A 72,089-nucleotide genomic window follows, 5' to 3' on the forward strand; every position below is an offset into this window, starting at 1 on the left:
GTCAAATCTAATTATATGAGTTTCTTCATATTTTAAAGAGCAGTGGTTAAAAACATGGCTCATATCATTTGAGGAACTTAATCCTGGGTTTAATAATGCTGATTGCTGAGCCTGCTCTAGAGATTCGGAGACAGCACAGCTGTGATTTGGTCCAGAACTCACTAGTTAGCAAAACTTCAAGGTGGTTCCATTGCCAGTGTAGAGAATTTTCTGTTCTTGGTTATTGGATTTTGGAGGGGGGAGGTTAGGAGGGGAGAGAATAGGTAACTGTGGTAAAGTAGTCACATGAGAAGAGTAAAAAGCAACATTGGAAAATCTGTCTTCATAGGCATACTGTAACTTGTTTTACTCAAAGGAGCATGAACCAGTAATAGCCTGAACAACTTTTAAACCGCATACCTTCGTAAACACCTGTTACTCAATTATAATTTTTACTGCTTATGCTTTCTTTTTGCCTAGCTTTCTTCATTTATTCAAAAGCTTTTTTAGTTGCATGAGTTTTAAAATATTTTATATCTGTGAAGTGGTAAAAAGTTGCCCATTAAAAAAAAAGTATTTGAAACTGGCTAATTTTTTTTGTCTTACACAGTTACTTGATTTTTCTTATTCTTTGCCAACCAGTGTTTCCTACTTCTGGACTTACTGAAGAAAGTCAGTAGTTTTCTGTGATTTATTGATAGATCTGTTGTAATTATTGGCTCATTCAATTGTCATCATCCCACATTTAGTCTATTCTACGTTATCTGTTTATTGTTTCCCCTGACCTCCTCCCCATATCATATAACATATCCTCAGTGGATCATAAGCCACATGAAGGCAGCAGTTTATATCCATGCAATGCTTTTCTCTTACATATTATAATATTCTGTCATTTTGGAAAAAAAGGAAAAATACATAACTGTAGCTGAATTTCATTTTTGCAGTATAGCTAAGTAATAATTTTTAAGTATTCTTCACAGTGGCCTTATAGGGTTTGCTGCTCTTTATTTAAGTTACTTATTTTTCCCCAACAGATAATATTTAAAAGGGAAGGGCAGATTCTTAAGTTAAAATTGTGTTTCCTGATCAAAAGCATAGGGCTTATGTGGTTGCTTTGCTAAAATAATTGTTGTGGCTTTTTATTTCATTCCCAGGTTATTGGATAAATAGAAACTAAACCTCCTTGTCAATTTATACTTGCCATAATTTCAGAAGTTTATGAGGTTGAAAGCATGAGCTATATTTCTCTGAGTCCAACAATATATATTTTTAGTAGAAATGGAATAAACAAATTCAAAGTACAAATAAACTGTTATTAAAGGTTCCTGTTACTATAGAATTAAAAGCTGTTGTAGATTAGCAATGTGGGTTATTTTTAAAAACAATTTTACTCTTAATTAATCAAGGAGATCCATAATTAAAAAGTTAATACATTTATGTTTATAAAATAAGTTGCCTCAGCTTATTGATCAGCACATAATCATTTTAGAAATATGTTCATAGGGAAATAATTAGCTTTCATTCCCCAGAATAGGTATTTCCCTTCTCTCAAAATGTCTTTAGAAGAACGTTACGAATTCTAAATTCTCCATACTTGCTCTTGTCTATATTTCTTAGTTTACTTTTTTATTTTTCTTCTTCTTCTTTTTTTTAAAGGTTTTATTTATTTATTTGACAGAGAGAGAGAGAGAGAGCACAAGCAAGGGGAGCGGCAGGCTGAGGGAGAGGGAGAAGCAGGCTCCCCACTGAGCAGGGAGCCCTATGCGGGGCTCCATCCCGGGACCCTGGGATCATAACCTGAGCGGCCGTTTAATGACTGAGCCACTCAGGCGCCCCCTAGTTTACTTTTTTCTAATGAGTATGTGATTTAGAGAAACTTCATTTCTACAACACTTAAAACTCAAAACATTTTCCTGAACTATTCAGATAAAGCAAAAAAATATATTTTGACTAATTCAAATAATTATTCTAATTTTCACTTCATTTTGTGTATACCTCCCCTTTTCATAGACCTTTTAGACTGAATTTGTTCGATTCTACTCCCTGCTATTTACAGTTGACCCCCCCCCCCTTGAACAACAGGAGTTTGAACTGCATGGGTCCACTTATATGCAGGTTTTTTACAGTACCCTACTGTAAATGTATTTTCTTTATGATTTTCTTAATAAGATTTTTTCCCTAGCTTCACTGTAAGAATTCAATATATAATTCATATAACATACAAAAAATACATGTTAATTTGGTGTTTATGTTATCTGTAAGGCTTCCAGTCAAGAGTAGGCTATTAGTAGTTACTGTACTGGGGGAGTCAGAAGTTATACATGAATTTTTGATGGCATAGGGGTCATTGCCCTGAATCCCATGTTGTTCTAGGGTCAACTGTGTTTTCAATTTTCACAACATTATCTAAGATTTAAGCAAGTATAGGAAGAAAGAATGTAGGTAATGAGTAAGCTGGGGAATATAGCTAATGAATATGATGACTACATAAATAACTTTTGAAACATGGATATTTCTAAAAATGAAAGGAGGTACTAACCAGGCCAGACACAAAGATAACTATGTAAAATAACTGGGCAAACAGAGACAAATATTCATGCTAGTGATAAATAATTCACCACAAACACAGATCCTGTAAATGTATTGCAAAATGCACTAAAAGGTATTGCTAAAAGGTCCTATATTCTGATGTATGTATTTTCACTTTTTGGGGGGGAACTTTTGTCATTATTTCATTCAGTTACACTTAACTGAGTTCTGGGATGGGAGCGAGGTTGCTGGGACTCAGCACTGAAGGAAACAGTCCCCACCCGGTCAGTTTTCTGAGCATTCCTCTCAAGCTTTCTTTTTAATAGATGTATTAACATTTCATGGCATTTCAAATGTTTTAGAATGTAACACACATAAACTGTAACTAAGCTGTTCTATTTAGGTAGAACTTTGTAGTAAAACTGATTTTAAAAATAACAGAATTTAAAGGAAAATCTGCGCTTTCAAATGCATGATTCTTTTCAACTAATTCCTTTTAGAGCTTATCTTCAGAGAAGAACTAGTAAAGTGTAGAAACATCTTTAAAGAGAAAACAAGTAATAGATTAATAAAATCATTAATCTGTGGGAATCTCTTTGAAAGACAAAATGTTTATCATAGCAAGTAAAGAAAAAATGTAACTGACAGTGATAGAAACATAAGAGACTCTTCCTCAGAATCACTTCATATAATTATTCTACGTGGTTCCTGATGTACTCTAAATTGGCAGGAATGATCATTTTCTTTTTTCTTTTTCTTTTATTTTAAAGATTTCGCTTATTTATTCGTGAAAAACACACAGAGAGAGAGAGAGAGAGAGGCAGAGGCAGCGGAACAGGGAGTCCAATGTGGGACTTGATCCCAGCATCCCAGGATCATGACCCGAGCCGAAGGCAGATGCTTAACCGATTGAGCCACCCAGGTGCCCAGGAATGATCATTTTCCAGATCCTTGTTTACCAATGGTAATGAACACATCTATTCAATTTCTTCTTCCATATTTGATCAGAAATACTGTGTTGCCTCAGTAATAGAAGTTTCTTATTAAAAAAAAAAAAAAAAACTTTACCAGCTGTTGAACTGAATAGAACACACAGCAATACCATATTTTGTTGTTGGAGATAGCAGTTTTGGTCCTGGATCAGTTAATGATTGGCAGTGGTTACTTATCTAAATAACTTGTCCTCTTTCGACTTAATTATATGTGTGAGCAGGTTGGAATGAGCCTCTAAAATGTCTTCTACTTAAAATGTTTGGTGAGTGTTTTATTTTCATATTGTAGTAGAATTTCTCAACTTCTTTCTCTCGTTGTTGTTGTTGTTTAAGTAGGCCAATGTGGGGCAATCAGGAATCTGGAGGCTAACCCACTGAGTCACCCACATGCCCCATTTTTCTTGTTATTATATGTTTTCCATCTCCAGTTTTCTAATTTTCTTTTCCTTTCCTTCAGAGAGAAGCTTCTGAAGGAATAGATTTCATGCAGTTTTTCACATCTAAAACTCTGATTCACTAATACTTCAACTCTCTGATATGGCTTTTCTCTTAGCATTTAACAGATTAATTATTTTTTAGGTCACCAGAGACCTTTGTGTTACTAACCCAAGATAAGCATATGAATTCTTATTTCACTTAACATCTCTGCAGGACATGACCTTTTGGGGTAATTACTCTGTTTTGAAGTTCTCTCCTAATGGTCTTTCATGATACCTTCTTTTTACCTTTTTTTTTTTTTAACTTCCCTAGCCACTTTTTTTTTTCTTTCTTTACCCTCTTCTTTAATATTGGTATTCCACAAACCCTTGTTCAACCTTTAACTCTACTTAAAGCTATAAAATTTCATCCGTATCCATAAGTTCAATTTCCACTTACTCTTATGTCCGTAAATCTCTATCATAAGACCAAATCTTTTTTAGATTCTGTTTTACCACATACACAACAGACACTCATCTGAATATCCAACAGACACCTCGGATTCAACCAACGTAAACCAAACCAAACCGCTTTAGCCTTCTAACACAAATATGTTCCTGCCAGAGTATCCGTTATCACTGCATGTGGTACTAGCTGCCTGTCTTTACCTTCTATCAATTTTGTCTACTTAAAAAAAATTCTCAAACTGTTCTTTTCCCTTCATATTCATTATGATGACTATGGGCTAGCCTTATTATTCTTTGTATTTATGTGTTAATAATATAATAGCTTACTGACTAGTCTCTTGTTCTTTACCCCCAGCCACCTTCTAAAATGCTGGCATAGCTATAGCTTTCTGAAACAGTAAAATTGTTCTAGCTCTTGTCTGCTTGGAATCCTTCAGTGTCTTTTCTTGGCCCTTAAGATAAAGCCAGAATTACATAACATGGAATAAGAAACTTTCCAGAGTTGGCTCCTGTCCATCTATTCTCATTACCCCACAACATAGTACTCCACAATTATTTACATATTTATTTCTTCTTTTGAATTATGAGTCCCTTGATGATGAGGTCTATGAAATACCTCCTGAGCTCTAACTCCTAGAAACGTGTCCCACATCTCAAATATGTTCAAGAGGTGTTAATGATTTAACTAAAGGATGGATTATCAAGGTTAATCAAAGTAAAAATAGGATTAATATCCTCTCAAAGTTATATAGAGGAATACATCTGTCAAAGAATTAGAAACCTAAGTTCTAATCTTCAGTCTTCTCTTAATTAGTTCACCAAATCACATAACTTTCCTGGGCCTTAGTTTCTTACCTAGAAATTGATTTTGTAGTGTTAGGCGATTTCTTCAGCCTCTTCTAGCTCTGACTTTCTATGTGATCTGGTACTGTTCATGGTCGTAATTTAATGAGACACATTAACTTTTCAGGCCTCTAAGGAACAATTTCCTTAACACTCAAACATAGTGTTTCACCCTACTTTCTGTCCTGTATCTAAGTATGTTTTGCCCCAGGGAAAACAGGCTCAGAGTGCTGTGATGGCAGAGAATAGTTTCTCATTTCCGTTGGTTTTATATAAAGGGGAAAAAATGGTGTCCTAACTCCAGTGGACTTATTTCCTGCTAACTTTAAAAGCTAAGAAATGCTTGAAAATATATCCTCAATGTCACTGATTAGAACATCCTGTGGAGACAAATTAATTTTCTCTAAATGACATTTGAAAACTTGCTAAGGGCAAAGAACAGGAGAATATGGCTATACAATGAGTCATTTTATAATTTCAGGATGAAGTTGACCACCTTGTATGATAAGTTTTTGTGGAGCAAACAGGACAAGGTGAGTTTTCACCAGCTCTGAGCAAAGTACCTATTACTAATTTAGAAAAGGGAGGGATAACAGTCTGGAAAATTATAGGCACATTTAAATAACTAAATGTGCCATAAAGATATATGCCAAGATTTTGGCGACAAGACTTGGAAGAGTTATGGGTAAATTAATACACAGGGACCACGTTGGATTTATGAGGCATGAAATAATTACAGACAGTGTGAGGAAGAGTTTTATGTTAATGCAAATTGATAGTGATACTCAGACTCTGGTGTTGGCAAATTCTGTTAATATCCAGGAAGTGTGTAATAGAATGGAATAGAAATAGCTAAGCAAATATTAAATCATGTAAGTTTGTAAGTCTTGTTTTTTGAAGAAGATATTATTATTGTAGCAAAATAGATTGTATATTTATGGTGCCAAGTGCCCAACATAGAAAATGCAGATAATCAGTGGAACACTACCTAATTGGAAAGGCATAGATGTATGATTGAGATAACTGCTCTCTCTGTTTTTTTCCTTATAGACTGGCTACATGTTGAAAGTCATTTGTAATAGCTTGTACTTACCTTACTCTTTTTCATATTTTAACTTTCATGATTAGAGAATGGCTTAAATCATCAGTATGATACATTTTATTTTTAATATTTATTTATTTATTTTTTTAAATAGATTTTATTTATTTGACAGAGAGAGACACAGCGAGAGAGAGCGCACAAGCAGGCGGAGTGGGAGGCAGAGGGAGAAGCAGGCTCCCCACTGAGCAGGGAGCCCAATGCAGGGCTCGATCCCAGGACCCTGGGATCATGACCTGAGCTGAAGGCAGACGCTTAATGACTGAGCCACCCAGGCGCCTCTGTATGACACATTTTAAAGAATACATTCTCAGTCACAGGGATTTGAACTAATTTAGGAGTTATGAATTTAAAATGCTGATGGTAGTATATTCCCACCAAGTCTAAAGAATATTTGAGGGAGATGCCTGTAATCCTTTTGACTGAAAAAATCAACACTTAAAATTTCATAGAACTAAAAAATGTTTCAAACATGTCCATTACCAGCAGAGTAGTGATTTAGGTACTCAGAAGAGCTCTCCTCTTTACACTGAAAATGCATCGTTGAGTTCCAAGAAATAAGTGAAATCTTCGAGGGCCCAAACAAGCAAATAGCAAAGCTGTAAGTTGAAATCTTAGCAAGAAGCAGTGAAGAGTAAGTTAACCTGGAAGCTGAGTTGGTCCAAGGTGTAAATACCCACGCTAACCCTGAGATTAGATGCTGTTATGAGAGTGTATCACAGTGTGCAGGAGCCTAACCAGGAGGGATCAAAGAGCCCCAGGTAGTTACCAGAACCTCTTGGATCATAGCAGAAGCAAACAGAAATCCTTTATAGTTTAAAGTATCTCACTTTTAGGCTCTTAGAATTCCCACAGAGTAAGATCAAGAAAAGAAATGCTTATAATCAGAGATCACAAAATGGAAGGAAAGAAGACACATGGGTAAGCATCAGCATAAAAAAGAAACATTTCAAATGCTTTTAAAAAGTTTTTAAAAAGTATAATTGATATTCTTAAAAATGGAGAGAAAATGGAATCACAAAAAATGCTCAGTTAAAACCACAAAGGCAGAAAAAGTGTGGAAGACAAAAGTAGGAAAAAGGGCAAGAAGAAAAATGTAACAAATATGGTAGATGTCAATCCAACTATATCGGTAATCACTTTAAATATTAATGGTCTATATGCGTCAATTAAAAGACAGGAGTAGTCAAAGCTGATCAAATAACAAGATCCCAATATATATTGTCTACAGGAAACTCAACTTGAATAAAAAGACATATTAGATTAATAGTAAAGGGATGTTGAAAGATATACCACGCTAACACTAATCAAAAGAGTGAGCATCTATATTAATTTCAGCCAGAGCAGACTTCAGAGCAAGGAATGTTATCAGGGATAAAGAAGGAATTGCATAATGATAAAGAGGTCAATACTCCAAGAAGGCAAAACAATCCTTAATAAATATGTATTTAACAATAGAGTATCAAAGTATGTGAAGCAAAAACTGATAGTACTACACAGAGAAGTAGATGAATCTACTATTATAGTTGAAGACTTCAGTACTCCTCCACCAGAAATGGACAGATCCAGCAGGCAGAAAATTAGTATGGACATAGTTGAACTCAGTAGTGCCATCAATTAACTGAATATAATTGACATCATCAATTTGAATGCATCAAACAACAGCAGAATACACATTCTGTTCAGACTCATATGGGACGTTGACCAAGAATGTACCAGAGTACATTCTGGGCCATATATCACACCATAAACATTTAAAAGATGGGGCTGAAATTTCCAAGCTTTCTAATCATAGCTTAGTCCTTCTGGTGACCAGCCCCCATTCAGGAGCCCACCAACATTGCCTCATAAGAACAAAAGATACTCCTATCACCCAGGAAATCAAAGGGAATTTGTTATACAATGCCACCTCTGCATATATCGTTTCCAAATGTGTGGATTTTTTTTTTTTTAAAGAAAAGGGTGGAATTTAATCTTTATTTACAGGACACTGCAAGAGAGGAGATTCCACCTAGAAATAAGAAACCCACTGAGAGGAGGAGCTTCACACAGGTTGTACAATTTGGAACTGGCCAAGTAGAGTTTCATTGTAAAAAGTGCTACAATAACAAAACACATTTAAAAAGAGTTCTTAGTAGAGAAACAGTAAGACAAACTTCTACCAGAGTACACAACAAACAACTTTCTGTCTCAGCTGTACAGTCTAAAAGTTAAAGGCCCCAGGAGAGCCATCCTGAACCTGGAACGTATAGCCCTCAGACGTAGTTTCTGGCACAACATTCTGATCTTCCTCTTCCTCTACAGAGAAATACTTCTCAATCAAGTTTTAATGAAGCTTCGTACAGAGGCTCATTTTCATGGTTTTGTAGAGCTTCAATTTTGTCCAAACCTCCACATTCTTCAATCATTATACTAAGTTTCTCAGTTTCACCTGGTTTCTCAGCAGCCTGAAAGATGTTTGAAATGGCATCCAGAATAACCAGAATAATTTTGGTTATCTTTTGCAGTTAAGAGGTTCATCAGTGGTTCTGTTATGCCACAATGAACGAGATATACAATCTGTTCAGCTGTCCCGCCACTTGTATAGTTGGTCACAGCCCAGACAGCTTCCTTTTGTGTCTTAAAGTCTGCCTTAGAGAGAACACCAATGAGGAATGGGACTGATCCATGATTCACAACTTGCTGTATCTGATCCTGGTGACCAGCTGTGATGTTTGACATTGTCCACGTAGCTTCTGTCTGAATATGAGTTTTGGGGTTTGTTAGGAGGCTGGGAAAGAGAGCAAGTGCTCCTGCATCTATTACAACCTGAGTCTGTTCACTATCCCAGTGACAATATTTCCTATGGGTCTTAAAGCAAGAATCACAGTGGACAATTCAGTAGCTCCTAGAAGCTTCACAAGCTGGGGCACAACTCCTGTTTTCACAACCCTTTCAATCCGTTCATTTGGACCATCAGTAAGGTAGGAAATGGCCCAGCAGGTATCTGCCTATACTTCTGGATCATCATGATGCAGGAGACAAGCTAAGGTAGGAAGAATCTGCTCAACAGCATCTAATGTGGGCGCAGGATTCTTGTTGCGACAAAGGTTTGAAAGTGTCCAAGTAAGGTTACGTAAGTAACTACGTGCTAAAGATGATGTATCAAGAACTGCAAGGAGAGCCAATAGCAGGTCAACTGCACCATACTTGATAACCAAGTCTCGAAAAACTGAACCATCACCTGCAATGTTTCCTAGAGCCCATACAGCTTGTTCACTGATGTGGGCCAACAGAGAAATGAGTGCTGGGATAGCACCTCCATCTACCACAGCCTTGGTCTGTTCTGACATCCCAGAAGCAATGTTAGTGAGAGCCCAAGTGGATTCAAATTGAATGGGACTACAATCAGTTCTGCCCAAGAAGGACAGAAATTTTGGAATCAAAGCAGCCCGGATTATGCTGTCTATGGGGAGCTGTTTTTCCCTAGAAAGCAGTTTCCTAGCAGCTTGAGTAGCCTGGAGCTGGCTTTCCAAATTGTTGCTATTTATGCATTTGACAATGTCATCAACGGACCAATTCACAGTGCCCTGGTTGTTGCGGTTTTCCTGCAGTGGGGCGGTAACGTCATCAGGAAACGAGCCTACGTTTCTCCTTTTCAGCCTCTGGTCATCCTTCTTAGCTTTCCTCAGCTCCACGTTAACTTCTCTTCAGCGCCGCCTCATTTCTGTACTGTCTTTCCCCTTGTTCTTGAATCTGTTAAGGCGGACAGCTGGTGAATTAGCATTCTTGTTGGGGGACATGGTTATGAGACAAAGGGAGAAAGATGGCCGGCTCAGGCTTCCACAGGAGGCGGTCTGGGGCGTGTAGGCTGCGGGTCAGCTGCCCTCAAAACGTCCACCACGGATCTCCCCAAAGACAAGTGTCCAAACGTATGGATTGTTGGTCAGATTTCTATTTAGTTCCATTGTTGAATTTGCCTGACCTTGTGCAAGTATCATACTGTCTAAATTATAATAACCATTTAATTGTTAATGAGGTAAGTTTTTGTCAACTCCTTACCAGTGCTTCTTCTCAGGGAGTATCCTGTGTATTCTGGAATCTTTTTTTAGGCCTAGTTATTCTAAGTCAATGATCTGCTTTCAGCCACATTGTCATCATCATTTAATACTACACCTGACAATTAACAAATACATATTTGGCATCTATCATATGCTTATACATGAGCTATGTTAGGGGCTGTAGTCCTGAAGTGTGCTATTATGGCTCCTAATGTAAGAAAGGTTATAGACTTACTCTGAATTTTGTTTACCATGTTCAAAGATAGCAAGCATATTCTCCTTTAAAGGAATGTGGAATTCACAGTTGAAGAAGAAAATATGACCATCTTCCCCTTGATTTTAAGAGGTGCAAAATAAGACTAAACCTTAGGAGCTTACATCTAAACATAGCTGACTCAGCCAATTCCCAATATGTATTTAGAGTCTGGCATGTCTGCACATCTGTATACTTTATTACATGTTGGTGAAAGTCTGGAAAGATGGTGAAAGTTTGTTAAAGCAAAATTAGAAAATCTAGCCTTCAGAGTAAGTAGAGAAGGTACTTCCCTGATGTGATGCCTGTGCTTGTAAGAAGGCGCTGGTCTTCTAAATAGTCACCATAACCATTAAAGAAATTAAATCTTTAGCTACCAGGATTATCAACTGCTATTTTGCAGCTAGTATGTGCATTGTTCATGATGGCAGGGAGCATTTTAATTAAGCAAAGTCAGACTTTTGAGGATTAAATCATTTGTCAGTTACCTTCCAAAATGACAACTAGCCAACTGAGAACAAACTTTCATAAATAAGAGGGATAAAGAAGATGTCTAAGAAGATCTTACTTCTGAAGCCAGGGGACAGATAAAAGACCATGGGGAGACAGAGGAACAATAGGAAGAAGTGACAAACCAGAAAGCTCACATTTTCACTTAACCCGTCCCATTCCTGCTGTTGAACTTAGGCTGTGATGTTATGGAGTGTTCTGTTCTCAAAGAATTTTGCCAATCAGGAAGAGTGATGAAACCAGAGAGCCCATAAAACTGGAAGAGTGCAGATGAGATAGCAAAAGCTTGTCAAGAGACAGAAGCTTGTGTAAAAAATGTTTTTAGAAGCATATAGCAACAAAAGATACTAAATTCCAATTGAGGAAAGTATTAGAGGCCATAAAGTGCTATATAATTCTGTCTGTATTCAAAGCCAATGAAAATGAAGAGTTAGGGAGGTTAGGAATTAATTTTGTGTTGATATGGGGTGAGGCAGCAATTTATTGGACAGTTACTGGTGCCTGTGCTAGAACAACTTTGTGGAATCTCAGGTTTCTTTCCCATTTGCATGTAGGGATAGGCCCATTAGAGGACCTGGGTCCAAAAGCCCATTGCCTAACTCTCCATATGTGGTGGAAGCATCATACTTTTCAAAAAAACCCTAAAGAGGAGTAAACAAAGCAGCAGAGAAAAGCCATTTTAGTATTCCTCTGGTTGAGAACAAATTTCTTTTTTAATGCTAAGAATTATTAGACATATAAAATGACTACCTGTTAGATTTCTTTATAAGATCCCTTCTCTGAGCTCCTAAGTGTACACAAAAGTCTCAGATGCCATGGAAATTTGTGTTGGACTAGTTGTAAAAAAAATATAGACTTTCGCCCTTTTTTTCTCTTTCCTTTCCTTCTGTCTTTTTTTTTTTTTGGCCTCTTATCTGTCAGAGAGGTTTAGAGCACAAGTGAATCACAAAAGGAGGCAAAGGACCCAGACGGGAGAAATGATGCCTAGCAATAGACCATGTATTTGAGTCTGTAATATGTTTTCATTCTGTCTTCTAAACCTTGAATACGATTCCAATGTGGAAAAAAAAAAAAATGCTTCACAGCTTGCATACCTGACTCCTCATTCTCTCTTGTGTTTATTATTTTCTTTCTTTTATTTTTTAAGACTTTATTTATTTATTAGAGACAAAGACCGTAAGTGAGAGAGAGAGAGCACAAGCCAGGGGGTAGAGGCCGAGAGAGAAGCAGACTCTCTGCTGAGGGGAGAGCTTGATGCGGGGCTCCATCCCAGGACCCTGGGATCGTGACCTGAGCCAAAGGCACATGCTTAACCAACCGAGCCACCAAGGCACCCCTCTTGTGTTTATTATTTTTTAAATGGCTCATCTTTGAGGTGATTTTAAGTGGGTAGTATTACAGAACTTATATTTCCTTGTTTATGAAAGAATTAATCAAGTATGCTTAACATTATAATTGTCCATAAGGCCAACTTTGACCGCATTGATTACATTGTTAAGGTAATGCTGAATTTCTTATTCAAATACTGACTGTTATTTACCACTATTTCCAATATTTCCATTATCATTTTTAAGTCAGGTGCTCTGTTTTTGAACTGTTTATGGAACAGAATGGTAGTTAATGTAAATGTCATTTCCCCAAACCAATTCCATTTGCCACAGAACAATCAAAATATCCAGAACACAGCCTCACTTTTACTAATCCATCTGGTTTTCTGTAATAAATTGTGTGTACTAGTTGTCTAAACTAATGAAAGTATATTTTGCTTGTGAAAAACAATTTAGCACCATATGTTCATTTATATGACGGGTGTAAAAGACCTGAAATGCTTCTCTTTATTATAAAATATTTTTAAAGTTTTCACATATTTCAAATAGCTAATATTTTTTTTAAAAAAACAGTTGTTTATATAACATTTTAGTATATAGTTCAATGTGTTTAGCTGCTTTCATTCAGCCTTAAAAATACAATTTTTTAAAATGAATCACTTATTCTCATAGAAATTTACATGGAGTATATAATCCTTATAAGCTAAAATATATGTTAAATTGCCACAAAAAGGCTAATGAGTTATAGCACAAAAGGTCATTTTTAAATTTTCTGGCAGTTTAGCACATTAGAAGGACACAAATCAGTGGCACATTGTCCTATGCTGGAAAACATCTTGATTTAATCAAGACACTGTGTAGGCTTTTGTACTTCAAAATAATTGTACTGTCTGTGAAATCAGACATTCAGATATGTAAGCTACCGCTTTAATAAGAAATGAATCAAAGATTAGAGAAACATTGCATTTACTTTATTGTTTTCTCTTACAAGCAAATGTAACTTTCCAACACAAAGACATTTCTTTCTATTTACTCTTTAAAGTTATATTTATACAATTGATGTATATTGTCAACATTAATGAAATGCCTGTCAAAATGTATAACAACATAGAAGTATAACAATTGTAGATTCAAGGATAACTTATCCTTGAAATTCAGGTTTTTACTAACTTTCATTGAATGGAAATTTGAAACGGTCTGTTTGGGGAATTATTTTGATTAGTACTCTCATCATTGATTCCCCCCAAATGCCCTTATTTAAGGAGTAGTCATTGCCCTATTTCAAATTAGAAAAATACATTTTTTCTCTTTGTGTTTCTTTCCATCCTGAAAGCAAATGAATTTTAGGGGTTGAAACATCATTGGCTAGCCAGTTTAAACATATTCACTGTATGCTCACAAGTGAAAATCATGGGTAAATTTTGCAAGAGGTAATGTAATATATATATATTTAATGTATATAGAATGTGTATGTATATATATAGAGAGAGAAAGACCAAGGAAATTGGTGCCAATAAACATGAGTTTGAATTCTAATTTTGCCACATTCCAGCATTTTGAGAACAGCAAATCATTCTCTGGATCTCTCTTTTTAATATCTGTAGGAGGAAGATAATAATCTCATTTAAAAATCGTATTTTTTCTAAAGAACAAGAAAAATTATGTAGATGAACATATTAATGAACCATAAAATGCCATACACATCAGAGATAAAGCAGTCCTTAGGAATGTCAATTGGTGCAGCCACTTTGGAAAACAGTATGGAGGTTCCTCAAAGTATTAAAAATAGAACTAACATATGATTGGGACAGAGCAAGATGGCGGAGGAGTAGGAGACCTGGATTTCGTCTGGTCTCAGGAATTCAGCTGAATAGGGATCAAACCATTCTGAACACCTACAAACTCAACAGGAGATCGAAGAAAAGAATAGCAACAACTCTCTGAACAGAAAAGCGACCACTTACCGGAAGGTAGGACGTGTGGAGAAGTGAATCCGAGGCGATATTCGGGAGGATAGACGGCGGGGGAGGGGCCTCCGTCGGCCGCTTCTGGCAAGAGCCGCGGAGCACAAAATCGGACCTTTTAGAAGCTGGCTCCGTGGAGGGACGTCGCTCCAGTGGCTAAGCTGGGGGTGGAACCCTCGTGGGACAGTGTGGTCGCAGGACCCTCGGGGTCACAGAAAGACCGGGAGTGCCTGAGTGCAGCAGAGCTCCCAGGTATCGGAGCGGGGAAGCCGGCTGCAGAGCCGGAGCCGAGGCGCGGGCTCTCAGCTCGGGGTTGCCATAAACTGTGATCCGCGGCGCAGTCGGGCCACTGCTCCTCCAGCAGGGACCCAACAAGCGGCAGATCCGGGGAGACTCCCCTTCCTCCTCCGGGAGGAGCAGCGGGAGAGTGCACTGCAGGGATCTGCTGGGTTTGGAGACGCCACACGGGGTCCGGTGCCAGAGATAGAAACGCTGGGTCACAGACCGGGTGAGCACAGTGCGGCCGGAGACTGGGGACACAGGAGTGACTGACTGCTTTTCTCTGGGGGCACACTGAGGAGCGGGGCCCCAAGTTCTCGGCTCCTCTAGGCGGAGATTGGGAGGCCACCATTTTCACTCTCGTCCTCCAAAGCCATACGGAAAGCTTGCAGGGAACAAAAGCTCCTGAGAGCAAACCCTAACAGATTGCTTAGCCCTGACCGACAGGGCGGGGCAATTCCGCCTCCGGCAAAGACATTTGGGAACCACGGCAACAGGCCCCTCCCCCAGAAGATCAGCACGAACAGCCAGCAAGCCAAGACCAAGTTTACCGATCAAGGAGAACGGGAGAACTCCAGCGCTAGGGGAATACTGCACATAGAATTCATGGCTTTTTTACCATGATTCATCAATCTTTCAAAGTTAATTTTTTTAACTGTTTTTTTTTGAATTTTTCTTTTTCCCTTTTTCAACCAACATCTTACCAATCCCTTTTTTTAAAAATTTTTTTTTATTTTTCATTTTTAGAGTCATATTCTATCCCTTCATAGTAGTTACCCTTATATTTGGCATATATATATATATATATATATATATATATTCTCTCTTTAAAATTTTGAGATACAGTTTCTTCTAACAGATCAAAATATACCCTAAATCACTAGCGTATGGCTTTGTTCTAGTCTCCTGCCTGATCACATTCTATCCCTTTTTTTTTTAAATCTTCTTTCTTTTTTCAAACAACTTCTTATCAGTTCCTTTTATAAAATATTTTATAATTTACATCTATACAGTCATCTTCCATCCCTTCATTGTATCAATCCTTATTTTCTACATATATAAGTCTTTCTTTCTTTACAATTTTAGGAGGCACTTTCTTCTAACAGACCAAAATACCCCCAAAATCTAGTGTGTGGCACGGATCTATGCACTAGCCTGATCATATTTGATCATATTCTGTTTGTTTTGTTCTGCTTTTGTTTGTTTTTATCTTTTTATTTTTCTTTTTTTTTTTTTTCTCTTTCTTTTTTCTTTCTTTCCCTTTCTTCTCCCCTGGTTTCAGGTATTTTCTGATTTGTTTAGACTATATTATCTGGGGACGTTGTTAACCTGTTAGCATTTTGTTCTCTCATTCATCTGTTCTCCTCTGGACAAAATGACAAGACAAAAAAAAAATCACCTCAGCAAAAAGAACAAGAGGTAGTACCGTCTGCCAGGGACCTACTCAATTGGACATTAGTATGATGTCGGACCTAGAGTTCAGAATCATTACTTTAAAGATACTAGCTGGGCTTGAAAAAAGCATGGAGGTTATTAGAGAAACCCTTCCTGGAGAAATAAAAGAACTAAAATCTAACCAAGTCGAAATCAAAAAGGCTATTAATGAGGTGCAATCAAAAATGGGGGCACTAACTGCTAGGATAAATGAGACAGAAGAGAGAATCAGTGATATAGAAGACCAAATGATGGAAAATAAAGAAGCTGAGAAAGAGAGAGAAACAACTACAGGATCACGAGAGCAGAATTCGAGAGATAAGCAATACGGTAAGACAAAACAATATTAGAATACTTGGGATCCCAGAAGAAGAAGAAAGAGAGAGGGGGCAGAAGGTATATTGGAGCAAATTATAGCAGAGAACTTCCCTAATGTGGGGAAGGAAACTGGCATCAAATCCAGGAGTCACAGAGAACCCCTCTCAAAATCAATAAAAATAGGTCAACACCCCGACATCTAATAGTAAAACTTAACGAGTCTCAGAGACAAAGAGAAAAATTTTGAAAGCAGCTCGGGAGAAGAGATATGTAACCTATAAAGGTAGAAACATTAGATTGGCAACAGACCTATCCACAGAGACCTGGCAGGCCAGAAAGGCCTGGCATGATATCTTCAGAGCACTAAACGAGAAAAATATGCAGCCAAGAATACTATATCCAGCTAGGCTCTCCTTGAAAATAGAAGGAGAGATAAAAAGTTTCCAGGACAAACACTAAAGGAATTTGCAAACACAAACCAGTCCTACAAGAAATATTGAAAGGGGTCCTCTAAGCCAACAGAGAGCCTAAAAGCAGCATAGACCAGAAAGGAACACAGACAATACACAGTAACAGTCACCTTACAGGCAATACAATGGCACTAAATTCATACCTTTCAATAGTTACCATGAATGTAAATGGGATAAATGCCCCAATCAAAAGGCACAGGCTATCAGATTGGATTAAAAAACAAGACCCATCGATATGCTGTCTGCAAGAGACTCATTTTAGACCCAAAGACACCCCCACATTGAAAGGGAGGGGTTGGAAAACCATTTACTATCCTAATGGACACCAAAAGAAAGCTGGGGTGGCAATCTTTATATCAGACAAATTAGATTTTAAACCAAACACTGTAATAAGAGATGAGGAAGGACACTATATCCTACTTAAAGGGTCTATCCAACAAGAAGATCTATCAATTGTAAATATCTATGCCCCTTACATGGGAGCAGCCAATTCTATAAGGCAATTAATAACAAAAACAAAGAAACACATGGACAACAATACAATAATAGTGGGGGACTTTAACACCCCCCTGACTGAAATGGACAGATCATTGAAGCAAAAGATCAACAAGGAAATAATAACTTTAAATGTCACACCTGATCAAATGGACTTCACAGACATATTCAGAACATTCCATCCCAAAGCAACGGAATACACATTCTTCTCTAGTGCGCATGGAACATTCTCCAGATTTGATCACGTCCTAGGTCACAAATCAGGTCTCAATCGGTACCAAAAGATTGGGATTATTCCCTGCATATTTTAAGACCACAGTGCTTTGAAACTAGAACTCAAGCACAAGAGGAAAGTCAGAAAGAACTCAAATACATGGAGGCTAAAGAGCATCCTACTAAAGAATGAATGGGTCAACCAAGAAATTAAAGAAGAATTAAAAAAATTCATGGAAACCAGTGAAAATGAAAACACAACTGTTCAAAATCTTTGGGATACAGCAAAGGCAGTCCTGAGAGGAAAGTATATAGCAATACAAGCCTTTCTCAAGAAACAAGAAAGGTCTCAAATACACAACCTAACCCTACACCTAAAGGAGCTGGAGAAAGAACAGCAAATAAAGCCTAAACCCAGCAGGAGAAGAGAAATCATAAAGATCAGAGCAGAAATCAATGAACTAGAAACCAAAAGAATAGTAGAACAGATCAACGAAATTAGGAGCTGGTTCTTTGAAAGAATTAACAAGATTGATAAACCCCTGGCCAGACTGATCAAAAAGAAAAGAGAAATGACCCAAATCAACAAAATCATGAATGAAAGAGGAGAGATCACAACCCACACCAAAGAAATACAAACAATTATAAGAACATCTTATGAGCAACTCTATGCCAGCAAATTAGATAACCTGGAAGAAATGGATGCATTCCTAGAGATGTATCAACTACCAAAATTGAACCAGGAAGAAATAGAAAACCTGAACAGACCTATAACCACTAAGGAAATGGAAGCAGTCATCAAAAATCTCCCAACAACAAAAGCCCAGGGCCAGATGGCTTCCCAGGGGAATTCTACCAAACTTTTCAAGAAGAATTAATACCTATTCTCCTGAAATTGTTCCAAAAAATAGAAATGGAAGGAAAATTTCCAAACTCGTTTCATGAGGCCACCATTACCTTGATCCCCAAACCAGACAAAGACCCCATCAAAAAGGAGAATTACAGACCAATATCCTTGATGAACATGGATGCAAAAATTCTCACCAAAATATTAGCCAATAGGATCCAATAGTACATTAAAAGGATTATTCACCACGACCAAGTGGGATTTATCCCTGGGCTGCAAGGTTGATTCAACATCTGCAAATCAATCAACGTGATACAATATATTAACAAAACAACAAGAATCATATGATCCTCTCAATAGATGCAGAAAAAGCATTTGACAACGTACAGCATCCTTTCTTGATCAAAACTCTTCAGAGTATAGGGATAGAAGGTACATACCTCCAACATCATAAAAGCCATCTATGAAAAACCTACAGTGAATATCATTCTCAATGGGGAAAACCTGAGAGCTTTCCCCCTAAGGTCAGGAAGGCGGCAGGGACGTCCACTATCACCACTGCTATTCAACATAGTACTAGAAGTCCTAGCCACAGCAATTAGACAACAAAAAGAAATCAAAGGCATCCAAATCGGCAAAGAGGAAGTCAAACTCTCACTCTTTGCAGATGATATGATACTTTATGTGGAAAACCCAAAAGACTCCACCCCAAAACTGCTAGAACTCATACAGGAATTCAGTAAAGTGGCAGGATATAATATCATTCCGCAAAATCAGTGGAATTCCTATAGACCAACAACAGAAGAGAGAGAAATTAAGGAGTCGATCCCATTTACAATTGCACCCAAAACCGTAAGATACCTAGGAATAAATCTAACCAAAGAAGCAAAGGATCTGTACTCAGAAAATTATAAAATACTCCTGAAAGAAATTGAGGAAGACACAAAGAAATGGAAAAATGTTCCATGCTCATGGATTGGAAGAACAAACATTGTGAAGATATCAATGCTACCTAGAGCAATCTACACATCCAATGCAATCCCCATGAAAATACCATCCACTTTTTTCAAAGAAATGGAACAAATAATGTTAAAATTTGTATGGAACCAGAAGAGACCCCGAATAGCCAGAGGAATGTTGAAAAAGAAAAGCAAAGCTGGTGGCATCACAATTCCGGACTTCCAGCTCTATTACAAAGCTGTCATCATCAAGACAGTATGGTACTGGCACAAAAACAGACACACAGATCAATGGAACAGAATAGAGAGCCCAGAAATGGGCCCTCAACTCTGGCCAACTAATCTTTGACAAAGCAGGAAAGAATGTCCAATGGCAAAAAGACAGTCTCTTCAACAAATGGTGTTGGGAAAATTGGACAGCTGCATGCAGAAGAATGAAACTGGATCATTTCCTTACACCACACACAAAAATAGACTACAAATGGTTGAAAGACCTAAATGTGAGACAGGAGTCCATCAAAATCCTAAAGGAGAACACAGGCAGCAACGTCTTCGACCTCAGCTGCAGCAACTTCTTCCTAGACACATCGCCAAAGGCAAAGGAAGGAAGGGCAAAAATGAACTATTGGGATTTCATCAAGATCAAAAGCTTTTGCACAGCAAAAGAAACAGTCCACAAAACCCAAAGACAACCGACAGAATGGGAGAAAATATTTGCAAATGACCTATCAGATAAAGGGCTAGTATCCAAAATCTCTAAAGAACTTATCAAACTCAACACCCAAAGAACAAATGATCCAATCAAGAAATGGACAGAAGACATGAACAGACATTTTTCCAAAGAAGACATCCAAATGGCCAACAGACACATGAAAAAGTGCTCCACATCGCTCGGCATCAGGGAAATCCAAATCAAAACCTCAATGAGATACCACCTCACACCAGTCAGAATGGCCAAGATTAACAAGTCAGGAAACGACAGATGTTGGCGGGGATGCGGAGAAAGGGGAACCCTCCTACACTGTTGGTGGAATGTAAGCTGGTGCAGCCAGTCTGGAAAACAGTATGGAGGTTCCTCAAAAAGTTGAAAATAGAGCTACCGTACAACCCAGCTATTGCACAACTGGGTATTTACCTCAAAGATACAAATGTAGGGATCCGAAGGGGTATGTGCAACCCAGTGTTTATAGCAGCAATGTCCACCTAGCCAAACTGTGGAAAGAGCCAAGATGTCCATCGACAGATGAATGGATAAGAAGGTCTGGTGTATATACACAATGGAATAGTATGCGGCCATCAAAAAGAATGAGATCTTGCCATTTGCAACGACGTGGATGCAACTGGAGGTTGTTATGCTGAGTGAAATAAGTCAATCAGAGAAAGACATGTATCATATGACCTCACTGATACGAGTAATTCTTTTTTTTTTTTGAAGATTTTATTTATTCATTTGAGAGAGAGAATGAGAGAGAGAGAGCATGAGAGGGGAGAGGGTCAGAGGGAGAAACTCCCTGCCGAGCAGGGAGCCCGATGCGGGACTCGATCCAGGGACTCCAGGATCATGACCTGAGCTGAAGGCAGTTGCTTAACCAACTGAGCCACCCAGGCGCCCACTGATATGAGGAATTCTTAATCTCAGGAAACAAACTGAGGTTTGCTGGAGTGATGGGGGTGTGGGAGGGACGGGGTGGCTGGGTGATAGACATTGGGGAGGGTATGTGCTATGGTGAGCGCTGTGAACTGTGCAAGACTGTTGAAACACAGATCTGTACCTCTGAAACAAATAATGTGATATATGTTAAGAATAAAGAAGAAGAAGGTAGCAGGAGGGGAAGAATGAAGGGGAGTAAATCGGAGGGGGAGACGAACCATGAGAGACGATGGACTCTGAAAAACAAACTGAGGGTTTTAGAGGGGAGGGGGGTCGGAGGATGGGTTAGCCTGGTGATGGGTATTTAAGAGGGCACCTTCTGCATGGAGCACTGGGTGTTATGCACAAACAATGAATCATGGAACACTACATCAAAAACTAATGATGTAATGTATGGTGGTTAACATAACATTAAAAAATTTAAAGTAAAAAAAAGAACTAATATATGATCTAGTGATTCCACTCTTAGGCGTATATCTGAAGGAAATGAAATCATTATCTTGAAGAAATAGCTGCACCCCCATTTTCATTGCATCCTCATTTACAATAGCCAAAATATGGAAACAACCTAAGGATCTATTGATGGATAAATGAAGAAAATTTGGTACACACACACACATGTAATCTTTTGTCATAAAAAGAAGAAAATCCTGCCATTTGCAACAGTATAGTTGGACTTTGAAGGCATTATACTATAGTGAAGTACGTCAGAGTAGGACAAATACTGTATGATCTCATTTATCTGTAGAACCTGATTTAAAAAAAAAACTAATTCATAGAAACAGAACAGATCACTGGTTGCCAAGGTGGGGGGTATGGGTGAAAAAAAAAGGTAAGATAAAGAGGGCATGATTATTTAGAAATTTGGCAAATTAGGGCACTGGGTGGCTCAGTCGGTTAAGCATTTTCCTCTGGCTCAGGTCGTGATCCCAGGATCCTGGGAATTGAGCTCCCTATCAGGCTTCCTACTCAGCAGGGAGTCTGCTTCTCCCTCTCCCTCTGCCTCTCTCCACCCCGCTTGTGTTCTCTCTGTCTCTCAAATAAATAAAATCTTAAAAATTTTAAAAAGAAATTAGGCAAATTAGGTGTTTTATTATGAGAGTAAAAAAATAAGTATAAAATCAACATAGAATAGCATAAGTACGCACGATCATCAAAAATATAGAATGACTCCCATTAGACATAATATGAATTAAATTGAAATAATATGGTAAAACTTCAAAAATAAAACAAGGTTAAAAACCAGCTAATTCATAAAGGTTGTTGGTAGGAAAAGACACTTAGGAAATTCAGTTATCAACTCAATGAACTCTAATTTGACTCCATCTTGATGGTTTACCATGACCTTTAAATTCAATTAGTATTTAATTAAAATCCTTTCGACTTTCATTTACTATACCATTGGAGCCCCATTTTCTCTTTCAAATCTCCAGGGATTTTTTGGGGGGAAAGGGCTATTTTAAATATTTGTCTATAACTCAGTTCTTAACATCTCCATTTTGTCTCCTGCCGAATTGTCATTCTTCTTTATCCCTACCAGACCCTTATTAAGTTCCTTCACTTGCCCACAGAACCACCCAAATGAGAATAAGTGCATAACAATATCAAATTGTGACCAAGGTTCCAAGGATTGTGTATGGGTAGCAATTATAGTGCAGCACAGGGTAGGACGTGAAAATCACTTAGCGGCTGTATCTAATTACTGAGTTTCAAAATTCACCTCCCTTTGAAGAGCCTCAGCTTTGTAGGCTTCTTATTCCCGTTCCTTCTGGTCATCTCTCCCTGAATCAAAAAATTGCCCCCCTCTCTACAATGGAAATAATTCAGTACCCTCCAGATTAACTGCATGTCTCCTTCGCATTGACAAAATTTAGTAGAGTGATTTCTTAAACAAAGGGCCAAGGAGCAGTTCCAGAATTCCATAGTTGCTGATTGTGTTAGTTTCCGAGAGCTGCCTTAACAAGGTACCACCCCCCCCCCCAAAATGAGGCTTAAAACAACAGATATTTATTCTCTCATAGTTCTGGAGGCTTGAAGTTAAAAAATAAATAAATAAAAAATAATCAATGCTGGCAGCATTGATTGTTCCCTGAATTTCTGAGGCAGAATCTGTTGTTTTCCTCTCTCCTGGCTTCTGACGGTTTCCAGCAGTCCTTGGTGTTCCTTGGCTAGGGACGTGTCACTCCAGTCTTCGTGCTTATCGTCATATTGTTAGAGGTGAAATTAACAATAAGATTTCTAGAAGTGCCATTACTGAATCAAAAAGTAAGTGTACGAGAAGATTTATTGTGTATTGCCAAAATACTTCCTTGGAAAAGTTGTATCGCTTTCCATTGACATTAGCACCAATTGAATGTGTCTGTTTCTCCTCAACCGCAGGAACGTAAAGTATTGTCATGTTTCTAAATTATTGTCAGTCTGATAGTTGAGAAATGATATTTCAATATTGTTTTAATTTGCATCCTCTACTTACAAGTGAGTTTGAACATCTTTTCATGTCTTTTTTGGTGACTTTTCTATTTGTACTTTTTCCTAATTTTTATTAGTTTTTTTTTAACTTTTATCCTCAATTTAAAGAGTTCCTTATATATGAGAATATTAACTCTTTGTTTATGTTATATGTTGTAAAAATCCCCCCTTTTTCAGGTTTTTAAATTTTCTTAGTATCCTTTAATGTATTTTTAATTTTTTACATAGTGAAATTTATCAGTCTTTTCATTTATTACATCTTGATGTATGTCGTAGGTGAATAGCCATTCCCTATACCAAAGTTAAAGGGAAAACATTCATGTTTTCTCCCGGCACTCATGTAGTTCTATTTTATTTCTTCTTCTTTTTTTTTTTTACATTTAGATCCTTAATCTTTTTAGAGTTTATTATTAAGATACGATTCTAATTTTATCTTTTTCTAAATATTTTCCTGTTGCCGGAGTACCATTTATTTAAAAATTCATCCTCACAGTAGTATTATGAGGTGCCTTCTTTGTCATATAACAAGTTGCCACATACATTTGTGTGTAATTCACTTTATCCAAGAATCAGGGATTCCCCCACCCCTGTTTGTCCAAATCTAATTTGGCGTCTTTCAAGAATGTTTTAAAATTTACTCATAAAGGTTTGTATGTTTCTCATGAAATTTATTTCTAAGTATTGATTTTTGTATTGTTATTATAAAAGGGTTTTCGTTACCATTATGTTGTGTTTCTTGTTTGTGTACAAGAATAATTTTTTTATTCTTTGTGTTAATTATATATACTAGTTTTTAGTTATTCTTGTGGCTCTTATTGATTTTTATTGTCTAATTGAATTGGCTGATATTTTTAATACACTATGCAACATTTGTATATTAGTCACTGGTCTTTACACCTTTGTTTTATATGTACATTTACATATTTTAACATGCTTATTTCTTTTCTTGAAATTTCCTAGTCATCATTTGGTTGAATTAAACTCATCCTCTAGTGCAGAGGTTGACAACCTATTTCCCATTGACCAAATCCAGTCTACTTCCTGGTTTTAAAAAGTTATTAGAACACAGCCACACCCATTTATGTATCTTTTGATTTATATTTTGACTTATATTTTGGCTGTTTTCATACTACAATGGCAGAATTAAGTAATTACAACAGAGACAATATGATCCTCAAATCCTAAAATATTTACTACTTGGCCTTATATAAAGAGGGGCATACACCTAAGCATAGAATTTCTGGGTCATAGGTAAGTGTATCTCGAACTTTACTAGATAAAGTTGAATTAAAGAATTTCTATCTTTTCCTATCTTTTCCTTATAGTCTAAGAATTTCTACTCCTTGCAATTTTTTTTATTTTCTTATGTTATGTTAGTCACCATACATTACATCATTCTTTTTGATGTAGTGATCCACGATTCATTGTTTTCGCATAACACCCAGTGCTCCATGCAGTACATGCCCTCCTTAATACCCATCACCCGGCTAACCCATCCCCCCACCCCTCTCCCCTCTAAAACCTTCCTTTTGTTTCTAAGAGTTCATAGTCTCTCATGGTTCATCTCTCCCTCCAATTTCCCCCCTTCATTTTTCCCTTCCTTCTCCTAACGTCCTCCATGCTATTCCTTACGTTCCACAAATAAGTGAAACCATATGATAATTGACTTTCTCTGCTTGACTTATTTCCCTTAGCATCATCTCCTCCAGTCCCATCCATGTTGATATGAAAGTTGGGTATTCATCCTTTCTGATGGCTGAGTAATTCCATTGTATATATGGACCACATCTTCTTTATCCATTTGTCTGTTGAAGGGCATCTCAGCTCTTTCCACGGTTTGGCTATTGTGGACATTGCTGCTATGAACATTGGGGTGCATATGGCCCTTCTTTTCACTACATCTGCAAATACCCAGGAGTGCAATTGCTGGGTCATAAGGTAGCTCTATTTTTAATTTTTTGAGGCACCTCCACACTGTTTTCCAAAGTGGCTGTACCAACTTGCATTCCCACCGACAGTCTGTTCATGTCTTCTGCCCATTTTTGGACTTGATTATTTGTTTTTTGGGTGTTCAGTTTGAGAAGTTCTTTATAGATCTTGGATACCAGCCCTTTATCTGTAGTGTCATTTGCAAATATCTTCTCCCATTCTGTGGGTTGCCTCTTTGTTTTGTTGACTGTTCCCTTTGCTGTGTAGAAGCTTTTTATCTTTTTTTTTTTAAGATTTTATTTATTTATCAGAGAGAGACAGAGGCAGGCAGAGGGAGAAGCAGGCTCCCTGCTCAGCAAGGAGCCCAATGCAGGACTCGATCCCAGGACCCTGGGATCATGACCTGAGCCGAAGGCAGGCGCTTAACTGTCTGAGCCACCCAGGCGTCCCTAGAAGCTTTTTATCTTGATGAAGTCCCAAAAGTTCATTTTTGCTTTTGTTTCACTAGCTTTTGGAGATGTATCTTGAAAGAAGTTGCTGTGGCCAATGTCAAAGAGGTTATTGCCTATGTTCTCCTCTAGGATTTTGATGGATTCCTGTCTCACATTGAGGTCTTTCATACATTTTGAGTTTATCTTTGTGTATGGTGTTAGAGAATGATTGAGTTTCATTCTTCTGCATGTGACTGTCCAATTCTCCCTTCACCATTTATTGAAGAGACTTGTCTTTTTTCTATTGCATATTTTTTCCTGCTTTTTCGAAGATTAGTTGACCATAGAGTTGAGGGTCCGTATCTGGGCTCTCTGTTCTGTTCCATTGGTCTGTCTGTCTGTTTTTGTGCCAGTACCATGCTGTCTTGCTGATCACTGCTTTGTAATATAGCTTGAAATGAGGGAACATGATGCCCCCAGCTTTGTTTTTCTTTTTCAACATTTCCTTGGTGATTTGGGGTCTTTTCTGATTCCAAACAAATTTTAGGATTGTTTGTTCCAGCACTTTGAAAGATGCCATTGGAATTTTGATCGGGATGCATTGAAGGTATAGATTGCTCTGGGTAGCATAGACATTTTAACAATGTTTATTCTTCCGATCCATGAGCATGGAATGTTTTTCCATCTCTTTGTGTCTTCTTCAGTTTCTTTCATGAGTGTTCTGTAGTTCCTAGACTATAGATCCTTTACCTCTTTGGTTAGGTTTATTCCGAGTTATGTTATGGTTTTTGGTGCTATTGTAAGTGGAATTGTTTCTCTAATTTCTCTTTCTACCATTGCATTGTTAGTGTATAGGACAGCAACTGATTTCAGTGCATTGATTTTGTATCCTGCCACATTACTGAATTGCTGTATGAGTTCTAGTAATTTGGGGGTGGAGTCTTTCGGTTTTCCACATAAAGTATCATGTCATCTGCGAAGAGAGAGGGTTTGACTTCGTTGCCAATTTGAATGCCTTTATTTTTTTGTTGTCTGAGTGCTGTTGCTAGGACTTCTAGTACTATGTTGAACAATAGTGGTGAGAGTGGTCATCCTTGACATGTTCCTGATCTTAAGGGAAAGGCTTTCAGCTTTTCCCCATTGAGGATGATATTTGCTGTGGGTTTTTCATAGATGGATTTTATGAACTTGAGAAATGTTCCCTCTGTCCCTATACTCTGAAGAGTTTTAATAAGGAAAGGATGCTGTATTTTGTCTAATGCTTTTACTGCATCAATTGAGAGGACCATATGGTTCTTCTCTTTCCTCTTATTAATGTGTTCTGTCACAATTGATTTGCAAATGTTGAACCACTCTTGCATCCCAGGGATAAATCCCCCTTGGTCATGGTGGATGATCCTTTTGATGTATTGTTGGATCCTATTTCTAGGATTTTGTTGAGGATTTTGGATTCCATATTCTTCAGGGATATCGGTCTGAAATTCTCCTTTTTGTTGGGGTCTTTGCCTGGTTTGGGGATTAAGGTAATGCTGGCTTCATAGAATGAGTCTGGAAGCTTTCCTTCTGTTTCTATTTTTTGAAATAGCTTCAGGAGGATAGGTATTATTTCTTCTTTGAATGTTTGGTAGAATTCCCCAGGGAATCCATCAGGCCCTGGACTCTTGTTTTTTGGGAGGTTTTTGATCACTGCTTCAGTCTCGTTTCTGTTTCTTGGCCTATTCAGGTTGTCAATTTCTTCCTGTTTCAGTCTTGGCAGTTTATAGGTTCCCAGGAAGGCATCCATTTCTTCCAGGTTGCTCAATTTATTGGCATATAGTTGTTCATAATAATTTCTAATACTTATTTCTATTTCCTTGGTGTTAGTCATGATCTCTCCCCTTTCATTCATAATTGTATTAATTTGGGTCCTTTCTCTTTTATTTTGGATAAGTCTGGCCAGTGGTTTATCGATCTTATTAATTCTTTCAAAGAACCAGCTTCCAGTTTCGTTGATCTGATCTACTGTGTTTCTGGTTTGTAATTCATTGATCTCTGCTCTAATCCTAATTATTTCTCTTCTAATGCATGGCTTAGGCATCGTTTGTTGCTTTTTCTCTAGTTCTTTAAGGTGTAAAGTTAGTTGGTGAATTTGGGATTTTTTATTTTTTTGAGTGAGGCTTGGATGGCTATGTATTTCCCCCTTAGGACCACCTTTGCAGTATCCCATAGGTTTTGGACCGATGTGTTTTTGTTCTCACTGGTTTCCATGAATTGTTTAAGTTCTTCTTTGATTTCTTGGTTGACCCAAACATTCTTGAGCAGAGTGGTCTTTAGCTTCCAAGTGTTTGAATTTCTGCCAAATTTTTTCTTGTGTGAGTTCCAGTTTTAAAGCATTATGGTCTGAGAATATGCAGGGAATAATCTCAATCTTTTGGTATCAGTTGAGACCTGATTTGTGACCCAGTATGTGGTCTATTCTGGAGAAAGTTCCATGTGCGCTCAAGAAAAACGAGTATTCTGTTGTTTTAGGGTGGAATGTTCTGTATATATCTATGAGGTCCATTTGGTCTGGTGTGTCATTCAAAGCTCTTGTTTCTTTGTTGATTTTCTCTTTGATGATCTGTCTATTGCTGAGAGTGGAGTATTGAGGTCTCCTACAATTAACATATTCTTATCAATATGATTATTTTGGTTAACAGTTGGCTTATGTAGATGGCTGCTCCCATGTTGGGGGCAAAGATACAATTGTTAGATCTTGTTGGATAGACCCTTTAAGAATGATATAGTGTCCTTCTGTGTCTCTAACTACAGTCTTGAGCTTAAAATCTAATTTGTCTGATATAAGAATTGCTACCCCAGCTTTCTTTTGAGGTCCGTTGGCATGGAAGATGGATCTCCATCCCTTCACTTTCAGTCTGGATGTATCTTTAGGTTCAAAATGAGTCTCTTGTAGACAGCATATTGGATGCGTCCTGTCTTTTTATCCAATCTGCAACCCTGTGCCATTTTCTGGGAGCATTTATACCATTCACGTTGAGAGTGATTATTGAAAGATATGAATTTATTGTCATCATGTTGCCTGTGGAAGACCTTGTTTTTATAGATTGTCCCTGTAAATTTCTGTTGTATATTACTCTTGGGTATTTCTCCTTTTATAGAACCCCCCTTAATATTTCTTGCAAGGCTGGCTTAGTGGTCACATATTCTTTCAGTTTCTGCTGGTCTTGGAAGCTCTGCATCTCTCCAACCATTCTAAATGATAGCCTTGCCGGATAAAGTATCCTTGGCTGCATGTTCTTCTCGTTTAGTACCCTGAATATGTCTTACCAGGCCTTTGTGGCTTGCCAGGTCTCTGTGGATAGGTCTGAAGTTATTCTGATGTTTCTCCCTCTGTACGTAAGGAATCTCTTCCCCCTACCATCTTATGATGGTTTCCTTGGTTCTAAGATTTGCGAGTTTTACTATTACATGCCAGGGTGTTGGCCTGTTTTCCTTGATCTTGGGAGGTGTCCTCTCTGCCTCTAGGACACGAATGTTTGTTTCATTCCCCAGATTAGGGAAGTTCTCAGCTACGATTTGCTCAGATATATCTTCTAGTCCGCTCTCTCTCTCCACCCCCCTCTGGGATTCCAATAATTCTGACATTGGAACACTTCATGGTGTCACTTATTTCTCTGATTCTAGTTTCATGGATTCTGAGTTGTTTTTCTCTGGCCTCCTCTTTTCCCTTTTTATCTATTATATTGTCTTCCAGGTCGCTTATTCGTTCTTCTGCCTCACTTACCCTAGCTGTTAGATTATCTAGATTGTATTGGATCTCATTGATACCATTTTTAAGTTATGCCAATTCAGCTTTCATTTCTGCCCTTGGAGACTCTATGTTGCCATTAATTGATTTCTCCATTCTAGCTATTGTCTTCACAGTTGCTAGCCTGAGTTCCATCTCTGACATCTTGGTTATATCTGCATCCATTTGTAAATCTGTGACATAAGTAAAAATCTCTGAGTCTTTCCTATTTTGGAGGTTCCTCCTCCTAGTCATTCTGATGATGGGTGGTTGAGGGAATGTACAGAGTCCAAATAATTGACCACAACCCAAGCAAGATACACCTGTTTTCTAGGGACCTTAGGGTTGCTGGCCTCCTGTTTTCCCAGCCTGTCTTCTGGGGGAGGGGCCTGCCATGCTGTTACTCAGGCAACCCTGTTTGGGCACAGTTGTCCTGCCCTCTGTGGCAGAGGATGGGCTCAGTGAAAACCGCTTTTTGGGGGCTTTTGTTCTCTGGCGTCTTTCCCTGGCAGCTTTCCACATCTCTTCCGAGAGAGCAGAAGAGACCGTTTCCAACCCTCTGCCTCAGAGCAGAGAGATTGCAGTCTGTTCTTCAGTGAGCTCTCCAGGCCACACTATCTCTGTTTCTGTCCGTGCTGCTATAAACTGTGGTGTCCTGGGTTGTGTGCCCCTCAGCAGTGCTCCCAGTCCTCGCTTCCAGGTTGGGGCACATTGCTGCACTTTGTGCTTCTAAAAACTCCAGCCATCCCCAGTTCCTACGAGCAGCCCCGCCACTCAGGTTTCAGTCTAAAGTCCTTTCCCTGCCGCTACTGGTCTGCGGGTCTGTCCCCGGGCCCCAGCGCGGGAGGCTATTGCTTACCGGCAGTGCAGGATCCCTATGGCCAGGCTCCCTCCCCCTGCCCTTTATCCTCCACTATCTGACTGCGGAATCATGGCTCCCCACTTCATACCTCGGAACCAACCACCTGCGATATTCTGTTTGTGGAAATCCAGATCCTCCTACATCTCAGGCTGATTTCGTGGGTGTTCAGAGTAGTCTGGTAGATATCCAGCTCAATTCTGAAGACTAGTTGGAATAGGGTCCCCTACTCCTCTACCATCTTTTCCTCTGTCCACTCCTTGAAATTTTGACAAAAACTTATTTATATAAAAATATAAATCTCATAGTTTTCAACTAGAGGTATGACTACTAACAATTTCTTTAATCTCTCTATCTTAGGTCTTTCCTGCTTATTAAACCAATTTTAATAAATTCTATTTTTGTAAAAATTCTCATTTTTTATGATTTTAAATATGAAGTTAGTAACTGACTTAAAGTATTATTGTAATTTCAGACCTGTACTGTATCTGTAAGTATATGACCTTTTCCATTGCTATTATTCCTTATTTTTTCTTCCTTTCTTTCATCCAATGTGTTTATCTAGCAAAGTAGTATCTTCAGAGGACCATCTTTCAGTTTATGTTCTCTGTAAAGTTTCTTGGTTTTCATTACATTAATTTTTTTTGCTCTTATCTTTTTATGTCTTCTACTTCCTATGGGTTTACTCTCATTTTAATTATATTTAACTTTGCAAGTTGGATACTGGGCTAATTCCATTTTCTTATTTTCTAACATAATTATTTACTGCTGATCATTTTCCTATAAGCAATATTTTATGTGTGTCAATCAACTTTTATATGTAATGCTTTTATTATTGTTCTATAATAAATGTTTCTAAGTTCCATATACTTTTTATGGGACGTATAATTATTTACAATATATATTTTTAAGATTTTATTTATTTATTTGACAGAGGGAGAGAGAGAGAGGGAACACAAGCAGGGGGAGTGGGAGAAGCAGGCTTCCCGCTGAGCAGGGAGCCTGATGTGGGGCTCGATCCCAGGATTCTGGGATTGTGACCTGAGCCGAAGGCAGACGCTTAACCGACTGAGCCACCCAGGTGCCCCAATTATTTACAATATTTTTAAAAAGTTTTCTAACATTTTTCTTTTGTTCTTTAGATATTTCTAGCTTCGATGATTTTGGTTAGGGAATAAGATCTGTGTAGCTTTTTAAAAAATATTTTGGTTATTTATTTGGATCCTACTACATAGTTATTGTTTACACATGTTCTTTGTGTTTTTGAAGTGATATATAATCTTCTATTATAGTTCCTCACCCAAGATTTGGTCAATAACAATGAATGGATGGTAATGCGAATAGATGAATGCACGAACATTTTGTGATAGAAATAAAAATTTCAGGTCTAAGCTTGTCAAATCATTAATAGTTGTCATCTCCCACTTATAAATTCTCTTTATTTTGGTTTTATATTTTGTTTGATTTTAATGTTCACTTTGATATACTGAGAATGAGAGGTCTATTATATATCAAAGTAGAGATATTATTTAGGCAGGCCGATTGCAAAAAAGGAATTTAAAGAGAAATACTAAGTTAAAATATGAAATTAAGCATAATTAGTCTATAAATAGCAAGACTCAATGAGATCATATATAGCTTATAGAAGGTCTTTAGTCAACATTTGTTAATTAATTTATTAATTAGTAGGGGGACATTTTGGATAGAAAAGAGAAAAGAAACTGCAGAATTCAGAGGTTAGGTTGAGAAGAAGGCCAAACAGAAAAGTAAGGAGTGATGGGCCAGAAAGAGCAATGTTGAGAGGGGGAAAATTTTCAGTGAGCCAAAAGTGAAGGGGTTTCTAGAAAAATTGTGTCCTAAATTACAGAATTCTTCTCAGATATCAAATAAGACAAAAATATATGGAAATACTTATTAATGAATATTGATTGCTTCATCTGTCTGCTCTAGGCACCAAAACTTTATGTATAGTGGTTAGCTGGATCTAAACAGGCTAATTTGAGTTTCTAACTTTTTTCTAACCATTATATGACCTCAGATTACTGCTGTAATATGAAAAGGAAAATGGGTTGTCTGAAAAATCTTCATCTACAACATTACTACTCAAACTTCAGAGCATTAACTTCAAGGCAGTGGGAAGATTTAATCTTCTATGAAATATAGTGCTAAATAAAGAAACCTAGTGACCATTTTGCAAATAAAGACATTCATCAAGTATAGATGGGATGAATGTCAGGAAGTTGAACACCCATTTGGTACATATGCACTATATAATTAAAAAAGAATATTAACTGCTTCTGGAAATGTCGTATTTGAGAAATGGTTTTAAAATTCTACAGACAAAGGCAGAATTAAGAGAAGGAACAAAAAGTCATTTTAAATATTTCTAAAATGTGTTATATGGCAAGCTTTTTGAGAACTTGGGTGTGTGTGTGTGTGACAGAGAGAGAGTGTTTTCATAGTCATATTTTTATACCGGAGTACTTAAATTACTCAGATTTAAAAGTGTTAGAGAATTGATACAAGCCTAATGTTTCTGAGAGCAATGGGAATTTGAAAAAGGGTGATGAAACAGTACAGAAATTACTTTATTTGGATAGGTTCTTGATAATTCAGGAAGAATTATGGACACCATTTCAGGAGGACAGATTGTTCATTAAGTTATCTTCATATGTTCATTTTTTTGTTTAATGCTAAAAACAAAACAAAACAAAATCAAACAGGTTTGGGAAGAAGTTTAAGAACTTTCATAACCTTTTGTTAATACCTGCTATCTCTCTGTATAAACTGGCATATTTTTTATCAGATTGAATTACTGATAAAAATGTATTTTTTTGTAAGAATTGAGCTTCAATGGGCTAAATTTCTAAAATAGACATTAAAACTTTTTTCACTATAGAAAAGATATTAATAAAGAATTCAATTTCATGTTTAATTATTATCTTAATAGTTCAGTCTTTGAACAAATGAGGCCAAGTCTGTTAATAATTTGAAATACGATTCAAGTAATTGGTAGTATAGTTCTTATGGATGGTAAAACTTGAGTGATTATATTTGATCTTATAATCAAGCCATGCATTCAGTTTTGTTTATTTTTTGTTAATATCATTTTCATTAGTGACTTTTGACTTGATTTATGTTTACTCTACTTCTAGTCTTATAGAACTTAATCATAGATATGAGAAAAAAGCCTTAAGATATTTCCAATGTGTTTACAATTATTTTTATCAATAGGTAGTACATTCCAGTCTATTTGCATGTTATTAGATGCTGCTATGGTGTTTTTCAACTTTGTGTGTGTGTGTGTGTGTGTGTATATATATTTTATCAACAGTTTGTGAGAGTGATCTTTACTCCATATCTTTACCAAAAATTGGCATTGTTAAACTTTTTTTACTTACTGGTCCTTTAGTTTTCTGGGAAACACCAATATATATATATTTTTTCTATTCAGTTGCATATAGTTTTCTTAATTATTAATAAAAGCTATTTATGTAATTTGGGTTGAAATTGTTTTTTTCATTTTTGTTATACGTATTTTCTCATATTTGAGGGTCTTTTATTGAGCAGAGTGTCTTAATTTTAATGTAATCAGGGTTTTCAAATTTTAAAATTACATATACATTTTGGGGATTTAAGAAATAATTTTACTATTTCTAGATAAATAAGATGTGGCTGATCTTTATTTCTAAAACTTTTAGGTCATGTTCTTCACATTTTTTATTTTAATGCATGTGGAATAAATTTTTGCTTACAAAAAGCGTTAGTTATCTTTTAGTAATTGATTTCTAAGTTCACTGCATTGGTCAAAGGTTTCATAATCTATAAAATATATTTTTGAAACTTTGTGAGTTTTTAAGTTTGTCTGTTTATGCTGTAATTATTGGTAGTACAATTCTGTGTATGTTCATTAAATTATGCTGTATTCTTAGTAATTTGTAAGTGGCATGTTGTAATACCCATTGTGATCATGGGTTCATCAATTTCTGTTATTCTCTATATAAGGTAAGATGTTTAATTAAATGCATTTGAACTTAGAATTTTAATATCTTCTTGGTCAATTAAAACTATTATGTTTATATAGTCACCATTTTTATCTCTCGTAATTCTTTTCACCTTAAAATCTCTGTTTTATCCTAATCACACTACTTCAGCATTCTTGCATTTGCCATTTTCCTGTATGTGTTTCCAGACCATCCCTTGCAGTCTTTCTGTGTTACTGTGTTTGGAACAAACATCTTACCATGATCAAAAATGTTGGAGTGGATCTTTAATCCAGCCCAACAATCTATGTCTTTCAGTTGACTCATTTTACTACATTTAGTGAGATAATTTTGAATATATTTGAATGTATTTCAACATTCTTGTCATCTTCCTTTTTTCTATCTTTTTCTCCTTTCTTACTTCCTTTATCAACAATCATTTTTTCCCATTCAGTTTTTCTCCCTTGTACTAGATTTGAAATTTTTCTTTCCATTTATATTCTTAATTAGTTATACTTGAAATACAACTATGAATTTTATTACTATTTTTAGGGTTAATCAGTGTCTAACTTCCTTCTAAATAATTCATTGAACTTAGGATGTTTTCATTTTGATTACACACACACACACACCCTCCCAGTTTACATGGACTTAACATCCAGCTATTTAGTTCTTGTAAGTTTATTTTTAATTAAAAAATGTATCTAATTTAATATATTGACTTAGTATTCCTATAACCAATAAAAATATATATTTAACCCAATATTTATTTTCCTCTTTTTCTATACAGTGTTGTTCTGAAGATAATCAAGTTTCAAGTTTCATTGTTAGCTCCATTTTGCAGAGAAAGAAAGCTTGTGTAGTCCAGTCTTCTACTGGTGTCAAGGCCCCTTACCTGTGCGGTCTAATACCATAGGTCTTAGCTCTGTGTGGCTTTTAAAATTTAAATTAGGTAGAGTGTGGGACCCTTGATCTCTGGTCGGGAGTTTGAGCCCCATGTTGGTCATAGAGCCTACTTAAAAAAAAAAAAAAGTAAATTAAACTTAAATAAAATTAAACATTTAAATCATCAGCTGCACTAGGCATATTTTAAGTGCTCAGTAGCCTCATATGGGTAGTGACTATTATATTGGAGGCACAGTATGAAACACTTCCACATGGAAAGTCCAGTTGGGTGGCACTGCTGGAGGGCCTGAGAACTCTCACCCCTCATTGACCAAGAATAGTTTCTTTTTTCCCAAATGGTTCTTTAACTGGAGCTTTGAGAGTTAAGCATCTTAATTTTCAGTGCCCTGGTTTTCTGATTTGGATATTTGTCCCTTCTTTAGTATTTACTGTTTTCTTCAATTTACCACCTCTGTTAATCTAAATAGGTTCTTTGGGATTTCCCCCATTTTTAAACAAACTTAGAAATGCACCTTAAAATATGTTTATTGTAATTTATTCAGTATCTATGAGTTTTCAGAGGGCAGTAGAACACTATGATACTGGAATAAAAGACAAGGTTAACTTATTTTTATTATTCTCATATATTTTCATACTATTGTCTTTTTCTGTGAACTGTCACTGTACCCTTTACAAATGATCAATTAATTTCTGTGTGTGTGTGTGTGTGTGTGTGTGTGTGTGTGTGGACTTGAACGAACTGAAGGAAACCACCTATTTGTTACCAGATGTTTTTTGGTGATGTTGCTTTTTTGTTGTTTTTGCTTCGTTTCCCTTTGATGTTTGCTTTTGACTCTGTAATAATATATATTGCCAAGGAGACTACTTTATTCTAATTTACATACCGTTTTTATGGCTTCTCATGTTTCATATGAAATTTAGGAAGACTTTTTTTCACGCTGAAGATATACATTCTTCTTGTACAGTTGCAGTTTATTTTTCATGTTTAAATCTTGAACCCATCAGGAATTAATTCTAGTGTAAGCTATGAGATAGTAGCTTTATATATTCTCAAGACGTATGAATTTTTCCAACACTGTTTGTTGAATAACCCATTATTTTCACTGATAATAAAAAAATATTGATGTTTTATGCAGAAGTCCTGTGAGTGTGTGTGTGTGTGTGTGTGTGTGTGTATGTATGTGTGTGTGTGGTAATAAAGGTCTAATTTAGGACTATTTATTTTCTCCTTCCTTATGGTTTCTCTAATTTTGCATCAGTACCAGAATAATAGGATTTCTAGAACTTTACTGTTGCTGTTGTTGTTATTCTTTTTCTTCTTGTTATTTTTAACGTCTGTATGTAGAAACTTTAGAATTCACTTGTTTAAAAAAATTACATTGCAGTTTTTATTGGTAACAGATTATGCTTTAAATATTAATTTAAAAATTTAACATTTTATCTCACTGAGCATTTCTAACCAGGAACAGCATATTGCCTTTTAATTGATTCAAATTTTATTTTTATGTTCCACAAGAGAGTTTTAAAATTTATTTCATATGAATCTTCAACATTACTTTTTAAATATATTTCTGTAGGCTTAATCCTTTCTTGTTGCTATTGTAAATGGATGCTTGTCAAACTGGTTTTGTTTTTGATAGAGGAAGGCAATTTAAATTCCAACCTCCAAGAGATTGCCCTTATTTTTTAAAATAGTTTTTCAGTTGATTTACTTTAGTTTTCCGGGCACACAATGTTGTTTTGGGTAAATAACAATGGTTTTGCTTGTTTCTTACCTTATTTCTCTCTTTTGTCAAATCCTGTAAGCTATTATGTCCAAATCAGTGTTAAACAGGAGTGGTGATAGTGAATATCCTTGCACTGTTTCTAAATTTAACAAGAGCACTGATTTGCACATGAAAATCTACATTCATATTAATTTCTAAATTCTAGATTTAGAACTGAATATATGTTTGAACTTGTATCTATATTTCCTAATGTCAAATAAATATCCGTGTTTACACTTTTTGATACTATTTAAATCAAACATGGATGTTAAATTTTTATCACTTTTTTTAACATTTAAGAAGTGATTACAAATATTTTATATTTAAATCTATATTGTGCTAATTATATTAGTAGATTCCTTCAATATTGAATTATACCTGAATCCAGTAAGATTTTAATTAGTAATAATTATTGTGTTATGCTCCTATATTTTGTCTGCTAATATTTAATTTAGGATTTGTGTCCAGTAAATGAAAATGTATTATTATTTTCTTTGCTTATCTTTCATTTTGTTTAGATTCGTGAAGGTGCTCTTGAGCAATTTAAATAGCATAAATTTTATGTTGCTTAAGTAATTGGTAGAATTCCATGAAGTTCCTGAAGTATCTGTGATTAGTGCTTTGTTTTGGATTGGTTTGTGTGTCCAAAGGTGTGGGAGGTGAGAGATTGTTCTTTCACAGACTTCTCTATTTCTTCTATGGTAATCTGTATGTTTCAATTTGTAGCTATCTTGAGTGAGTTATCTTTATTTTATCTACATGTGCACATTAATTTTCATAGTTTATAATTCTTTAATGCCATCTTCTATCTTTTATTTTTGTTTGGTGTATTTGGTTTTTTTCCCTTTTGAAAAGTTAAAGATTTATCTGTTTTATTTATTTTACCTTTAGACTCATTTATCAGAACTTAACTATTTCCTACACACATCAATATGTGCTATTTATTACTTTTTCTATATATTTATTCTCCTTTCCTTATTGCTCTTTAGCTTTTTAGGTTGGATATTCATTATATTTTTTTCTACTTAGTAATATAAATCATTAGACTACTCAGTATTTTTCTAAGCATTGCTTTAGATGTGTTAAATAGGCTATTAAAGTAATATTTTCATTATTACCCATTTCTAGGCAGTCTGTATTGGTTTTAAACCAAAAACTATTTGAGAGATTTTTTATATTTTAGAGTTTTGACATTAGGGGAATTCTCCTCTGTTCTCCTTTTTTGAAATTTATAATGTTTTGTATTTCTTTTTTTTTTTAGATTTTATTTATTTCAGACAGAGAGAGCAAGAGTGAGAGAGAGCGCACAAGCTGGGGGGAGGGGCAGAGGGAGAAGCCGACTCCCCAGTGAGCAGGGGATTGGAGGCGTGGGGTTGGATCCCAGGACCCTGGGATCATGACCTGAGCTGAAGCAGACACAGTCGACTGAGCCACCCAGGCACCCCAAGATTGTAATGTTTTGGACATTCCACTAATATATTCTGCTGTCTCATTTCATTCTTATAATAAACCTGAGAAGTATACCTTTCTGTCCACACTTTGAAAAATGCAAAGGGATTCTATTGTATTTAATAAGCAGGATACATCATGGAAAAATAAGAGTGAAAGTTAAAATTAAGCCTACCTCTTTAATATGTCAAGTATTTCTTTTTTCAGGTACATGTAAAAAGAATTAATGTATTTCATGTAAATGAAAGGATGTGATTAAATGGCCCACAAGGGCCTGAGGCACCAGCAGAAGTGGCATCATCCACCCTTCTGGTGGGATGTATAGCTTGAAAGGAGTAAGAGATAGCAGTGGAAATGGTGGAGTTTATGGAGACAAGTTTAACAGAGGACCCTGCTGCATTAGATGCCTCACTGCCTTTTCAGATTTTCTTGCCCTGAGTCACAGACAATGCCATCTTGCCATAAAACTGCAGCACTTGTTAGTTACCATTTTGTTTTTTTATTTCCCCATTTAAATGTCTTACATCATGATGGCATGGAATCTGAAAATTGGACACTAAATAATACTGTCACAATATGTTGTCTTAATGATCTGTTGAAGAGAAGGTATCATTTAGGGCTTCTCTGATTACAGGATGAATAATAAAAAATTCAAAATTACAAACATAATTTCATTTGTAACTGAGGAATCCCCTCTCTCTTTTAAGCTCGGGTTATTCCCTTGAGAATGCACAGAAGAACTTACAGATACCCTATCTTGCAATTAAGAACCTGAATCTCTAGCAAGCATTCTATAGCTTAAGTGCTGTGACTGGAAAGTTCTGTGGAATCTAATTCCTACCTTCCTTTCCCAAAGAGGAGGTGGAGACCTGAAAGTCAAGCTGTTCTTTTTGGCCTAGAAGGTAAAGAGAAAACTAGACCTTCTAGGCCTTCCTGATGGCAATCATCTTCACATAAAATTCTACTGTAATGCCCTTGAAAAGGTGCAGAAGAATTCTGGTCGGGTGATAGGACTTAGTTGTACTTTCAAAGAGTCCTTCTAACCTTGGTCATAAAATACAATACAAACTAAATCTGCTTCAGCAGAACAACCCAGGAATAACAACACGAGAGAACTGTTGTGTTTTCATGATTCTATTTCATTTAAGTCAATAAATGTCTTGTCTCTTAAATTGTTGTTAGCCAAGAATTAATGTATACCACTTAAAAAAAATTGGTTGACAAAGTTTGTCAATGTCTACAATTCTTTTTATTTTATGTACATAAGAGAAAAAATCTAAAAACCCCATTTGAAACAGAATCTCTCCTCCTTTGAAAGCAGAGATCATCCAGTTTTTGTAGTGGGTTTGTCTTTTTTAAGGCAACAAAATTACCCAATTTGTTTTTACCACAACCTACAAATGTCAAATATTCTCAGTGAAAATGAAAACACATAATTTAACTGTCATATATATGCTCATAAAGTAAGAACGTATGCTTGGTGAAACTTGGAGATGGGGTTTAACTTGGATTACACTATCGTAAAGTTATGAATATATATGGAATATGTATTTATTGATTTTTAAAACAGCATTATTTTTATTTAATTATTACCATTTTGGAAGGAATCTCTTATGCTCACTATAAATAAAGACATCTTTGTTACTTTGAAATAAGTTACATATATTAACATAGGATTATGATACCGGATATCGGGCCACAGTCAAGCTTTTATACAGCGTATGCTATGACACTGAATGTAAGCAATAACTTAAAATTAGGTGCACTTCTTTAGAGGGTGTGGAATTGAGTTAGAGTACAATACTAATAGAAATCCAGTCCATACAAAATGTTAGAGGGTTGGGGATAATCACGTACTTATTAATCTGTACACATTGGATTTTGTGTAAATGATGAATTTTTACTACTGCCATGCATTCTAGTGTATTCCTATCTTCCAAAGTACTGGTAGGTCATATGTCTTTAGTTTTCATGTTAAAAAGAGAGTATCTAGCACGTATTAAGAATTTACTACTATTTGTAGACTTAATTTTCTCCTTTCTCAAAATGGCACGTTTCCTAAAATCCTTTAAATTGCTAACATTATATGATTTTATTGAATGGATTGGCTTACTCCTCTGTAATAATCATGTGGGGTGGGGACGGAAAACCAAGTCAAACTAAACTTTGTACTTTTTCTGGTAGAGGAATAATTATAAATATAGAGAAAATCATAGGCAACCTGCCATCAGATTAGTAGCTGTTTTACACACACGAGTAAACCAAGGCCATGAAGGAAAAGGCACTGCCTACATCATTCTCTTGTTTTAAAACAATTCTTGCCAACCTCTTCCCTGCAATTCAGAACTAGAAATCTGTTAGTCGTCCTTAACACCTCCCTCTCCTGCAATCCATTAGCAATGATGTTGACTTCACTTCCTGAATATTCCAGACTCCTTCCTTTCTCCCTGCTGCCATTCTGCTCCTCTGCAAGCTGACATCTCCTTGCTCTGCATCTTTTCAGTACAAGTGAAAATGCCACTTCCCAGGGCAATCTACTTGAATTTGTTCCCTCCCCGATTTATTTTCAATTATGTCCATGTCCCTCTCATGTTTTCAACCCTAAGTTGTGCTATGAATGTCAAGTTCAAGTCCATGTTAAAGCCTGGGAGCCTGAGTGACCTCACCCGTATCTAACTGCCCAACCTCACCTTGCATGTTCTCTTGTCCTTTCTGTTCTACCTTCCTACAGTCCATAGTTCCTGTCATGTTCTTTTCTACCCAAGGGTCTTTGTGTATGTTATCCTCACTGTCCGTAGCATAGTTTCTTCCCTTCTGATCCAGGTCCTACCAATAAGGAGTCTGAGACATTTCCTAGGTCTCAGAGCAAGCAATGCAGCCTTTCCTGACCCCCCTGACAACTATGATGTTTTGCAGTTTTCCTTCCTAACACATAAGAGCAATTTGGGTAATGACTTGGTTGACAGACTATCTCTGTCACTGGACTGTAGTTCTATAAAGAGAGGGCGGTGCTCATTATTAGTAACACAATAATATGTTATTATTTTATTCTCTTTATTTAGTATTGTGCTTTCCACCTCACTGAATCTTTGCTGAATGAAGACCATGAATGAGTGAGAAAATTAAAGTTTAGTTTAAAAGACTAGAAACAATGAAAGAATGGTAACTTTGGAGCTGGGATACCTTGGGAAGTAGGTCAACCTAAACGGAGTTTGAAGTTGGGTCACATTCCCCTGGTGGCAGGTCCTACTCAAAATAATTATAAACCTAGAGTTATAATAATAATAATAAGTATCATTAATTGAATATTTACTATGTCTCGGGAACTGCCCTGGGTTCATTACATAGTGCTTTGAAAGATTCGAGCCATGATTTTAAAAAGCATCTACAATATAAGGAGATGTCAAATGTTCCCAATTTCTGTGACATTTTTGTCTTTAGCAGGCAAAGATATCTGCTGAAAAGACATCAATTTGAATAAGTATGTGAGGATAATGTTTTGAGACGTAAACAGATGGAGGCTTCTTTTTTTGATATTTCCAACTATTCCATATGGCAGAAGGATTAGATTTTTTTGAACAGTCAACGTCAGTTTTTTTTCTATTCCTAAGGTTAAAATTTCTGCCCTGACTGGGATGAAAGAGAGAGGAGAATGAAAGGAAAGTCTAAAGATTAAAACCTAGTGTGTCTTCGAGTTCCCAGGAGAGAGATGGTAGAACCCCTGTGGCAGCTAGATCAGAAGAGGCTTCATGCCATTGTTGTGTGGTGGGGCCAAGAATGCAGCAAGATCCCAGAGTTTCCCTTTTCCTGCCTGGTGTGAAAGCAGAAGCAATGTCTGTGTCAGCCATGTAACCATGTAATGCTACTGAGTTAGTAGCCTCTACTCTCAAGACCTTCTCCTAGTTGAGGTGTTGCTAGACTACCTTACTCATTTGACCCCTTATCTTGTGAAAGAGTGACCATATTTGCATTTAACTTCCTTCCTGGAAATGAATACATGATTTTTACCACTTTATGGTTTTGTTTAAATAGAAACTCTCTTTTCTAGGGGAGGAAGAGAAGAAAGGAGAATGGTATTAACCAGAGGGATCCAGAGAAATGATAGCTTGAAAATCTCAAGTGACTAATACTGCTGTTTAGCATCACAGGAACAAAGTGCCTTATATAGATAGAAGGAGTAGATGAAACTACATTGCTCACAAGGCAAAACACATTTTAAACAGAATTCCATAGGCCAAGAAAGCAAGTTTTCTTAAAAAGAACAAGATCTGCTGTAGCCTCTGGGCAAAACAAGAATTCTTGTTGTCTATATAAGAACAAGTGCTTCCTACAGTTTTTTGAATTTTATGGGTATTCTCTCAGATTTCAGAGAAAATAAAAAACATATATTTTAAAAAATAGAAGTAAAAACTCCTTTAGAAGTGCTTCCTCTTTTTCAGATAATAAATACACGAAGCAAGGCTTTTTTAGGGATAGAGGTTGGTTTGAAAGCCTTAATTCTCACAAATCACATTATTGTCATGTATTTTGGGGTGTTTTTTCCAAGTAGCTCAATTTATGGGTTCAAAGATACTTCTCAAAATTTGTATCGGTAAAAGAAGAACATGATATTCTTCAGAAATATTTTGCTATTTAGTTTTTTCTTCTGTTTTATCATCACCATCTTCATTGATTCATATGGAATAAAAATTTGATTACAATATGGAAAATTCATGGAGTTTTCAAAATAAGCAAAATCAAAGCCTTCTTTTTATTATTATTTTACTACTGTTTTGCTGGATTCTAGTGAGAAACCTTTTTTAATATTCAGCATATTCTATCCTAGCATCAAAGGTCTAAATTCTTGGAGTTGGTGTGCTTTATATGTGGTTTTCTAAGAGTTATTTGTGAACAGAGAATTTGTTCTGTAGAGAACAAAATGCTATGTGCAGCATATTGGAGTATATTTGATTTACCCATGATTTGAACTGTTAATATTTTTCTTCTAGCTATAAAAAGAATGGGCTGCCTATCCGGTGGAAAGACCATCAGGCAAAGAGGCAGCTTGGCATCATTCAGGAAGCACCAACCCGGGAGGCAGAGGACAAAGGATAAGGTACTCCCTGACTATTCCTAATGATCTTGTCTTTGTGGAATGCCCCTGAATTTTGCCTCCCATTAGTTCTGAGCCAAAGAGAAAGAATTGTTTTTTTCATATCCATGAACATTTTTGTTTTCCCTTTCCCAAAGAGGAGAGAAGTTACCGAGAATGAGAAATTATTGTGTATGCATATGACTAATCAGCATGAGGATCAACCTATAACCAGTGTTTGATTTTATAAAAATTACTGTGAAAGGCAGTGTGGTTTAATTGAGGAAAGAACTAGGTTTACTATCAGCCAAACCCGAGTTGATATTTTCGTTTTGGTACTTCTTAGTTGTGTAAGCTTGATCAAGTTCCTTACATTTCTGGGCCTCATCCGTAACATAAGGCTAACAATATTTACCTTCCTAATATTGACTAAGTAAAATAATTTAATATTTGCAGTGCGACAGTGCACATCACGCAAAATAATTACTCCATAGATGATTATTTTTATACCGGAAAAACTCTGAAGCTTCATCATCACTGAGAGTTGCACTGCATTTCTTCTGATAAAGCCTCGGGTACCGGCTACTTCTTTTGTCTCCTTTGGATACTTATTAAGAATATGATGGCTGTTCAGTTCACCACTGAGAAAATCTTTATATAAAGATCACCATACCTCGTGCCACAGGAGACCCTGCCATTCTGACCAGCACTTAATTGGTCTGTAACCAGTTGACCGCGCAAAGCGCTGGTAGCCTATGGCTTAATGTGGGGATATACCAAGAGGGAAAGGGGCATTTATAATCGTCCTTTGGGGCATTTTGAATGTGACATTCTCAGACATGTTTCTTCTTTCCCGTTCCCCAGTATATCCTCTTAATAAATTTGTATTACTTGCATTACCCAAAATGTGTCTCTGTCCACTCAGTGCAAACAGGTAGATACTACATAACACAGTTCTCCCTTTCATTTCACCAGTAATGTGGCACCTAAGTGATACTTTTAGTGGTGAACATTTTTTTCTTCCTAAAGAACTGGGTAAAAAAGACCCTTGTCCACTTTATTTCCAAGGAATTGAACTGCCCCATTGAGAATAGCCTCAGAAGCAGAAGAGCTAGAATATGAAGGATAAAACTGTTCACTGGTCTAAGTCCTTGATAAAATTACTATTTAAGTGTTTAATGATTATCTCATTTAGTATCCAAGTAAATGGTAATTGTGGAGAAGGTGATGGATTAGTTTAGTTATGAAGTGCAATGGTTGCAAAATTAAGTACAATGCCACTAAGTAGAAATTTTAGGCATAATTACTTTCAAGGGAGATAAAATTTTCAAATAGCCAGTTTGGAAGATTACTTAATTCATGTTTATAAATTATATTAAAGATGAAAAGCACTATTTTAAATGTTAGGGTATCATCTAATGTGCCTCAAAGAATTTAATTTATGTGTAAAATGACAATTACTAGATTCTAATTAAATAGTAAGAGAGAGTAATGGTCTAATGCTTTGAAGATAGGCAGAGTCCTTGATTACTAGAATCCAGTTCTAAGTTTGTTGGTCTTAGGTTATCTCTATTTTTTCTGATGAGACTAAATGAAATTTTTCTTTTCATGGGAATTAAAAAAGATTAAAATGAGAGGGTTTGGAGTTGGTCTGACATTTTAAATATTATTAATTGATTTTGATAGAACTAATCAGTTGTCTTTCTTAAAGAGTTAATTCTTATCTTCTTTAACTCTTTTTTTTTTTTCCCCTGGGATCTTCTTTAACTCTTAAGGCATAAGGTGATGTAGACATATATACATAAATAATTACTATTTTATCTTCAGAGTAAAATTAGTATAATCATTTATATATATACAATTTATACTATCATATATATGCACACCAATGTACAAATATGAAAAACAATTATTTAAAATAGGATGGAAGAAGTTGTGTATATTATACTGTTTCTTCATTAATAATAGACCTATACAAAACTCTACAATGAATTTCATGTTTTAATTTAACTATGGAATTAATACATACATTTACTAAATCTACCAGCTAATAATAATCTGCATTGTAGCCCTATTTAAGGGTCAACTTAGAATGAACTAGACCTATATATAAACAGAAGTCTTGACATCTTCTTATCCTGCATTCAATCTTATTGATTTTCCATTTTCATCGTCAGCCAGAGTCTTTGTCATTCATTCATCCATTATTCACTCGTTCAGCAGACTATTATTGAAACCCTCCTATGTGTTCTAGATGTTCTGCTAAATTTAGAGAAAGTAAAGAAGTTAGGTCTCACCTACTCCTCTAAAAAATTTCCTCTCATGGGATAAATAAGTAGGTAAAGTATACCAATGCATCAAGTCGTGGAGATAATACATATACTGTACTTTATGGGAGACTTAGTCAAATACCTAACCAAGTCTATGAAAGAACAGAGAAGGCTTCCTGGAGTGTGTTCCCTGATTAGAATATTAAAGGATAAGTAGCTATTAGCTAAGGAAAGAGAGGAAGGGATTTAGTGACCACATTCCAGTGAGATGGAGCTGATATAGCAAGAAGAAGGGAAGATACAGTGTTAATTTTGCGTGTGTCTATAATAGTATGTGCTAAAAAGGGGACAAGTAGGAGGTGAGGTTAGGAAGGAGGCAGGAGCCAGGTAAAGGTGGACCTTGGAGGCTAACTAAAGGAACATGGATGTAATCAAATTAGGAGGGACCATGGTTTTTTTCTGCTTAAGGAACAACTTGTTCCGTATTTCTCTATACAGAAGGATTCAATACCCTGCATTGTATACCTTTGGTCCCGTGGCTCTGAAGAGAGGAGTATCTATACAATATGGCTTGCTGGAAAGTATATATTCCTCCCAATTAGGGCTCTGGACTTAAAGTGACTTTTGTTATTTTCCTAAATTACGTCGTGATGGGCTATGTAGTACTATTACGCACTGTCTCTAGGTTAGTCATCCTAATTACCTCTTAACCATTTAACTGTTTCATGTACCATTATCTACTACATTCATACTTACATGCATGTAGTAACAGATTCAATGAGGTGATTAAAAGCCAAGTCCAGTGGTAGAATAGAAACTATGAATTGTCTATGTGAAACAGTAATGTTTCTATCTTGAATAATTAGGCGGTATATATTACAGGAGAAGGCCTTGTTTAACCTCAAGGCACGTTTTCATTATGCGACTTTCCGACTCACCCCAAGGAGTCAGAAGACTGTAGTTAACTTTTAGAATAATTTAACTGTACAAGTCCTTTGGCTAAGAAGAAAGCTCCAATAGTAGTTAGCATCCTAATTACCTAGGATGCCTATACATTAAGTTTATGATATGAAATTACCAGAAGAACCTAAAAGGAAGTGGAAGCTTTTTCCAAGTTATGTCTTATATTCTGAGTTTTTCCACTTTTAATTGGGGGATGGCATTGCATTTTGTACCACATGAAGTTCCAGTAAATCTTCAGGTCGAGTGTAAATAATGTGCATGTTAGCTCCATTTAGGGGATACTAATATATCACAAATGGCTAAATTTGTGTGAAAATAAAGCAAGAAGCTTCATTTCATGACCTTTTGATTTCTGTCAAGTTAAAATAGTCTTCAGGAAATAAATTGATTTCCATATCTGGAAAATGGAGGGTGTATGTCCTGATTAATCTTGTGGCAAGGTAATTTATTGAGATGTAAATCTGTGAGTATGTGGGAGGTTATGCTATTTTTTCGAGTGTTCTGGAAGAACCCCTTACCCTTCAATTCCAAAAAAGTGTTCCTTTGTGTTTTAGGAGCTCTTTCAAGCTGTAAGTATAGATTTCTAGCTATGTTAGGATGACTGCATGTATCCGTTTTCCTGGGTTAATATGAGGGCAGCAGATGGTGTCAGGGCTCTGCCTATATACCCACTCAGAATTGTTTCATGGAAGTGTGGCTTCTGTACCAGTAGTGAGCACTTGGGTCTTTTTGTGGGAAGGCTACTCTCAGACTCCTGTGACCCACTTTGGCAGCACACAGAGAGCTGGAAGTACCTGGGAATTTATAATCACCTAGAACTTCACTTAATGACTCATGGGTACAAAGGTTTAAATATTCTAGCTCCCTTGTCCCCTGGCTCTCTTAAGTGTGACCCATACTTTTTCTTTCTCCAGAGACCTCTTAGGTAGGGTTGCCAAGTATAGCAAATAAAAATACAGGATGCCCAGGAAGAACTTGTTTTTAATTTAAGTATGCGCCATGCAATATTCTGAGCATACATACACCAAAAAATTAATTTTGTTCAACGTGAAATCCAATGTAATTGGATGTCTTGTATGTGATCTGGTACCCACGCCCCCACCCTGCCCCAACTTCTGTGGGACTTCACCGGATGTGGCATTCTTGCTTGGCTTCTTTCCTATCACGGTTCTACCTCCCCACTCATTTACCAGGTTTTCTTGGTAATATATCTTAAAAAATCACTTTAATACAAATCAGAGTTTCTTCCAGGGAGCCTAATCTAAGAGAACTAGCTGTATCTGTTGCCTTGCCTTGCCGTGATTATTAATCCTTTCTCAAAATGTTCTGGTTTGAATGACAAATTATATGGTCATTCAAGCTATTATAAAAGCATAAATGGTTCTTCCAGAAGCTGCAGTTTTAGATCTTTTTTGTTTCAGTCAAAAATACCAAAAGGGATGCCTGGGTGACTCAGTTGGTTAAGCGTCTGACTCTTGGTTTTGGCTCAAGTCATGATCTCAGGGTCCGGGGATCGAGCCCTGCATTGGGCTCCATGCTCAGTGCAGAGTCTGCTTATCCCTCTCCCTCCACCTCTGCTCCTCCCTCTGCTTATGCTGTCTGTCTCTCAAGTAAATAAATAAAATCTTTAAGAAGAAAAAAAAAACCCAAAAAACGAAACAGCCCCCCCCAAAAAAACATACAAGTTATTGAGAACATTGTACTGTGTTCTCAAGAATTATATAGAACATGATGAACTAGTGACTATGGGGTGGGAAATTGGAAACATTCTGATAGGGAAGAGGTTTTTCAACAATAGGGCTTGGTCTAAGGTTTGTGGTTTCCAGAACAAGTAGGGATAATGATTCTGGCCCTTGTAATACCCTGGAGAGTTTGGGAGATTTGCCTATTTACTGTGACTAAAAGGCTTGATGCTAGACACCAGGGTTTCTATCCTCATCAAAGTTCCCTATACCCAAATATATCATGGAAGGAGCAAAACAGTCAGACCACAGGGACTATGCAGGTTTGGACAATGCTCCAAATTAGCAAACAGAGAATAGTGAAGCCTGAAGTTATGAAAGACAGCTGGGGCCTTCACATGGCCCTGAGCCACATCAGCCCTAGTAATGATCAAGATTAAGTTTTTCTTTAACCCCAAAGGATGAAAGTAAGTCATATTTAATTTGATTTAAATAAAATAAATTAAAATTTTTTGTGTACATCCAAGTTTGTGGGTACAGAGTTCTAACACCACATTTTATAGAAATTTATAACAAAGCTAATAATTATTTATTACCTCTTTAAGGTTTACTTATAACTTTTTAAGTACTCAAAATGGCCACCCCAAAAGTTTTGTGTTATTTGGATATAGTTTCTGGATTTATATTCTAAATCATATACAGGATCATTTTGATATTAACTTCCAGTAATCTCAAATAGTATCTATGAAAGTGAGACAAATATTGCAGGAAGAGAAATGTAGGGTTAGCATATGATGACATTTGGAGGATTTCAAGTTAAATATTACAATAGTCACCATGCTAACATGCATTCATAAATCAAAAAATCATATATAAATTGGAAGTCAGATACTAGATTAACCTTTACTTAATGGATATATAAGTTGTACAAACAGGATGGTATTAAACATGTAAAACCAAAGAGTATGTATATATATATATATATATATATATATATATATATACATATATATATATATATATATTTTAAAGATTTTATTTATTTATTTGACAGAGAGAGACACAGTGAGAGAGGGAACACAAGCAGGGGGAGCGGGAGAGGGAGATGCAGGCTTCCTGTGGAGCAGGGAGCCCGATGTTGGGCTCGATCCCAGGACCCTGGGATCATGACCTGAGCCAAAGGCAGACGCTTAATGACTGAGCCACCCAGGCGCCCCCAAAGAGTATATTTTCTATTGCCTTAAGATCTGCGTTAATCAATTTCCTTGGCTGAATTAGTATAACATGACCCCAGCTTTTAAATACACTTAATTTTCTATCATCAGTACTTTCTCAATGAAGAAATAAAATTTAGAAATTAGAAGACATGATGAATAGCCTTCATTCTAAGGTCAGACGTAAGATACTCAAAGCTAATGGAAAAACATCATTCTAAGCCATAGCAAATGAGCCCTACCAACATAACAAACTGCTGATACCAGCCTGGAAACCATCTTGAATGTCAAGGGATATGCTTTTCTTTTGCAGTGTTTGATTGTTCATATAAATATTTAATGAAAATATTATTAGACTATTCAGCTGAGTGAAATAAACTGATGGCACAAGGAGCTAAGGAAGCTTGCTTAATATTCACTAAATGAAGTGGCATAATAATTTATTTTGCATATTATATAAGTCTTTTGAGAGGTTTTATACTTTTAAACTTTTTAGCACTATTTAAAAGGCATCATTACTGCCATAATTATGAGTTTTTAATGTATTTTTATGGTGAATGAAGATGTAGCATACATTTTATGGGGAGAAAGAAGACCATCATCCACATAATGGATGATGGAAATAAGGTACCTCTGATTCTGAAGGTGGACTTACCTTTAATATAGCTTCACTGAATCTTACCATAAATGTTAACTTTATATCACATAAAATTACGCAGTGGGTTTCTCAAGAGTAGAACTGAAATGATTAAATGGATAAGGTAGAAAACTTTTTAACTATCATGTGAACTTTGGATTTTCGGAAAAATTGGAAATCACCTGTTCTGAGTCATGTATATTTTTATTTTTTTGAATCATGTATATTTTTAAACATGCTTTTAGTGAGACAGTATGAAAAAATATTTGGAAACATAAGTTTTAGAGAACTGTTATCAGTTCATATGTTTATATATAAAATTTCTCATATTATCTTTCTAAATGCTTCTTATATTAATTGTTTTGAAAAAAAATGTTACTTAAGTTTCATGTATATGCACACAGGATAATAAAATACATAGAAAAAGAAAACATGTTCTAAAAATATTCCTTTGGGAAGTCAGGAACAAAAAAATGGTACCCACTTTAAAAAAAAGAAAAAATAAGGTAGTGTTAGAGAATAAAGTGTATGTGTGTGTGTGTTTGCATGTGTACATGTATGTAGTGACATGCTTATGGTGTTTTCTCTTCAGTTTACTCCTGAATTGTAGTAAGAATAAATCCATCAGATTATTTCTTAAGGGTAGGACATAAAAAGCATTTGCCAAGCTTGCTTTTATTCTCAGTATTTGTAAGGAAACTAAGATAGCATTAAGAAAAAATTCTTGACTTCCGGGTGTGGGGCGTGCCATTGAAGAGACCCATCCATGGAAGGCAAACCCTTGCTGATACGAAAACAGAAGACGGAAGTGGTGTGTGGGGTCCCCATGCAGGTGGTCTGCATAGACTTCAGCAGTCACATCCTGGCGGTGGTGACCCAGTTTGGGAAGATGGGTACCCTGGTCTCCCTGGAGCCCAGCACCGTGGCTAGTGACATCAGCAAGCCTGTGCTCACCACGGAAGTCCTTCTTGGGCAGGACGAACCGCTCATCCATGTCTTAGTAAAGAACCTGGTGACGTTTGTGTCTCAGGAAGCTGAAACAGAGCGGTCCTCCTGGCCATGGCCATGAAGGACAGGAGCATGGAGGGGCTGAAGGCCTTGAAGAAGGTGATCCAGGCCTGCCAGGTGTGGTGACCCTGTAGCAGTAGTTGCGCCTGCTATTCAGCGGGCTGAGGGGACACGCAACACCCTCGGTCAGGCAGGAAGAGGAACTCTGCCTTTAGCTCTAGAAGCCAGAAGAAATATGCACATCCCAGGCAGACTGGTACTTTGGGCGCTAACTTATCTGCAGATGGAGGAAAGCTGCAGAGTGTGTCTGGGGGGCTGTGAACAGTTCTTACCAGGGTCCAAATAGCTGCATATATTTGAGAATTGAAAGATGAGTCATCAGGCATGAGTCCTGGCTCCCCACATGCAGTATCTGTTGTTGAAGGAAATTTTTTTTATTCACAATAAATGCCTATCCCAAAATTAAAAAAAAAATTTTCTTAAGAATACTGCTGAACCAGCAATAAATGTTGAATAAATGTGACATTTACATCCCTCAGACTTTAGGAGTTTATGGTGTAGACAAGTCATCCAACCTGATGGGTATGAGCAAAAATACAGAGGCACATTTCAAAGAGCCATCCACAAATAATCAGCATACTGTTGTATAAGTCAGAATATCTTCTAGAACAGTGAAGAGTCAGTGGCAAATCCATTAAATAGAAGTAGATTAAGAGAACTTACCTATGAACTTCTCCTCTCCCACAAAGAGTTTATTGAAAAATGCTATTTGGGAAACATAGTTCTAGGAAATTTTACCAGTTAGCATTTTTGTAAGGTTAATTTTCAGGTATAAGAACTTTTTTAAAAAGATTTTATTTATTTATTTGACAGAGAGAGACATAGCGAGAGAGGGAACACAAGCAGGGGGAGTGGGAGAGGGAGAAGCAGGCTTCCCGCTGAGCAGAGAGCCCGATGTGGGGCTTGATCCCAGGACCCTGGGACCATGACCTGAGCTAAAGGCAGACACTTAATGACTGAACCACCCAGGAGCCCCTAGGTATAAGAACATTGACAAAATACGTCTTTAAGTCAAGAATAAGTCATGCCATAGAGAAAACAATATTTTTTTAAAGTTTTTATTTAAATCCCAGTTAACATACAGTGTAGTATTAGTTTCAGGTGTACAGTATAGTGACTCAACACTTCCATAAAACACCTGGTGCTCATCACTACAAGTGTCTGCCTTAATCCCCATCACCTATTTAACGGAGCCCCATCCACATTTCCTGTGGTAACCATCAGTTTATTCTCTATTGTGAAGAGTCTGTTTCTTGGTTTGCATCTATCCTTTAAGAGTATAATTTTATGGGGAATTTTTTATTGATGGCTTGCTTTTTTTTTTTTTTTACTGTCCCTCTTCCTTTTATTTATTTAAAAATTATGTTCAACTTTAGGTTAATGGCAGTCTAGGAAATTAGACCACTTTTCAGACTTAAAAGAAAAATTTATTAATACTAAGCTTGAAGACATCGAAGAGCTATCAAGGCAGTAAAGAATTACAGATTGAAGATCTGGGAAAATAAAGACACCCACTGAGGTAAGCCCCATATTTGGGGTGGCTGATTTCTCCAGATAAATCTCAAAAATATGAAGAGTTTTTACAACCTCACAAGATTCGGAGACAAAAATTGGTCTTCAGAGAATATTACCGAGGGGGGCTACTGATGAATCCCTCTACACCCTGAGTAAGGGTGTTGTGGAAGAGATTGACATTTAAAAATATTTCAGGGGCGCCTGGGTGGCTCAGATGGTTAAGCGCCTGCCTTCGGCTCAGGTCATGATCCCAGGGTCCTGGGATCGAGCCCCGCATCAGGCTCCATGCTCAGCGGGAAGCCTGCTTCTCCCTCTCCTTCTACTGCTCCCCCTGCTTGAGCTCTCTTGCTCTCTCTGTTAAATAGATAAAATCTTAAAAAAAAAAATATTTCAGCTTTGGACCTTCTCAATCCCAAAATTAGATCAAGGTGTTTTGAATTGTTTTGTTATTGCCTACTTGCTAGTAGCTTAAAGCAAAGTCTTCTTTGTGTGAATATATTTTCCGAGGCTTAAAATTATTTATTTTGTGAAATCACTAGGACCTCCTAGGCACATGAGGAGATGAGATTAGAAAGTAGAAAACAAACAAACAAAAAAATAGAAGAGGAAGAGGAAGAAGAAAAAGGAGGAGGATGAAGATGAAGGGAAGGAAAAAAGAGATAAAAGGGATCCTCAGAGAGCCCATTTGATGGACTTCTCAGACACAAATTAACCACCAGTCTTTTTTTTTTTAAAAATATTTTATTTATTTATTTGTCAGAGAGAGAGAAACTGAGCAGGCAGGAAGACCGGCAGGCAGAAGGAGAAGCCGGGTCCCTGCTGAGCAAGGAGCTGGATGCAGGACTCGATCCCAGGACCTTGGGATCATGACCTGAGCCGAAGACAGATGCTTAACCGACTGAGCCACCCAGGAGTCCCTCTAACCACTATTCTTAATTCAAGGAAATAAAGCACAGAATTAGAGCATTAGTAGAGAATATGTAAGAAGTGTGTGTGTGTGTATAAACATACATACAGAAAAATGTATTAAACGACAAAATTGAAACTATAGAACTGAAAAATAAAACAACTAAAATTAAGGCCTAAATAGATTAGTCTAACTTCATATTTATTATAATTGAAGAGGGGATTAGTAAGTTGGAAGAAAGATCAGAAGAATATAGCTAGAGGAAAGCCCAAAATGATGGAAAGAAGAGAAAATTATAAACATGGGGACAGTAGTGTAATAGTCTATCATATATGTGAATAGAAACGCAAAAGGAGAGGAAAGAGTAGACAAGAAAACACTGCTTGTAAACCTGGCACAGCAAAAAAAAAAAAAAATATATATATATATATATAGAGAGAGAGAGAGAGAGAGAGAGAGTGTGTGTATGTGTGTGTGTGTATAGTAAACCTCCTTAATCTTAGGAGTTTTAAAGTGATTGAATATATAATTAATTTCCTCCAACAAATAAAACTATAGTTCTTACTGGTTTTACCAGTTTCCACCAAATGGTTAAGAAGAAAATAACACTCCTATGATAGACAAAGAGAGATCTTTTAATATTTTATGAGGGAGGGATACTCTTTGAAACTGCACCCACCAATGACATTAAAAGAAAGGTAAAATGGAGGCCAACTTTAAGCATAGATTAAAAAATTATAAGCAAAATAAACATATCAGATTCAGTAATATATAAAAAAGATGATATATCATGATCAAATTAGGTTTATTCCAGGAATGTAAGATTGATTTAACCTTCAATCATCAGCCTGTTAAATTATTCATATAAACAGAATAAAGCACAAATATATAATCCACTAAATCAGTATGGAGAAGGTATTTGGTAAAATTAAACATGTATTTATGAATTAAGACTTCTAACAAATTATGAATAGAAGAAACTTCCTTAATCTGATAATGGATAGGCACAGAAAACATGGAGGAGGCTTTATATTTAATAGTGAGCTATTGAATGTTTTCTTTCAGAGATAAGACTAAAACAAAGATGTCTAGGACTTCTACTGAAATCATAGTCAGTGCAATAGGCAAGAAAAAAGAAAGGGTAAAAGCATAGAAAAGGAAGAGAGAATCTGCATATGCATTATTATAATTAACATACAAATTTGACAGAGTTGTTGGAAATGATGTTAAACGGTAGAAATGAAATTATATGTATGTACATATGACCGTTGCAGTAGCATCAGAATATTTCAAATACATTAGAACAAGTCCTGTGAAAAATTGCCATATAAAACACTAGAAATATTAAGATAGATTTAAAAAGACCTATGCATTAAGGAGGGCATTTGTTGTGTAAGTACTGTGTGTTGTATATAAGTGATGAATCACTAAATTCTACTCCTGAAATCAATATTATACTATCTGTTAAATAACTAGAATTTAAATTAAAAATTTGAAAAAAAAAGACCTAAATAAATGGAAGCATTTATCTGGTTCAGGGATGAAGAGATTTAATAACTTAAAGATGTTAGTTCCCCCAAATGAATTGTTATATTCAGTACTATCCCAGTAAAAATACCAGAAGATTTTTAGGTGAATATTGGTAGGGTGATACTGATTTGGTAATGCAAATGGTATTTCCAAGCCAAGACACTGTTGAAAAAATATGAATTGATAGAATTTGTCCTGTCATATAGCAGCAATGATTATGAAAGTCGGTATTGGCTAAGATAAACAAATACATCAATAGAACAGAACAAACATATCAGAACAGCATCATGAATATATGAAGCTTTATATGGTGCAAGGGTGACACTATAAATTTGTGGGCAAAGATTGTTGTTTCAACAAATGGGACAGTGCTGTTTGGATATCTGTATAGAAACAAAAAGAACTTGACCTTTGTTCATGTCATAAAGTAACAATTGCTTGTAAACTGCAGAATTTGGAAGGTAAAACATGAAAGGTTTTAGAAAACATGGAAGAACATCTTTATAACCTTGGGTAGAAAAATATTCTTAAACAGAACTCCTAAAAGCATTAAAAATAAAAATGATTAAAAAATAAAACTACATAAAATTTTGTATCAAAAATCACCATTAAGAGAGAAAAGACACTCGGGGCACCTGGGTGGCTCAGTCGTTAAGTGTCTGCCTTTAGCTCAGGTCATGATCCCGGGGTCCTGGGATGGAGCCCCGCATTGGGCTCCCTGCTCAGCAGGGAACCTGCTTCTCCCTCTCCCACTCCCCCTGTGTTCCCTCTCTCGCTTTGTCTCTCTCTGTCAAATAAATAACTAAAATCTTTAAAAAAGAGAGAGAGAAAAGACACGATGAATGAAAATATTTGCAATCCATATAATTAGAAAAGACCCATCCAGAATATAGAAAAAATATAAATCAATAGGAGAAACACAGAATCCAAAAGAAAATGGGAAGGAGACGTGAACAGGCACTTCACAAAATAGGATATCAAAATGACTTATAAAAATATGAAAAGGTGTGCAACTTCATTAATCATTGTGGGAATGCAAATCAAAACCACTACAGTATACTACTAAACACTGTCCTAAATGTCTGTAAAGATTGACAGTACCGTTTTCACAAGTGTTTGGAGCAACAGGGTCTCTCATACACTTCTGGTGAAGTAAAATTTAACATCACTGCTTTGGAAAACCCTTTGCCATGATCTGTTAGCTTTCTATGATTTTGAAATTCCACTCTTTCCACGTGGGTGCATACGTGCAAGCAAGACTTGTCAAAAAACATTCATAGCAGTGTTATTTGTAATTACTAAAAACTGGAGGTAACATAAATGGCCATCAAGAACGGGATGGGTAAATGAATGTGATATGATTATCCGATGAAACCTCCTATTGCACTGAAAATCAGCAAACCTCAGCTACACATACAACAATGGATGGAGTGTATAAACATAATGCTGACTAAAATACGCTATACACAAGATAAAATCTTGTGTATTTTAAGATTGAAAGGACCAAACATGTATATATTTCAGATTAAACTGTTTCCCAAAATACATATTTTTCTTAATGGAACATATTTACCTATGAAATTATAACACGTAGCAAAGTGCACTGCATATAACATAGCTGTAGAAAGGCTTGCTGACTGGATGAATCCATTAATTGTTTTAGTGAGTGATCTCTGTTATTCTAATTGGATGATCTGCTATATTAGCCAAATTTATTCTTCCTAAGAGCCTTTCCATTTTGGAGTAGATGCAGTTAAACTAAAGGGGATAGAAGAGGAAAGAATAAAATGAAAAAGAATCTGTACAAACTTTATGACATTATTGGTCTCTTGAAAGAGATCATCACTGGGAATGAATTTCTATATGCCGGGCCAGCTCAGAGTCTTGATTTAGTCAGGGAAGATACATTGTTTTTCTTAGACTGAAATCATTAAATCAGAAAAGAAGAAGACTATTAAAGATGGTGTTAACACAAGTACCAGCGATAGGTTTGATTGGATGTACCTAGAAGATACCACAAACTCCGATCATGGTTCAGTACAGTTAACTTTGTCATTAAACCTGAATCTCCCTCTTAAGGTGGAGAGAGGTATTACAGTTGATAAACCCAGACTTCTATTCAGGATCAGTGTTCTGTGGCAGTGGGAAATATTTAAGAGACTCTCTTTCTTCTGGACTTTAGGGAAGGGGAGTGGAGACTTGGGAAAAGCATTACAGCCTCTTTCTCTCTAATTCAAACTTTTTGGATGGATATTCTCTCTATAGTGTTTCTCTGTCATATTAACCAATGTATGACCGAGGGTAAATCTCCTGGGGGTAATGAGTCTATTGTTCTCCTGCTACAGAAAGAATTCAATCCAAAGTACTAAAGAAAATCAATATACTGAAATCCAGGTAAAGAACTCATAATTTGTTCTTGAGAAATGTCAAAGCTCAAACAGGATACTGAAACTTTCCCTTAAGCTTAAAAACAATAACCCTGTAATATAGAAGGGGATCTGTGCAGATAAATGAACAAATTTATTCCTTAAAAGAGAAAGCTGAGACTAGCATATAATATAAATCTGATATTTAAACATTAATTTTGACAAAGGGATTTTTACGAGCGTTCTTGTGATTAGCTGTCATTCGTGGAACTCACTGATAAAATCCTAAGTGTACAATGTCATGTTGTTCTCTTTCCACTGAGGAAATAAATTTTAACCTATGGCAGCATAAATTCAGGCACATATATCGAGGACTGTTTTGATAGGAAAGGTCATTGAATTCAAGAATGGACTTATTTGGAAGGGAATTCATGGATTTTGCTACTGTGTAGTTATTGAATAATAAGACTCACCTGTCTAGCATGACTCTTGCATTTCCAGCTGAAGTCAACAGGTTGAATCAGATAGGCTTTCAAGGATCTTTGCCACCATATATTTCTACAAGACTGATGCAATATATTTTAAGAAGTGTAATTCAAAGATCAGAAGGCAGAGGCATACATACATTGTTGTGAATACAAATCACCTCTGCAATATTTACAGATATTGATAAATGTAGATATTGAACTTTTTCATTTCTTAACATTTGTTAATTTCTGAAGAAGAAGAATGTAAAATTCCCAATACAATAAGCTTTCTGATGATTGGACTTTATTATGTGAAACAATTTCTCATATATAATAATGACATAATTTTTGATACATTTTATTTGGAATCAGCACATTTTTGAAATAATAAGAAATCCCATTTCTCTTGTAGACAAATACCATACATTGTTGGTACCCCAAAAATATTTAATTTGATTTTTTAAAAAATCTTTTCCAGATCCTCAGCATCTTATTTTTAAAAATATAATGAAAATTGAACCCTCTAAAAAGGCTTTGTGTAGTTACGATTAAATTAAGTCATACTCCTTCATAGGCGTGGTATTATTCTAAATGTTACCATTACATGATTGTGATTTTTATCCCTAGTCTTTCTGTGCCTAATTTATCAGCTGTACAATAAAAGAAATTTTAAAGTCTATATTTTGATGCATTATAATACATTTCCCTTGGTTTTCAAATATCTGTGCTATTTGCCTTAAATTATACTTTTTATGGTACATGGCATTTCTTTTCTATTTCCTTTGAGTAAACATCATGAAAAGAATACTAAGAATATGCAATATCAGAATATCAGTGTTTAGAATAGCAAATGAATTTGAGAAGTACTGATAATATTCCTTATGGAATAAATTCAAACTTTTTTTTTCTTAATAAAAGTTTGAAACATCCCTATGTATCAGAAACAGAACATTTAGATCAGGTGATGAGGTGTTGATTGCACCAATGAAATCATGTAAGACACGTTGAATGAAGAAATTCACACAGACTATGTTCATTTAGAAATGAAAGCCAAGTTATCACACAGTGCTTATTCGTACCTTTCTTATCCATCGGAAATTTCACCATTATGTCACTGTATGTAGGGTGGAGTTGAGTTCTTTTAGCAGCATCCTTGCTCATCTTGTATGTCTATTTGTAATTTGAAGTAATTTCCAGTAGATGGCAATATGGGTACCATATCCAAGAGGCCAGTCATCTATCATAACATATGCCCGCTATGCTAATGGGTATTGTGGAAGATGAGGCTAAGTTGCATTAGTGTAGGACATATTAGAGAATACTATTTATTGTTAAATGAAACATGTAACTGAAGTAACAAAAGCAGATTGATATATAATTAAGAGTTTGGCAAGCAAGGATTTTGATGGCAACAAAATGCTCTGATACCTTTTCTATACAAGGCACTGCAATAAATGTAAATTTTCTCACTATAATATGTAATGTATCATAGCTGAAGCCTTTATTGCATTATCTCATTTTTATAGATTTCAGTCTTGCTTGTTACCTCTTTATCCTGACCTCACACCTCTGCTCCAGCCTCACCCTTTGAAACTTGCTGCAAAGTTTCAAAGAACAGTAACCAGAACACCTGCAGTAACTGTTTCAGCCTTGCTTCATACTCATCCCACTACCCTCCTCCTATTTCTGAGAGCCTGGCCTGGCTGTATCTGCATTTTTCTAATCCTCTCCCAGCCTTTAGGTTTGTACACTGGTTTTGTGTTTCTGGAATTAATACTAGTGTTCTCTACGAATGTTGACTGAGTACCATCGCTGTTCTTTCCTAGCTCCATGAGTGGGATGCTAGCTCCAATTCATTCTCTTAACCTGTCGTTGGCCCCCTGGCAGGGTCTACTCAAATCCCCAGATGGGGACAGTTTTTGGTTGTTAGTGGCATAAAACATAGTACAACTAACAAATGATGATGTGTTTTATTTCTGGCAGAATTCATAGACACTCCAGCTCCGTAGATGGTGGGTTGAACACTAATTCTGTGAGCATACTCAAATGGAAATGACTCTGATATTTCAGAGGGCTAGAGAGATCTGCCGATGTATTGCTGTTACCACTTAAACATTTCTGATTTTAAATTCAGGAAAGTACCTACAGACCAGAAATCTGAGAAAAGAGATAGCTTTATTTTTCCAACGAAGCATTCCATTTTCCAGCTTTAATTAAAACAGATGTCTTATGTGAAGATTCTTTTAATTATGTACAATACACTGCTAAAATGTAGGCTTTCACTCTCTGAAAAGCCTTCACTGACCAGGAAAATGAGACCAGGATAACCCAACTTCATTTAAGTCCTTTGAAATTCCAAACATTTCAATTTCAAGTGCTCTTCAAAGAGTCTTTCATGCTAAGCTCTATGTGTAGGTCTGCACAATGCCAAATGAATTGCCAGGGAAGGCAAGGGAATGACAATTGACCAGTCCTTGATTTTATTCTTGAATCTGTCAAGACTACTCATTGGGAAGTGAATTAATGTTCATAGAAGCCTCTCAATATAAGTCTCAGAGGCTACCGGACTAACACTAAGAATCCTCCTAGAAGGTTTGCATCATTATTCTCTGAAAGATCCTAAGGTTTTATTTCCAAGGTTGGAGGTGTGCAAAGATTTGCTAATTTTGTGAAACCTATTTTAAGGCTTTTCCCCTCTTATCACTGATAGATTTATGAATTATTTACTCTATGAAGCACACCTCTGCTTATATCCTAAGTAGATCATAAGGAAAGGCATCCCTTCTTCTTTTTGTGTTCTTTCTTTTACTCCAAGTCTTCATTAATTTCACATTCCATCAGTACTATTTCTTCCCACTCAGGTACCCAAGGTAAGAATTTGTTTTCTTCTTTTTGGCTCCTGTCATACTAAGGTGCTACCAATTATAATGCAAAAACTTTGAGAAGTTGGTTTTCTTAATATATTTTGTTTTTAAACATGTAATGCAGTATTTCACATAAAATGCATACCGACAATTTTATTTCAAATACTGATTGATTGACCTCCCTTTTCTATATGAAGTGATGTAGCAGCCTCATGAAATGTTAATGTTCATTTCCCGTATTGCTTTTCTGACAGAACATGCATTATACAGGGTATTTCTTGCACTTTAATTGAAAACAAGTATTATAGATCACCCTCAGAAGATTGTAAGTGTGCATAAATTCATATATCTTTGGTGACAATTCTTTGCTGGCTAGAGTTGAATAAAATGATTTCCATTTCTTTGGAGGAGGAAAAGAAAACAAGAGAGCATTGCATGCAACATGATGAATGTTCAATAACTACTAAACATCAAGAACAAGCTTGTTCTGAATAAATATTTTTAATTGTTGTGGTGTCAGGTATACAAATTCAACTTTGGAATTTTTAAAATATTCTTTACCAAATTGTATTAAAAAGGACTTCCTCTCATAAGCATTCTAAATACATGAGAGAAGATAAGCAGATGATTGTAAATATTACCAACAATGATGATAATCATATTGGCAAAACTAATAGGAACAAGTTATATACCACTTGTAGGAAGGCACAAAATGACTTAAAGAGTTCTCTGGAGATGATCTTTTTCTTTATAAAGAGAATATATGTTTATATATAAAGAAAATTGATGATTCTATCCTTGTATAAATGTGAATTGCTAATTTGGAGGTATCAAAGTTATCAGTTCTTTTCTGGAATTTTCACCTCTGAATTGGAAATTATTCAGATTCAAAACTTTATTCAATTTAAGTAGAAATATAAAACTTCTATTGATATCAAAGGTAACTGACATTAAACATTAGCTATTTTAGATATTCCAAGATAAAATATTCAGGTTTAACTTGAATAATTTAGAAGTTCTCAGACTAATTAGAGATGTGATTTATAGGCAGACCTGCAAAAATATATTTTGCTAGGTATGTGGTAACACTCTACTTTTTCAACAAACTCAACTCTGTAGAATAAGTCTAAAACTGACAAGCCTTCTTCTTATAAAAAGTAGCTAAAACTAAGTCCTAATGCTGCCTTTATTTAGCCTCTGTTTATTCTCATTATATCCAAAAATTATTTATTTGATTTTTAAGACTGTAGTGGGTCCTTTTTTTAAAAAAATTTTTTTCTCCCAACTCCAGTTTCTTTTACCAGCAGGATGAATGTTCTCAACTAAAGGCTTAAGGGCTTTCACTGGAGAATTTCCTTCAGCTCAATGAGAGCAAACCTGCCTAAGAGGTTATACATCCTACCCCAGAACTGTCTACCTTCATTGCTTGGGATAACCGTCAGTAATGACTGACTGAAATGAGGATCATAAACCTGGCCCCCTTGCCTCACGGTAGAGAACATCTCTGTGATTTAGTTCACGTACCAGAGCATCTTATGGGACCAGGCTGAAGCTAGCCTCTAATCGAAACCACATCCTTGCCTGACTTATTCTTCTTCCCTATTCCTATCCTGCTTCCCTCAGGCCCTTTCTCCTGAGCTCTCCCCCTTCTCAGGAGAAGGAATATTAATCCAAACATCATACACTCACAGAATTTCCCAGCACTGGCACTTCTTCTAGGGAATCTGGTTTATGAAAATGTTCCAGAATGTTTAGAATTAGAAAATTAGAAAATTATGGATTTCTAGACAGAGTCAAAATTAAAAACCAAAGTCATGAAAGATGACAGCTCTGAAGTTTTGAGGTTTTTACATTTTACTTGAAATTTACTTGAAAATTAGAGTATGCTAAGTTATGTAGTAATCTTTAGGGCTACTGCATAAACTAAAGAACAAGGAACAGATGAGAAAAGTAGAAAATAACAGGATGATAGATTAAAATGTAATCATATCAATAATTACATTAAATGTACATAAATACTAAAAATAAAAAAATGATATGTTCTGATACATAAGACTATAAAAGCATATACATGTAAAATCATAGCCTTAAATAATTCAAGTAAAAATTAACAATAAAAAGAAGAAATGGAAACATCTACAACTTTCTATCACTGGAGATTTTTAGCTCATTTTCTTCAATAATTGAAAGAACAAACAGAAATGCTAATGAGTGTAATAGGCCACAGTTAACAAAATATGTACTTGATATGCACAGAGCACTGTGTCCAGTAATTTCAGAATACTCATTCTGTTTTTTTACTAAAATTGAGAAAGAGCATAGAAGACATAGTATTGGAAGGTTGAGGAGAGGGGAAGATATGCAATGACTATCTAGAAGAGTAGATAAATGGTTGGATTAGGAAAACATGGTTTGCTAGGTAGTATTAGGGCCAGTTGAATTTATAGTATTTCAATCACAAAACAGTTTATTTAATATTAATGTATGAGCTTCTCTAAAGATACAAAATCAGGAATAGAGAATTTTTTAAGACTCTAAGATGGCTTTATTTGTAAGATGTACCAATTGTATGTGCCACTAAGAAGAAAAATATGTGTGCCAATTAAATTATGCCAAGATTCTCTTATTCCATGAATTTTAAGAGACCTTGGTTTAGAGATGTTAAACTGTGGGGCAAAAATTTATGCCCCATTGTTTATGATGAGGTACAGTATGAGGGAATCTAATAGAATAAACATTGTAGAGAGATATACCTGATTTGGGATTCTGCTAATAAGAAGCAGTTCTTAGAAAAGATTGCCACAGGAAAGAGTCCAATATTACAGTTAGACTGAGTTAGGTCTAGTAAGAGCCTGATCAGGGATGAATATGTATCACTTCTCAGTTTTGGGGAGGGAGGAATATTTTAAGTAGGCAAATGTGCAAAAGCTCAGAGTTTGAACTCTAAAATTTGATTTTTGCTACTCTTTAAATATGTGAATCTGAATAAGCCATCCACCTCTGTGTTTCAGTTTCCTCTTCTGTGAGAATATGTAATAGTCTCATATATATACATATATATGTGTGTGTATATATATATATACATACATATATTTTAACACATCAAAACTTTGCATATTGTAAATAATTGGTAAAGGTTATTATGACTGCCTCTCTCTCCAATACAGAGGTGAGAAAGGGAACAAAAAGATCTGCTAGGTGGTTATTGTAGAAGGATAAATAGTTAACATCTATCTCCAGCCCCCCTTTTCTGTGACTTCTTGGCCCATTGAATGGTTCCCTCATCATCTACTGATGCAAGACAGACATCTGATAACTGCTTTTCTCACCACCTCCCTTATTCTATCTATTTCAAAGTGTCATATATTTTCCTTGAGTTTTTCTGCTTGCCTGAAGCTTTACTCTACCAATTTTAGACCAAACTATTATAATTCTTCACTCAGGCTTATCAGGGCCTTCTACCTTGTTTATCCACAGGTAGCCCTTGTCTTTCCACCCTTAGGGCATGTCCCCTCCAATCTCATTAAAATTTTCAACTGTTAATCTTTGTGTATAGGATAAAATATCTTCAAGATTCTTTGCAATCTGTCACAAATCTACCATTCAGTAATGATAATTAGAATCTCGGAGAAAAAGAAAACCTAAAAATTTCAATAATTAGTTAAGAATTTGGAGTAAAAAAATAATTTGGATTCATACTATATTATTCATTGGTTAGACCAATTCTGATTAAACTGGCAAAAGGAGACTAGTTTCAAACGTGCAGAAATTATTTCATTGATAAGGTTCCTTATTAGGATTACTGAAATTATGCCAAACCTTTGAAATTATCAGGCGGTTCAGGGCTGTAGAAGCAGAATATTAGGGAAGGGACACAAGAAGGCCTTGAACAGTCAGAAATTCTGCTTCTTGGGAGAGATGGTGAGCTCTGTCGGTGGAAAGCACAGGGGAAGTTTTGGAACTGTTAGGATCCTAGCCAGGTGTGTAGGATCTAGCAATGAATTAATGTAGGCTATGTACATGATGGAGGAAGCAGTTGGGGGTAGAACAAACTGACTCAAAGGTGCTGTTGAGTATTGAAGGCAGGGACGAGACATGCTCAGAGCAGCATGACTAGTCTGTTCTGAATGTACAGGTATCTTCTCAGCGCTTCACCTCCATTCTCATCCCTATTCTGCCATTCTTAATATGACCTGATCGCATAGAAATATGTATTTGAGAAGCATGCATGTTGCCTTTTCTTCATGTTGCTGCAGATTATGTTACTTTTGTATACCTCAGAATCACCAGAAAAAGTAAAATTTCTGTTTCGATATGGGTTAGGCCCCAGGAATCTGCATTCCTAACATGGCCACAGGGCTGCTGAGGCTGGTCTAGGGACCACATTTTTATAGTGGCAGAAGCTATGTTATGGTGGTGGAAAGAAAGAAAAGTCCCAATTCACTGGATGCCCTTTGGGGAGAGTATGTTTTGTATTAGGAAGAAATACTCGTTTGGGGGAAGGGAAATAAGATTCTAAAATGAGATTCTAAAATTCTAAAAATTCTAAAAAGGCATTAATAAAATGCCTTCTGATTCAGGAGAGTCCCGTTTCTTAGAAGCCCTTTTGCTTTGCTGAGCTTTGGGACAAATTACGATATGCATGTCTGTGGGGAAAAACCGGGACTGATTTTAATCTTCCAGCATTAAAAAAAGAAGGATTAAAAGATCTCAGGACTAAATGGAAGGGAAAAGAGCCCGGTAGACTTTCCTACAGAGAGGGGAGAAGAAGCAAAAGTAAATCACTAATAATGGTATCTCAAGGTGGAATTAAACAAGAGGAAAATGTGTAAGGGATTTTTAAGAAATTAGCTCTGGGTATGTGAGCCTGTGAATGATCAGAAATGCTTTGGGACAGGAGAACACTTTCCAGGAATAAAAAATACTGCAGTCTGGACACCGGAATCACAGGACAAGTGGGGAGCTGATGACTGGTTAAAGTAGCTTAGAAAAATGATTAACAGTTTTAAAATTTAAATTGTACTTTAAGTTGGAATCATGATGATTTTCTTTTTTCTCTATTTAAACAGTTGCGGGGCGCCTGGGTGGCTGAGTCGGTTAAGCATCTGCCTTCCGCTCAGGTCATGATCCCAGGGTGCTGGGATTAAGTCCTGCATCTGGCTCCCAGCTCAGCGGGGAGCCTGCTTCTCCCTCTCCCTCTGCCATTCCCTCCGCTTGTGCTCTCTGGCTCTCTCTCTCTCTCTGTCAAATAAAAAAATAAAACCTTAAAAAAAAAATAAAATGAAGAGTTGCAATGTATGCACAACTTTTCAAATGAAATAAACACTTCAAAGCTGTCAATTGATAGGAAAGGAGAACTATAAATCTCAAGAGCTTTAGGGGCAGGCACATCAGGTAAGAATAAATATTCCTTCAAATGATGAAAAGTAAACAAGTTCCAGCTCATTTACTATCTCATATTTCTAGAGACACATTAAAATCAAGGTCATGATATTTAAGAATATTCCCTGTTGATAGCCACTAATTCCCAGATTTATTCATCTTTGCTAAAATAACAAAGGACTGACCTGGCTAGTTAATTAGGCAAGGAAGATGAGAAGTATTCTGTAAAAAACGAAATAGTAAATGAGCCAAAAATATTTGTTTTTTCATAAAAATTTCACCTGCTTTTTCCCAACTTAAAGTATATACCTTTTAAGAAAAAAACTGAGAAACACAGAAATTACAAATTGTAAAATCTATAATGCTATAGCACATAGAGCATTCATTATATGCTACCACGTACAAATATTTGGGGATATGATTTACCTGTACCCATTCTCATATACGTCACCTACAAAAACATGTAAAATTCTGTCTTCAAAACTATGTTCATATATCATTTCATATTTTTACTTTTTTACTCCTGTGCTTTAGGTATTTTTCAAAGAAATAGCATATTCTTGCAATTTATTGCTTTTATCCAAATCAAATAGATATTTTCTCCTAATGGGGAGTTTAATTTTTTAAAATATAATATGTAGTATGTCATTTTATGTATTTTCATATCTAAATTATTTTCATTAATTATAGTATTAATTATATGCATATCTTTATTTTGACATTTATTGTGAATGATTTAGAGCTTATACAATACGTTTATAATAATACATGCAATTAGATTTATGATTTTCAAAATTGTCATACTCAAGAACAATTTCATTACTGATGACTCCTTAATGTAAAGTGAAGAATTTAGCATAATACTCTCTCACTCCCCAATTTCTCTCAATGCAATAAAATCTACATGTATACATATACTTGTATGATTATTATTAATTTTTATATCATCCTTTAAGTATCAATATTGATCTTTTCTTTTTGCAATTTTGTTACCATATTGGCCCCAATTCTTTTGTCATCAGTCTGTTGCCACGCATAGTCCCCGGCATATTGGCACTCAAAAAATGTATGCTGAATTAATGAATGATCTAAACTTAATTTTAAATATATAGAATAGCTATCACAGAGATGATGATATGAGATAGAAGCAGGACTTTTTCTGTACTATAAATATAACCTTCTCCATTTTAGGTCATATTTTCAGTTAATACATTTCTGGCGTAGGTAATAAAGGTCATCTTTTACTTCATGTTCTGATTTTGCATATCCAGAAATCTCTTTAGATTGTCTTTACACATTGATGGCAGCTTATGCAAGTGTAATAATAAACCAGAATTATATAACTTACCCTAAAAATGGTCACTTATTTTTATAAGCATGGGTGTTTTTATGATTGTATTTTCTTTATCATCAGGATTTAAAGCTTTTCCAGAATATGTCAAACTGAGATTCTTTTTGCATTGTTTGAACCTGGAACGTAGTAAATTTTTGTAGTCAATAGGTTAAACACACACGAAAACATGCACATATGTGCTGAGAATATTTTTTTGCTTTTTAAATATTTTATTTGTTCTAGTTAGTTTTTTTAGGAATGTTGTCCTTTCATGAAAGAAATATATTCTCTGTATATTTACTATATACTCTCTGCTTTCGATATCCATCACGTCTTTCATAGCTACTATATTTGAGGTATATTTTTAGTCTGATTTCCAAATTGCAGATTTGAATTTGTGTTTGGTTGATTCCATTCTTTCTTAACTCATGCAAGTATGTTTCCTGTGTTCATCTGTAATTTTTTTTTTTAAGATTTTATTTATTTGAGAGAGAGAGAATGAGAGATAGAGAGCACGAGAGGGAAGAGGGTCAGAGGGAGAAGCAGACTCCCTGCCGAGCAGGGAGCCCGATGCGGGACTCGATCCAGGGACTCCAGGATCATGACCTGAGCCGAAGGTAGTCGCTTAACCAACTGAGCCACCCAGGCACCCTCATCTGTAATTTTTAAACATGTGTTGCTTATATGTCCTAGTTACCTTTTCATTTAATTTTTAACACTTTATTTCACTTGGACTACGTTTTTTTAATATTTTTGGAAACTCGAAATGAATATAGTTTTACATGTCCTATTGTTTCTTATAGTAAATATTTGTACAGGTTTACTTTCCTTCTGCCTATTTTAAGAAACTGGTTCCATGCTTTTGTGTTGTAAAGTATTATATAGGCCTCAGGATTATTTTTTTTCCATTTCCCTCTACCCCCAGTTTATGCAGTCTTGAAACAGTAGAGATCTGTTCTGACCAGAGGTTGCTAACTGACAATGGGTCTATATTCTGTATTTCCACAGATCTTTAGTTCTAAAATGTTAGGTTAAATTATTTAGATAACTCTTACATAGGCTTTACTTGATATTAGGCATTTTTGTAACGCTCTGCTGCCCCGAGGTGAGAATTTTACATTTTTCATCCCTGGTTCCTGTCATAATTTAAAGCAACCTATCGGTCTTCTTTTGCATGTAAATACTGTTCTCTCTGGAATGTCCAGCTCTCTGTGTTCATCTTGGTTTTGCTTTACATGACTTAACTCAGAATAAAATGCATCATCACAGATCCCCTTCGAAGACTGTGTTGTCTTACAGAGAATTGTCTGATCGAATAATATATAAGTACTGAGACTGAGAGTAGAAGTAGTTTCAAGCCACACACAGAGGTTCCCATCAGGAGGAAGGCTGACCTAGAAACTTTGGTGGTACAGGCACTAAGGCTTTATATGGAATTGAGAAGTGAGTTGGGAGGAAGTTCCCTATTGTATTCCTTTTCAGTTGTTTCGTTATTTCGGAAATCTAGGTATTAGTTGGCTTCTTACAATGTCTAAATGTTATCCATTCATTTATTTAAAAATTCAACAGTCTCAGAGAAAAGAAGCAGTATGGTCAAATGCCCTGTGGTCCAAGGAGTCATGAAGTTCAGCAGACGGACAGATAGCCCGCTATGCTGCAGTACCCAAAGCAAGGAAGAATATGATGCAAAAAGAGTCTGAAGGATATAACAATACAACACATTTTAACATTTTAATAGACATAAGTATCAAATCTGTTTAAGAAATTCTATCTTTCGGGCGCCTGGGTGGCTCAGATGGTTAAGCGTCTGCCTTCGGCTCAGGTCATGATCCCAGGGTCCTGGGATCGAGTCCCACATCGGGCTCCCTGCTCCTTGGGAGCCTGCTTCTCCCTCTGCTTCTCTCTCTCTCTCTCCCTCTCTCTCTCCTCCTCTGTCTCTCATGAATAAATAAATAAACTCTTTAAAAAAAAAAAAGAAAAAAAAATTCTATCTTTCTCCTAAGAACAATAGTACAGTATTAATTTCCAGTGGGTTTCCAGTGGGTAACTTAGAATAAAATGCAAATTCTTTTATTTCATATTATCAAGTTCTGTGTGATAATAGCCTTTGCCTACCTCCCTGGTGCCATGCATAGCATTTCTTCTCTCGCCTGCATCAGTAACACTGCTGTTATTTCTCTTTCTCAAAGATGCCCAGTTTAAACTCACTTTAGGGTTTTTGCACCAATTGTTCCATCTATTAGGGTGCTTTTTATGTTGGTTTTCATGTGTCTGATTATTTTTGCCAGTCATTTAGAAAGCTATTCCCTGACTCCCTACCATCCTTGTAAATTATTCTTTGACATTTGTTACTGTTTGACATTTTTTCTTATTTTCTTTGCATGTTTATTATCTATCATCCCTATTAACTTAAGCTCCATTAAAAGAGACATCTTGTTAGCTTTACATCTCAAGGAACTGGGGGAAAAAAAAAAGAACAAACTAAGCCCAAAGGTAGCAGAAGGAAGGAAATAACAAAGATCAGAGCAGAAATAAGTGAAATAAAGACTAAAAGGAAAAGAGAAAAGATCAATGAAACTAAGAGCTATTTTTTTAGGAAAGATAAACAAAATGGGCAAAACTTCACTAGTCTTACCAAGAAAAAAAGAAAGAGGGCTTAAATAAACAACATTGGAAATGAAATAGGAGACATTACAAGCAATGCCACACAAATACAAAGGATCACAAAAGACTACTATTAAGAATTATATGCCAAAAATTGGGCAATCTACAAGGAGTAGATAAATTCTCAATTGTGAAAGGTGAAAGGCTTTCCTCTAAGATCAGGAACAAGACAAAAATGCTTGCTCTTACCACTTTTACTCAACAAAGTACTAGAAGTCCTAGCTAGAGCAGTTAGGCAAGAAAAATATATGAAAGACATCCAAATTGGAAAGGGAAAAGTAAAACGGTCTCTATTTGCAGATGACCTATTATATTTGGGAAATCCTAGCAACTCCACCAAAATAAATGTTAGAAGTAATAAATTAATTCAGTAAAGTTGCAAGATACAAAATCCATATAAAAAATCAGTTATATCTCTATACACTAATAAAGTATCAGAAAGAGAAATTAAGAAAACAGTCCTATTTACAGTTGCATCAAAAAATTAAAATACTTAGGGGCACCTGGGTGGCTCAGTTGGGTAAGCGGCTGCCTTCGGTCCAGGTCATGATCCCAGGGTCCTGGGATTGAGCCCCACATCCAGCCCCTTGCTCCGCGGGGAGCCTGCATCTCCCTCTCCCTCTGCCTGCCTGCCGCTTGCCCTGCTTGTGCTCTCTCTCTCACACTCTGTGTCAAATAAATAATCTTAAAAAAAAATACCTAGAAATAAATTTAGCCAATAAGGTAAGAGAGCTACACATTGAAAGCTATAAGGCACTGATGAAAGAAATTGAAGAGGACACAAATAAATGGAAAGATATTTTGAGATCATGCATTGAAAGAATTAATATTATTACAATTTCCATATTATCTAAAGCAATATATAGGTCCAATGCAATTCCTATCTAAATTCCATTGACATTTTTCACAGAACTAGGAAAACAACCCTAAAATTTTTATGGAACCACAGGAAATCCCAAATAGCCAAAGAAATCTGGAGAAAGAATGAAGCTGGAGGCATCAGTTCTGATTTCAAACTGTTACAAATTGTAGTAATCATACAGTATGGTATCGGCATAAAAAGTCACCTAGATCATTAGAACAGTACAGAGCCAAGAGATAGACTGGTTCATATACGGACAATTATTTTACAACAAAGCAGCCAAGGATGTATGATCGAGAAAGGATAGCCTATTGAATAAAAGGTGTTGGGAAAACGGAACAATCACGTGCAAGAGAATTAAACAGGACTCCTATCTTACACCGTATACAAAAATCAACTCAAAATGGGTTAAATATTTCAACGTAAAAGCTGAAACCATAAACCTCTCAGAAGAAAAGGCAGTAAGCTCCTTGACATTGGTCCTGGTGATAATTTTTTGGATTCAACACCAAAAGCAAAGGCAACAATAACAAAAATAAACAAGTGGGACTACATCAAATGAAAATGCTTCTGTACAGCAAAGGAAACAATCAAAAAAATGAAAAGGCAGCCTATGAAATGGGAGGATGATCCAGCAACTCCACTTCTG

General features: G+C 36.1%; 2 pseudogenes; one reads left to right on the plus strand and one right to left on the minus strand.

Annotated features, from left to right (window-relative positions):
- Nucleotides 1-8,641: 8,641 nt before the first annotated feature.
- Nucleotides 8,642-23,485, minus strand: LOC148162525 (importin subunit alpha-1 pseudogene; annotated as a pseudogene).
- A 27,763-nt stretch (nucleotides 23,486-51,248) lies between these two features.
- Nucleotides 51,249-51,616, plus strand: LOC114210609 (proteasome assembly chaperone 3 pseudogene; annotated as a pseudogene).
- Nucleotides 51,617-72,089: the final 20,473 nt, after the last annotated feature.

The sequence above is a fragment of the Eumetopias jubatus genome, unplaced genomic scaffold (genome assembly GCF_037043125.1).
Source record: "Eumetopias jubatus isolate StellerSeaLion01/CBP00866 unplaced genomic scaffold, mEumJub1_p1.0 scaffold_14, whole genome shotgun sequence".
Taxonomy (NCBI): Eukaryota; Metazoa; Chordata; class Mammalia; order Carnivora; family Otariidae; genus Eumetopias; species Eumetopias jubatus.